Source organism: Gnatocerus cornutus, chromosome 9, assembly GCF_029298725.1.
Source record: "Gnatocerus cornutus isolate USDA-ARS CGAHR chromosome 9, icGnaCorn1.1, whole genome shotgun sequence".
NCBI lineage: Eukaryota > Metazoa > Arthropoda > Insecta > Coleoptera > Tenebrionidae > Gnatocerus > Gnatocerus cornutus.
Genome location: NC_142241.1, coordinates 1,697,643 through 1,769,731, shown reverse-complemented (window position 1 = coordinate 1,769,731; position 72,089 = coordinate 1,697,643). Strand labels below are relative to the sequence as shown.

The 72,089-nt window shown below is 34.7% G+C and overlaps 4 protein-coding genes across 4 annotated transcripts; 1 reads left to right on the top strand and 3 right to left on the bottom strand.

The window, feature by feature from the left end:
* The first annotated feature begins 26,846 nt into the window (after positions 1 to 26,846).
* Positions 26,847 to 28,040, top strand: LOC148167707 (brachyurin-like). The gene is made up of 3 exons (XM_088045296.1): positions 26,847 to 26,956; positions 27,012 to 27,226; positions 27,277 to 28,040. The coding sequence occupies exons 1-3, from the start codon at positions 26,900 to 26,902 to the stop codon at positions 27,821 to 27,823; spliced, it is 819 nt and encodes a 272-aa protein (XP_087901422.1). The 5' UTR covers positions 26,847 to 26,899; the 3' UTR covers positions 27,824 to 28,040.
* A 1,290-nt stretch (positions 28,041 to 29,330) lies between these two features.
* On the bottom strand, positions 29,331 to 30,369 carry LOC148167706 (brachyurin-like). Its single transcript, XM_088045432.1, has 3 exons — positions 30,260 to 30,369; positions 29,992 to 30,206; positions 29,331 to 29,941 (listed from the first exon to the last, which is right to left on the bottom strand). Exons 1-3 carry the CDS (start codon positions 30,314 to 30,316, stop codon positions 29,395 to 29,397), a joined length of 819 nt encoding a protein of 272 aa, XP_087901558.1. The 5' UTR covers positions 30,317 to 30,369; the 3' UTR covers positions 29,331 to 29,394.
* A 10,705-nt stretch (positions 30,370 to 41,074) lies between these two features.
* Positions 41,075 to 42,096, bottom strand: LOC148167705 (brachyurin-like). The gene is made up of 3 exons (XM_088045297.1): positions 41,987 to 42,096; positions 41,720 to 41,934; positions 41,075 to 41,669 (listed from the first exon to the last, which is right to left on the bottom strand). The coding sequence occupies exons 1-3, from the start codon at positions 42,041 to 42,043 to the stop codon at positions 41,123 to 41,125; spliced, it is 819 nt and encodes a 272-aa protein (XP_087901423.1). The 5' UTR covers positions 42,044 to 42,096; the 3' UTR covers positions 41,075 to 41,122.
* A 6,292-nt stretch (positions 42,097 to 48,388) lies between these two features.
* On the bottom strand, positions 48,389 to 49,547 carry LOC148167704 (brachyurin-like). The gene is made up of 3 exons (XM_088045337.1): positions 49,460 to 49,547; positions 49,192 to 49,406; positions 48,389 to 49,141 (listed from the first exon to the last, which is right to left on the bottom strand). Exons 1-3 carry the CDS (start codon positions 49,514 to 49,516, stop codon positions 48,595 to 48,597), a joined length of 819 nt encoding a protein of 272 aa, XP_087901463.1. The 5' UTR covers positions 49,517 to 49,547; the 3' UTR covers positions 48,389 to 48,594.
* Between the last annotated feature and the right edge of the window lie 22,542 nt (positions 49,548 to 72,089).

The window sequence follows — 72,089 nt, the reverse complement described above, 5'->3', positions numbered from 1 at the left end:
AAGAAAATTAAAATTTCCGTTGCGGCGGTCATTACATCAATTAATGTATAATTATCAGATTCCGATGCTTGCTCATTCCTGTTTATGTCATTTGAAATTTTTCCAATTTCCCATGAATGATACCCGAAAAAATATTGAACTACTTAAAATCCTATATGCGGCAACAGAACTAAAGCAATAAACTCGGCGGACTGATGAGAATATTTATTTTTTAAATAGTTGAAAACTGTGATAGCCTCTCTAAGAGGAACGAAATACGTAAACATGGCCCATTTTAAATGATCTTGTCTAAGGTTCTCTGAAAACTCCCAATATCTTTCGCAAAATCGATTAAAGTGCTTATTTACACACATGGCGTCTAAGTCTTTCCTATCTTAAATAATAATTTGTTCAAATTCAGTGTCCGTTAACCGGATATTTTGTGAAATCCGAATATTATACAGTTTGGGGAATTGATACCCGATGAATGGGAACAATTTTAATAAGAAGTGGGAGAGGAGTAGTGTCAGTGGGTGGCATTACTCCCCTCAATGCATCCTAGCGACAAAGTTCTCGAAAATTGTAACTCAAATTCATTGAGAAATACAATGCCTATCATTACTCATAAAAAAATAAAATTGTTGCATTTTGCATTCGAAGGACCAAATCCCTCTAATAGCGAAGAATTACTAAAGGAGCAATCATGTTAACACCTCGTCTTGCCAAAAATGATAAAACAATGCCACGACGCATGCATTCGCGCTGATGGGGGTAAATTATTTTTATCTTCCTCGCTCCAATGGCAATTATGGTTTTCTTTGTTGCGCTCATCTATTTGTCCATTAATCGGTCTTGGACTCACCGAAAATTCATGTTTCTTGATGTGTGTGAGAATGAAAGAATGCAAGAATCTCTTTCTCGCTCGGTGTCCCCCACTTTCTATTAAATTTAATTCCATGCATCGGGTGTCAATTCCCCAAACTGTATATATAATATTATATAGCCGCCTTAAATGAGGACTTTCAAAATGCGTTTTGGTTTTTCACGGTTTTTTTTTGCCCATTTTTCTTCATCCAAAGGATTATCGATTTTTTCCCGTATTTTAGCAATTTCAACAAATTTCCATTTTTTTCGCGGTACTTTCGAAATATTTAATTCTACGGCTTTTAAATCGGAGAATTTTTTTTCTTTCAAAATGGAAACAAATCTACTTATTTTCAAATTCTTATTACCGTAAAGCAGTTGATGTTTTACTATTTTAAACCAGCATTCTACATTCGTGTTGCTAAATTTTAATGGCTTGGAGCCACTTGTTGCTTGCAGAGTGTTGGGACGTGCCATGAACTCTTCCGTCTGCTTGATTGTCTGAAAAACATACAAATGAATTAATATTGAACCAAAACTGATTCGTGCCGAACTTGTTCGGCCTGAGATACAGAGTACCTTACCTCACAAGCGCCATTTTCGGGCGCTTGTGCTTGTGTTGAATTTGTTCGTCGTAGTCCACGGCTACGCGAACGAGTGGGTTTCGATGTTGGGCCGCTCTTCGGAAGTACTTTTCTGCTGTTGCCAGCATAAAGTCTTTAAGAGACGGCATTTTTGCTTCTTCATGAAGTTGGATGTTGCGAACGAACCACGGTGCGTTGAGTGCAATGCGAAGGAACTTGTTCTGAACCCTCTGGAGGCGTCTGATGTGCGTCGCTGCAGCGTGACCCCAAGCTGGGGACGCGTATATCATTACCGGTCGGACGATGGTCTTATACATCAAGAGTTTATTGCCAATCGAGAGACGACTGCGTCGCCCAATCATGGAATAAATCTGCGAGATGATGCCATAAGCCTCGGTCCAGAGTAACACCCAGATATTTGGCTTCAGATCTCCATGGGATTGGGGTATCGAACATGAAGACTTCACCATCTGGGTCTATTACTTTGTTGTCACTGGTTCCGATCGGAAAACCGGCGTCGAGTAGCTTGTGGAGAAGCCCCTTGTGCCACACTTTATCGAATGCTATTGCCACATCCAAGAACACCGCGCCAGTGTGCCGTTTTCGATTGAAACTGTCTGTGACCTGTTCCACTACTCGCAGCACTTGGTCGGTGGTAGAATATCCATCCCTGAATCCGAATTGCTCCGGTGGGATGATGTCGTGTTCTCGTTCGAAGTCCTTTAGTCTCCACAATATCACCTTCTCCGCCATTTTCCCCATGCAGGGAAGTAGACTGTTTGGGCGATAATTTTGTGGAAACTGTTGAGCTCCGCCCCCCTTCGGGAGAAAGATCACGTCGGCGATTTTCCATTTCTCGGGGAAATGTACTAATCGCAGCATTCCGTTGTAGATGGCGACAAGATGCATGACCGCGAGATCAGGAAATTGTCGTACCATCTTGTTGCTGATGCCATCAGGACCTGGGGCCTTTCTGACCTTCAGTTTTTTGATCATCGACCGTACTTCTGCTGGAGAAACTGGTCGAATCTCGGGAGCGCGCACTTGGTTGAGGCGTCTTTCGACGCATCTTTCGATCAGATCGACAAAGTCAGGGTCTGCATGCTCCCAATTGGGGCTGCATTGTCGTTCAAGATTTAGCGCAAAAGCATCAGCTTTCTCCTCATCTGTGTAGACGACTCCGTCTTCACCGTGAATTGGAGGAAGTGGCTTGCGCTGATTTCGAAGGACTTTGGTCATTCTCCACAATGAACAGTCCTCCGTGGTCAATTCTTCGAGGTTTTGGCACCATTTACTGTTACGGTACTCCTGAAGTCTCCGTCTGACTTGTGCACACAAACGATTCACATCGGCTCGATCTACTGGAGCTAGGGTGTGGCGGTACCGCCTTCTAGCTCGGTTTCGATCTCGCACTAGGTCTCGACTGTCTGGCGGCAAGCCGTCACGACGTGTTCTTAGAGACACCGTGGTCGTAGCGTCAGTTTTCGCCTCTCGGACGCGGCTCTCGAGGTTTTCGATAGCTAGATCGATATCCTCTTTCACCCAAATCCGCGGCACTGGACCGACTCTGGTAGCTAATGACTCCTTGAAAAGTTGCCAGTTAACTTTGTCGTATTCTGCCGGCGGGTCTATCTCGTCTTCACGCCCCAGGTGAAGAATCACCGGGTCGGCTCCTCTGGTCCAAGAACTACCATGTCCCGCTGATCGACAAATCTGTGCAGCAACCGTCCTTTGACATTTGTGACCCGACTGTTCCAAGTGGGATGCTTGGCATTCAGGTCCCCAGCCAATACGGTAGCGCCGCCGTCATTGTGGAAGATCTCCTCCAGATCAGACTCCAGGAGTCGAGAGGGTGGTGCATAGGCATAGGCATAGGCATAGGCGATGCCAGTCACCTCCAATCGTTCCAGTTGCGGAGTCGCAATCTCATTGTGATCGATCGATTTTTTGACATAAACAGCGGTTCCTCCACCTCCACCGTTTTGTCTGTCATTTCTGTACAGGACGAAATTTCTCAATTTTGGATTATCTGGTGGTCGCAGATGTGTCTCCGAAATTAAAAGAATATCCGCCTGGACATCCGTTGCGAAACGCTCTAGGTCGTTGCGCTTGTGTCGGAGGCCGTTGGCATTCCAAACGACCACCTGCAGTGACACCGGCTTAATTTTTCTAACCATGCAATGCCTGGTTTAAAATTTCCATCAGCTGGTCTGTCTGCTTTTTAAAGCGCTTTAACCTGTCGGGACTTGGTTTAGTGGCTGCGAAATCGCTCCACATCTCGCCAATTGTCCGCGCCACTATCTCCATGGAGTTGGAGTCTGTGGCAGTAGACTGTCCCTTGTGAGCTTTCGGGGGCAGCGTCACCTTGAGTGGACCTGGAGTTCCGCTTTTAACCTGCTTCGCAGCAGATTTAGCGGGTTTCCCGGTCTCCACTTTTGGTTTCGACGCTTCGGGGATGCCCGGCTTCTTTGGCGCCGCCACGGTGGAAGTGGCGACTTGGGGTTTGTCCGATCCCGCATTGGGATGCTTGGGACAGCCCCTAAAATTAGCTGGGTGCGAACCTCCGCAATTCGCACATTTCTTGGGATTTTTACCATCGCATTCTTGAGAGACGTGGGGTCCAGCGCATTTCACGCACCTGGTGGTAGCGTGACAGCCGCGCTGTGAGTGACCCCACTGCTGGCAACGGAAGCACTGGCCGTTAGACCGGCGCTTCTTCAGCGGCTCTGTCGTCACCTGGAGGCCTTGAACCGTGGTTAGATCGTAGATGTCCCGATGTTCACGTGGAACTTCGACTACGACCATGTCCAGTGGTTTTTTGTTCGCCATCATGCGTGAGCATTTGCCCACGGCGAATCCGCGCCCCAGAAGTTCATCCTCGACCGACTTTATGTCAGCCATTGAGGAGACTCCTCGTAGGACGACTTTCAACGGTTTTTCGCTTTTCAGCGAAAAGGAGTGGAACGGCAGCTTTTTCACGTCAAACAATTTTGTCACGCGACGAAAATCGTTGACAGTACTTGGCTGGATTCTTATTCCACCCACGACCGCTTTTGCTTGGTGTATTCGATGGTGTGGCTCCGAAGAAGTGTGGAAACCTCATTCCACGACTTCGTTGTTTCGTCCCTGTGGAGAATTACCGGTGGGATTATCTCCAGACGATCCGAAGTCGTGTTTTGGTCGCGAGATTCGGGGACCACCTTTTGGGGCTTTTTAGCCGACATGAAGTTCCTCGAAAGGGCCTTCGTCGACAATTTCGCCTCGCGTTCGTCGTCGCTCTCGGAAACAACCACTCTTCGTTTTTTGGCCTTTCGGCTTAAAACGGTGGTGAATTGCTCCTCCTCAGGTTCCGATGCCTCCGAAAAGGAGAAAACCAGTTCCATTGACGCATCAGCCTCTGGGACGCTGCCGCCTACTAACACCTCCTCAGAGGTCTTTTCGGGGAATGGCGGCGCCGAGACGTCAGCGGACGTCGATGGAACAGCTGTCTCTGCCATTGCTGATTGGTCAGCCGTTTCCATCGGATCGGGTGCCTTCTTCTTGGGTTTCCTCGGTTTCTTGGATTTCTTCTTCTTCTCCGCTTTTTCTTCATCCATTGCTGGAGGAAGGACAGCGGGGGATTGCGGTTGCGCCTGGTGAACCGCTTCAATGAGTTCGCGACGGATATCTAAAAAGACTCCGTCCACTAGCGTCTCCAGCAGTTCGGCTCGCAATTTTTCCCCCAAGTCCGCGACGGCTTTCGCCACCGTTTCTTCGAGGGACAGCGTCCCAGACATCTTCGGGATTGGGCGGACTTCTTGGAATTTTCTTCGGTCCTGGTGCGATGCGAATTTTAATTCGTGTCTCAATGTGGGCGAAAATTAATTTGTGACGGGTGGGCGGAGTCACCCAACATGAATTTTTATTTTCATGTGTCAGGACTTTGGGAAGTCAGGAATCTTTACTATTAATTGAGCGTTGATCTCATTAAAGTTCTGCGATGCGCTGAAAAGCACGTCTTTGTGGTGCTGAAAAGCACGTTTTGTTTCGCTGCGAATGCCTCGAATGAGAAGTTCTTAATCGCTGAAGGAAACAAGGAGGCGTGACCCTGCTCGTTCCGATGCTGGACTCAGAATGAAATTTTAATGGCGCTGTTATACAGGGTCTATCAGAACTGGCGGACCAAAATCATCCCATGGATAAATGATCTTCTGCAGATAAAGAGAAAATTGTTTAAAAAAATCCATTCTTGTTGGCTTTTAAAATAAGAACGGTTTTAATTGACCAATCGTGTTGTAGATGTAAAATTACCTTAAAACATATATTTTTTACCATAGAAACCTATTTAATTGTTGCAAAAAATAATTGACTGTTATGTCATAACAAAGTATTTCTGACAATTAGACAGTCATTCCAAACGTTGATTTGTGGTTTCATTGTATTTAATAATTAATTATGTTTACCCCGGAAGAATATTTTGATATGGTCTTGTTGTATGGAGAGTGTAATCGCAGTGCAACAGCTACTATCCAGCAATACGCACTTCGTTTTCCAAATAGGGAACAGCCTAGCCGAAATGTTATTTTAAGATTAGTACAGAGAGGAAGAGAATCTGGTAATTTAAAAGTATGCAGAAGGGAGGTTGGGGGTGCCCCAAGAACTGCGAGAACCGTGGACAACGAGGAAGCGGTTATTGAGATTTTTGAAGAGGAACCTGAAACGAGCATTAGTATTGTGGCCAGAAATCTTGAAATGTCCACCTCTTCTGTTCAACGTATTCTTAAAGACGAACGAATGCACCCATTTCATTATACTAAAGTGCAATGTCTTACGCCGGAAGATTATCCTCTAAGAGTGGAGTTTTGTACTTGGCTTCTGCGGGAACATGAAGCAAATGAGAACTTCGTCAAAAGCATATTGTTTACAGACGAATCTTGCTTTCAAAAAGATGGATTTTTCAATCAAAGAAATTTTCATGTTTGGGGGCGAGATAATCCGCACGTCTTCAGGCAAAGTAATCCCCAGCAAAGATTTTCTGTCAATCTTTGGGCTGGAATTTTTGGGAACGCCATAGTAAATTGTTTTGAGAACAAGTTATACGCAATTATAAAACATCACATTCTTTCAGGTTGGCCCGTACGAATTTCCCGCCAGACTCAACGGCCAAATTTATACAAATTTTTTAGTTGGTGATTTGGACATGCTGCTAGACAATATTCCTCTACAAAGATTAAGAAATGTTGACATTAACAATATTTGGTTCCAACATGATGGATGCCCAGCACATTTTGCAAATGTAACTAGGAACCATTTAGATGTTAGATTTCCTAATGCATGGATAGGCCGCGGAGGCCCAAGACGTTGGCCCCCCAGGTCGCCAGACCTTACGCCCTTAGATTTTTTCCTTTGGGGACACGTCAAGAATTTGGTGTACCGAAATATGCCTGAAAATATTAACGTGTTAAGAAACCGCATTCAAGAAGCATTTGCTTCAATAACAGCTGAAATGGTCAGTAATGCTAGGGCAAGTCTACTGAGAAGAGCTGCTCTGTGCATTCAAGTGGAAGGAAGAAATTTTGAACATTTACTTTAAAAACTATTTACCTATTTTTTCAAATTTATACCGCTAATTCATTCATTTTTGTTATTTCTGTATTCATTTACTAATCTGTTTTTCGGATTCTGTTAATTTTAAAGTTTGAGTTTATTATTTCATTTTGTTGGTCTTAAAATAAACTTGTCAATTTTTATGAGAAGACGTCACCTAAAAAATTACGTCAGTGTAACAACAATGCAAAAATATTTAAGATGCATCCATAGTTACAAATAAAGCAGGAAAAGCTAATTTTCAGGTAACTTAACATCAGCAACACGATTGGTTAGTTTAAATTGTTCATTTTCTGATCACTATTAAAGATGGATTTTTTTAAACATTTTTCCAATTATTCCCAGAAGATTGTGAATACATCGTTTCATTTTGGTCCGCTAGTTCTGATAGACCCTGTATATCGAATTTCAATTAAAGGCGTTAAGATGGCCGTCCACACCGGTGCGAACGGCATGCCTCTACGTAATAAAGAGTTAATAAACGGTAAGGAATGAAATACGTTAATAGGAAATTCCCGACTATTTTTCTGAACGTTTTCGTTCCTGTTCCTCTGAAAACACGCAAAAAACAAGCGAAAGAAAGGTGATTCTGCAAAATGAGTTTTTTATTGGCCGCTTCAAAATGTTCGTCTCTAACTCGTGATAACAAAATTACACAGGCGATTCTAAAATAATGTCCAAAATAATCTTTCGTTCATTTTAACGTATCTTCGTTTTTGAAAGTTGGCGCGAAATCATTTTTATGTAATGAGAGCAACAATTTCTAATGCAGTTTATTTGACTAAAATCGGAGCAAGTGGTTTTATCAGTAAGGAATCTAAAGGTTGCGCGCAAATAGGAAAATAATGTCATTTCGTTAAAACCGAAACACTTCTAAATAATGGACAACAAATATGTCAAATATGTCAAAAATGTCATTTTAATATGCGCAATCTCTTTATTTGATATAAAACTTCTAGTCATCCTAAATAAAAATCTACTAGTCGTAACGTCTTTACTCTTGTACGACTGGCCAAATATTTTACAATTTATATATCAATTCGCGCCTTTTCAATTTCAATTAAAGTTAAAAAAAGATTTTTAGAATTGCATTGGCACATCTGCGCTTGCGTCAAATTTCAAAAATTGGCACCCCAAATTTGAAATTTATATTTGAAATTAAATTTATTATCGATTAAGACATTTATTCTGAAACTTTCATATTTACACTTAGTACTATTAATTATGAACATAATCTTATTGGTCATATTAATAATGCCTAATTTATATACATTTATACATGTAACCTAAAGATTTTTAAACAAAATAATTTTGTTAACTTTTGGCGAATGGACGGTACATTTTCATGTAATTTCAATTCATGATTGACCCGAATTTTAATTTTTAAGATCACCATTTGATGGTTATCAATTGGATCTTGGGTTTTTATGTTTCAGCATGGTCTGATCATTGCATAAATTGAAACTATTTAATAAAACCTAAGTCGAAACAAATAGACTAAATTTTTATTTGGCATGCGCACACTTACTCGCTGCGCACACTTACCCCACGTGACTCTACGTCACTTTTATTCATATAAAACCTTCATGGTCGTAAAAAATGATATTTAGAATAGATAAGAAATGAACTGTTGTCAAGGCTTATGGTTTCTTCCTGATGATGGAAGGTCGTAGGAAAAATAGTGTATACAAATCGTCGGAAAGTGTCTTTCTTACACTCGTGTAACATCTGCACTCGGCTGGCGCCTCGTGCATCTACATTTACACTCGTGCGAAATTGGTCACTTTCCGCACTTGTTATGTAAATATCTATTTCCAACGCATGCGTTTGAGTAGTAACGCAAATCTCGTTTCTGTTGTCATCTTTTTATCAGATCATTTCTTCTTTTCTTTTCTTTCAATTTTTCCTATCAATTTCCATTTTTTCCTTGTCAGTTCTTAATTTTTCCTTATAATAGTTGGAACGTTCCATTCATTTCCTCCAAAACGTCTCGACGCAATATTTTTTTTGGTCTTATTTTGAGCTGATTTTGTGTTTTTTTTTTCCATTTCCGCCGCATATTCAAAATTCTTTCTTCCTCTGCCGGTTTTTTATTATTATCTATAATTTTTTTATAATTTATTTCCATGACTCGCCATCTATTTTCACAATGTGATGGAGAAACATCCAGTCCCATTTTTGTCAAATCTTCTACAATTTTAGTTCTTCTTTTTTAACTTCCATTATAACCAGTTTTGGTTGAAATGAATTAGCACAGGCCCTCTGCACCAGAGTGTTCAAGTCCAACTTCTTAGATGAGATACAATAGATAGGCAACTCTCCTAGTCTCAACCTGACGTGAAATTCAGCTCTATCTATCAATACCCGTCTGTACTAACACGATAGCTAAGGCATGAACCACACCAGATAGCGGTTCTTCTCTTTACTAACTTTTGCATTGGTTGGTGTCTTTTATAATAATTAAATCACTGGTGTTTGTCTTTGTTATTTTAACTTTATTTTTATATTAGCTGGAAATTAAAAGAACACAAAAATATAAAATAAAACTGTATTACGAAACAATAAGTAATGCAGTGTTAAGTAACAAAATATGACAAATTTGTAAAATATGTAATTTGTCTTAAATATAAATATAACATTTACTCAGCAAAATGTGACACATCTCAAATACTAAACTGAATATATATATTTTTTTCAACAACAAATCGAAACTGTCGAAATAAAATGAAGTATATATGTAAATGACACTACACAGGTAATCTGTACAAACTAAACAAATATAATACTATGTAATAACAAATAAATAATAAATACTATGTACAAACAAAATTATATAAATTTAAATATTATTTGTTATCGCTATTTTTATCCTTTTTTCAATACTAATAAACTTACTGCACGCAGGGTCGGTTTACATAAGCAAAGTTAAATCTTTAATTTCGATTAAATACTTAACATCATGTTAAACTGGCATGTGATCGTTTTTCCGTCAATCAAATTTCAGCAATCATCAAATTAGTTGCGAGATTAACTTAATTTCAATCAAATTATTGTGTAAATCGGCTCTATGTGTACAATATAAATATTTCATAATAAATAATTATTTGCGTTTTTTTGATTTCTCATACTTGTCTCAAGTCTTGCCTTTTTAAGATCCTATTTATTAGCAATAAAGAAATACTTCTAATAATTAAGCGATTCAAAAGAATCCTCGCCGTATTTCTAAGAAATTGAGTAAATTGAGTGCTAGGTTGCACAAGTGCTTTTAACCCATAATTTGGCAATGCAATTAAAGTATTCTGTGGCATTTGAGTTTTTGTTTCATGAATTTTAAGGCATTCGTGACATTTTGGCAACTATTTGCGAATTTTTTTACCTATTGCACCTGCGACATCAGTTGTCCCTTGCCTCATCTGCTATAGAAGCAAATCTTCTTCTACTTCGACAAAGCTTTTTGAAAAGTCAACTGTTTCGAGAAGAAAAGAAGAACAAAACGAGAAGAAACAAGATTATTAATGAAGAGATTTGTCAGTAGAAATGAAAGAAGAACAAGTTGGTTTGGAATTTGGCCCTTTGTAGTCTCTTACGCATGAAAAGAAGTTTTCCAATGGATCTTGGTTGAAAGCTCTTGGCATCATGTAACGGAAATCAAGATAGATAAAGAAGGAATTTTAGTTTTCTGTGTAGAAGAAGGTGAAGTAAAGCACATAGACATAGCAGAACGCTAGAAAGAAATATGCGAAGAACAACGCACCTCAAAATTTTACCTTTTTGAAGCCTGAATTGGCTACCATTGACACTATCAAAAAGCTGGTCAAAGAATAGAAGTTCTTACCTTTATTGCGCTTGCTACTCTTGGGCTAAAAATCTGTGTGCAGTGTCTAACACTCGTTGTTTCTACTCGGTTAATAGGAACGACGTGTTCATCGGTCAATTTTAAAAAAGAACTAAAAGGACCTAACTTACTGTCTACAAGATGGTCATTTAAAATATGCAACCAGAATTCCACTTTCGCCTGGCTGTCTTGTGTGAAATTAAGGTTTTTATTCAACAAGGATCTTTCTTAAGGTGCAAATGCACAACTTCTTCATTGTCAATGATGTACCCTTGAAAAGTGTTCACAATTCCTCGTCAAAGACAAAATTTATCTAAGGCATCCAGCTGAGCTACAGTTACCTTCAAATGATCAAAAATCCGCGAATTGATTTCTCAAGTTAGCGGCATCCTCTGTAAAAGACTTCAGTTCTTGCAGAGGGCAAACTAATCATTCGTTGAAGGTATTTGTAACCTTTGCCGCTTTGTTTCATTACAGATAGGGCAAAAACCGTATCTTCTAAAAAATTCGCCTGGCCTGAAGTGGCTGATTTCTAATTTGAGCAGCCAAGCAATTCGGGATTTTTGTTGATTAATCGCATCTTTAATCTCTGCGAATGCTGGCTGCTTTTACATAATTTAAGTTGTCGGCAAAGTCCTGACAACTGTTTTCTCAAAAAACGTTCCTCTTCTCCCACACGAGTCCCTGAAAAGAAAATCCCATTAGAACATTATAATGAATAAAAATGAATAAAAGCAGACGTTAATAATAACGAATGCACACAAAAGACAAAGTTAATATAGTATAAACTGTATAAATTAAAAAGAAAGTAAATAGATAACTACAAGTTGAAAAAAAGATGTCTATTTGTTGCTTGTCAAGACGAAGGTCATAAGGCAAAGCGGAGAAACCTAGCGGCCATCTGGTGAAGGCGTGCTGAACACGTTCTAATAAATGTTGGTCTTTAGCAAAATGAGGTCTCTATATTGGCGCGGCGTATTCTAAATTCGCGAAACAAATGACCGATGGTGGCGCTGCGATCGTTGCAAAGATGGTGGGTGAGAAGCATAATTTGTTATTGAAAAGTGTATTTTTGTGGTCGTTTATTAGAAAAAACATGAATTTATCTACAATATTCAGTGTTAATTTACATTGTTGGGTGTAATTGTTGTTATATCTGAACCTACAAACCGATGTGTACCAGATTTGAAGCCGTTTTGAGACAAAATTGCAAACTACAATCATTGTATTATAAAACTTTGTTAACTCCTCTTGTTAATTTAGGATGCATTGGTTCCCCGACGCCCAAATAGTTGTCTTAAAGAGTTTGTTAATCATTCTTGAGGTATTTAATAGGTTTTAACTGGTTTTCTTGTAACATTCCTTTGAGGTTACGTTTGCACTTTGTCAATCACTTACTATACCTCAAAGAACGAATTACCCACCATGTATCCGTTCGCTATTCCTTGGTTCACTTGTCTAAAAGTAGATTTATCAATAAAAACCTTCTGCAAGCACTGTTATTATTGTTTAGTTGATTTGCTGGTTTGGTTTGTAATGCGAGCCATTTCACGTAATAACGGTAAATCATGCGTTACCAACACATGAATCTATTAAAATACATTAGGAGGAATTAAACAACTGCTTTGAAAATGTTAATACACCTGAGAGAGATGATTTTTTGGGCGACAAATGCATTATTTCTTATGCACTTTCACAACAATTATACTTCTCAACAGTGTTAAAATGCGCCACCAGAGGTCGTATCGGAACATTTGCATCGCGAATGGAGTCTAATGTACCTTTAGAGAACTGAAATTCGACACTTTCAAGTTCCCTGTTATTGGTCGAAAAATGGTTCTGACCTGACCATAACAAATTAACCAGATGAGCATTGAGGGATGAATGGGAGTTTACGATGCTGGTGTGAAAGTCTATGGTAAATAGAATAATAAGCATAAAAAATACATATATCGAACAAAATTGTCACATGGTATTTTTCAATTGTTTATTTTAAAATTCTAGGTAAATTGTTTTTAGTTTAGGCAGCATTGTATCCCAAAATGATTGGTCATATTCGATCTGGAACAATAAATGAATACATAAAATCGTTAATTAATTGTTTACATTTTACCTTTTCAACAAAAAATCCACAGGGAGTCCAAACCATCAAGTGGCAATATTTCGCTTCTGTGATGGCCAGCTGCCCTTGTACTTGGTAAAAATATTGATGGTTTCGTTTCAGCTGGAGATTTCCATCATTTCGTACCAAGTAATTTAATTTTTTTTCCTCGCTTGCTGCTTGAGGGGTTGTGTTCTTTATTGACCAAGGGCACTTGATTTCTAAAATGTTGTCTTTGTCAATAATTCCAATAAGTCCGCAATCTGAAACGGTAACCCCAAACTGTCTTTGGAATAATAATTTCTCAGTACTCTCGTTTTCGGATCCCCATTTGATGGTGGCTCTCTTTCTAAATTCACTCGACAAAATGTTTTGGCAAAATTGTTTTGGGTCTGTGGAATTTCGTAATTTGCACACAGGCCCAAAATTAGAGGCAGTCAATCGGTATCTTCTTTCTTCCTTCCACCTAGTATTAGCGGTTTGTCCTCGTGTCTCTTTTTCAATAAACTTTATTTGTTCAGCGTCCTTTTTCAAACTTGTCAATAAATCCTGCCGTTTTTTTAAAAATTCTTTTTTGTCCATTTGAATCCCGTAATCTTCGTCAGGTGGTGCAACAGTTTTTTTCTTTTTATATCGGAGAAACAACTGCCGCCTAGCTTCATTGTAAGCAGATTTTCTTTTCACGCTCGCAATGTACATTTTTGCGTACTTTCATTTTTTTTGAAATCGTCGAAAAATAGTTACTTTTTTTATTATAAGGAATAGCCGCTGCATTCCATCTTATTGCGTAACTATTTTTTATAGAAAAATTTATCCTTTTCCCTCCTGTGAATTTACATATTATTGCATTGTAACATTCAGCGGCATTATTTTTCATATTCAAAATTAAGCTGTGGGCATTTTCCCGCAGGCTTCTATGTCTTCGAAGATTCCAGACTCTATCATCTGTGGAACTAAATTTACTTAGTTTTACATTTTTACATTTACAGTTTTTGAATTAGAAGCACTTTAAATCAACTAATCGCAGCCCATAATTCGCTAGATAGCATTCTGTTGCTACGGCACCTGTAAAAAATTTTGCTTAAATTGCACAAAGATACATCTTTACAATTGTTATAATTCCAGATTACGGAAATAGTAGAAATAATAGTTAATTTGTTGTATAAGTGTCGTATTAGTATTATTTGAAAAGTCGGAGACAATAGAACGTTAGCTTGGCCAATAAGACACGAATGCAATACAAACTTTTATCCACAAACGCAAGTATGGCCTCTACAACTACGTTATGGTACCGACATTGTGGCCCAAACATAACGTTTCGAAAGTCACTAACATGGTTGATTGCACTTTAAAAATAATATTTAAATTACTTCAACTACTAAATGCCACATCGGTACCTTGGAATTCAAGTCATAGAGCTCTTTTAACCCTCTGGTCCTTTTTTTGTTGTTTCTTAGACAAATTCTAAATTACATTGTAATTAATCTGTTATCTGTTACAGCCAACTGGCATTGTGATTTTGCGAAGGTTTTTGTTGAAAAAGCATTCCCGAAGTATCTTTTAACTTTCTGGGGGCCAATTGAGGCCTCTTGAACCCGATTTAAAGTCATTTTTTACGATTTATTGATGCCGTTGTGATTTCAGCACTACCAACCATATTCTGGGCCAGTCTAATGTCGGCACCATAACGTAGTTGTGGGGGCCATAAAACGCAAGAAAAACTGCTTTTATGATTTATTTGTATTTGTCAAATATGACAGATATAATTAGCATGACTAAATAGTCAAAGTTTAAATAACGACTGATCCGAATCAGATGACAGTTTGATTTAAATTTAAAAATGGCCAAGTGTGTGTATGTAAATATATGTTGTTTTTACCAGAGATGTTGATAATTTTTATAACTAAAAACGCTCCTGGGTAACAAACTGAATCTACTATTGAAGTCATTGTTAAAAAGTACACTCCGCGTATAAACTGCTACTACTTTTAAATGTTAATAACTCAGGAAAGAGACATTTTTGAACTTGACATTATAGGTTTAATTTAGCCTGTGTGACTTGTAAAAGATGCTGTTAAAGTTTGGCCAAGTATTTCAGAAACATCCTGTATATGTTTGTTTATTATATTCAATTCAATTTTCTTTTAAGGCGAGTGCCAAGACATTTTTGGTTATGGAGAATCCCATGTAAAGTATCGTCTAAATATTTCGCTTATTTTTTAATGTATAAGTTTCGTTCTTATTCTCAACTGCTTGTATTCACATTTTCTTCTAAAACTAAGTATCAAACATTGGAAAAAACATTTAGTTTAAAAGTTAAAGGACTTGAAAATTTGATAATTTAGGGATAGTTTTACGAATAGAAGTTTATGTCCGATTTTTGTGAATTTTTAAACTTAGAATTAGTAAAGAATACTTTCAAAATCACTTTCCCGCTAAATTTAAATCGATATCATTAAAATTGGTCTAGTTATGAGTGAGATAAACTAAACATTTTTCAATCGAAGCTCTGAACTTTGCAGATAATTTACGACTAGGCTGATTTATAAGCGTACCCTCATTTGCGGTTTCTTGACCAGCTTGGGAAGTTGTAAATCAAGGGATTTATTCTAAAATTTTTACCTGCTTGTTTCGCACAGAGGATAATAAAATGGTTACAATTAGAAGAGCGTTATTAAAAGTGCTAATAAGTACAAGCACATCGAAGTTTCATCATGCTTGATGTATGAAATTATAGAAACAACTATGTAGTATGAAAATTCATTTAATTTATAGTCATGTTTTCAACTAAAGTCTTTCAATGACACACGAATTAATTTCTCGACTACTTCACGGTGTTGGACGTAAAATTTAGAAAATGAAATTTAATAAAATAGTAATTTATTATTATTTTTCTTATTACATATTTTATTATATATGTTTATTTTTTTCTTATTTCACTAGAATTTAAAAGTTCATCAATGAATAAAAAATGTTGAACGAAACAAAATTGTTTTGAATGGTATGACTCTATGGAGCAACCTGACCGGATGCAATTTACCTGATGTTTGCAATATTGGATTAGAGTTTATCTAAGAAACTGACCGGAGTTTTACTAGGTGATGACAATTTCTTTCATTTTGCCGCCGGCCGGTTCAACTTTTACTGAAAAACCCACTAAATCTTGTTCCTTTGAGAACAATATAAATTTTTTTGGGAGAATAAAAAGGTTGACTTCTGGTAACTAGAAAAAAATGGAACATACATTGTAAATTCAAATCATAATTGGTATTACCAAATCCAAGGGCAGTTAAGGAATAACACGAAAAAAAAAGTGTATTCTGGGTGTTTAGTTTGGACAAGAAAGTGATATGAAATATGAATATATTTATGAAGACACAACTTTTTGGAAAAAAATGGAACCAAAATTGATTAAGTTTTATTTTGATCACATGTTGCTGGAATTAATTGACTCTAGGAAGCAAAGATTGTCTATTCCGATCCGCCGTGAGTCTTTCTTTCCTTGACAAAAGTAACTATCACAACAATCGTGTAATTCAAAAAACATGTTTTGGACTATTCACACTTCTTTGGTCAGAAGAGCCACTTGGTCTTCCAAAGAAATTTTTTCTGTTTTTCTATACGAAATTGCCTTCTTCACAGCAGTTTTTAGTCTCAATATGTTATTGTTGAGACATTTACGCAGAGTCGGAGGTAAATTTATGTATCTAGAAACTGTGTTTTCTAAAATTGGACATTTAAATTTCTATCACAGAATCTTCTGTGACACTGTCAGGCGAGGCTCCCAAAACTGGAATTTTTTTAAAATCAAAAACACATGAACGAATCGAAATATTTAATTTTTTTGAAATTTCAATAAAAACTGATAACTTTGGGTAGTACTTAAATTCGCAATATTTTCGTCTTGAATTTTTCCGTAGCAAAATGAAATATAATTATCAGAGGTTTGTTGCAATCCACTCTCGCAAAAATCATCATCAAATGATGAATAGAAAGTTTTGCTACATCTGTGGGTTGATTTTATGAACTACCATAAATGAGATTCAATCTGTGGGCGGAGCGCGAAGCTGAGATGTGACGTCAAACCAATGAAAAAGCGTTTAAGCTCGCGCTCAAATATTTAAACGTCTTTAGAAAATTTTGACCAATTCGTCATGTATTTTTGAAAATTTTTTGCACCACTGCATTACTTAAACAATATTCTACACAATGAGGTAAACATTTATATAGATTACATTTTTTGCATTCTCCCTATTAAATATACAGGCGTCCCAGAACTCATGCCTAGTCGAAAACCGGGCATATCGGGAAAAGCTGTAAAAAAAGTTCCAGCTCCAACAAAATCTGAGAAAAGACGACAAAATTGACCAATCATAAGGCCGCGTAGAAATGGTTTGGAGTTTAAATTTTCTCCTTTGAATTTTGTATAAACCTTTTGGTCCACTGTAAACTTAATTGAGGTTAGAATGGCAGCAGTTCGACGATTTGATTTTAACCAAATAATTTTAAAATTGGCGGTAATGTCGGTATCTTGATGTAATATGCAAAATTATGGATAGATGGCGCCACCATAGATCGGCCAAAAATGTTTGCGGCCAGAAAAGACTGACTTTTAGGCTGCTTTTGAGGCGTAAAAATTCTATTTTCAGTTTAAGTCGTCTAATAATCTTAATTTTTTACTGTATTTGTCGTCAAATAAAGGGATTTGAAAATTTGGGGAATAATAATAGAATGTTTCTGAAATAATAACAAATAAAAGGCTCTATCATTTTGTTATTTTTTTTAAAAAATTGAAAACGCTTTTTGTTAAATTTTGGCTTAAGCCACATACTTTAATACAAATGAGCTATAGTAAACACTTAATCATTAAAATAAATAAAACAAAACAAACCAAAACGAAATAAATCAATCTATATTCCAATTACAAACAAAACATTTTTTATTTCTACATTTTTTTGCAGAAAACAACCGCTATTTACCCGGCTGTCAATAATTTCCGGAAGTAAACAATCTTTAAAGAAGGCTTTTAATTTCGGCAGTATTTTTATTTGCCAGAAATTCTTGGGTTTTTTTTTATTTTAATCACTTGAAAGTCATTCTCTCTTGCTGGCCCTGAAATTGGTAAACATATGGGTGATTTTTTTTAGGCTAAATAAATGATACACAATGGTTTCTCTTTCAACTTTATAACTTTATATATAATTTGACATTCTTGAATGTCTTTTTACCTACTGAAGGGAAACATTTGATTTCAAGAAGCCCATTTTCTCCTGTTGATTTCTTGTTTTTTCCTCGATTTCTTTCATATTTGAAGGACTTATGTTTTGCAAATTTTGCAAAAATAAATTACAGTGCTCCTTGACCATTGTCCATGTCAGGTTGCGCTGCTTCTGCGCCGTAATTGCAGTCACCCTTATTGTTTCTTTGTTTGGAACGAAACTTCTTCAATTTTTTAGTCTTTCTTGTCTATTGCCAAGCTCCAAGATGCTGATTGTTGACATCTGTAATTTTGGTAAATTTGGTCACATCGACATGAAATTTTGAGAGTTTGCGCCATGTGATTCACTTATGAATTGTACAAAATATCAAAAAAATGGAACTAAAGGAGCAAATTTTAGAAATGTTTATTTTGATGAGAAATCAAAAATAGTCAACACTTAGAGAATCTTGTAATTTTGACAATTTCAGTTGTAATTATATCCAATTTTAAAAACTTGCTGTATGTACTGTATTTATAAATTGTGCAAAATGTCAAAAAAATGGAACAAAAGAAACAAATTTTAAAATTTTTCATTTTGATGAAAAACCAAAAATTTTTAAAATTTCTGTTGCCATCTGTAATTTTTGCAGTTTCGGTCACATCGACATGAAATTTTGAGAGTTTGCGCCATGTGACTCACTTATGAATTGTACAAAATGTCAAAAAAATGGAACCAAAGGAGCAAATTTTAGAAATGTTTATTTTGATGAAAAATCAAAAATCTTCAAAGAGACTAATTTAAAAAAAAATATTTTGATGAGAAACCAAAAATTGTCAACACTTTTAGAGAATTTCGTAATTTTGACAATTTCAGTTGTAATCATATCCAATTTTAAAAACTTGCTGTATGTACTGTATTTATAAATTGTGCAAAATGTCAAAAAAATGGAACAAAAGAAACAAATTTTAAAAATTTTCATTTTGATGAAAAACCAAAAATTTTTAAAATTTCTGTTGCCATCTGTAATTTTTGTAGTTTCAGTCACATCGACATGAAATTTTGAGAGTTTGCGCCATGTGACTCACTCAAATTAGAAATAATTAAATTATAAATAATATGTAATTATATTCTGTTGTTTTAGTGATTGGATAGATCAATCACTAAAACAACAGAATATAATTACATATTATTTATAATTTAATTATTTCTAATTATGTTCACTATTTTTTTGTTACATTTACAAAAATCTTGGACAAAATTCGAAGATCTCAGTTCATCTATTAATTCTTCAATTTTTGCAATTACACAAATCCCACCTTTTCGGGAAAAATTTAATTTATTTATGAAGATAAACATTAAATAATAATAATGAGATATTGTAATTATTAAGTTTCATGGGTGTAATTTGTAAAGTATCGGACTCTACTATCAAAGTATTTAAGATTTACTGGCCATGGGCAATAATAATTTGGCCATCAGTGCAGTCAAAGTCATAATTTTGACAACAAGACGTTATACTACTGTCTGGTTGTTCTCAAAATACGTATGTGTTAATTTTGAAAAGTCTACGCATGTGAAATGCTAAAAATTATTTCGCTTTCTGCCAAGTTTTCGTATTTAATTAATCAAAAAGTCATTAAATATTCATTTTATGAAAATTGTATACAGCATTTAACATAGTGCACGTTAAACAGATTCATATGCAAAAAACAGTAACCAATTTACTCAAGTAGTTTTCGAGTAATCGTGTTTGGAAAAATACATTGAATTTGCCTTATATTGAAATTTGTTCGAGATCTTAAAAAATAAAGATAAAGGCAAATATTTATCACCTAAACTATTCTAAAACAATTTAAAATCCTAATTCATCAGATATAAAGTTCAAAATTTTGAAATGATTGTCCTCAAAGCTACGTTCAGTTTGAATGAAAGAGAAAAATCTTGTTTCAGGCAAATTTAAGATTTTGTGTGTTTATGGAAAAGCTTCAGTTGTAAACTATCCCTTCGGCTACAAAATTGATTTATGGTACCCGCATTTCTACCTACCAGACCGACCTCTCTGGTACAGAGAAAAGAGATGTCACTGCTAGACAAGGATAACATGCTTCGAATATGAAATTTTCCAAACACGATTTTTCAAACAGAGAGTCTGGAATTTTTTTTAACATTTTTTTGGTACTCTGGAGGACCACCCAATTACCCCCTTTTAAGGTGGTGCGTCACTTTTGGGACACCCTGTATAGCATTCAACATAGTGCACGTTGAACAGATTCATATGCAAAAAACAGAAAGCAATTTACTCAAATAGTTTTCGAGTAATCGTGTTTAGAAAAATACATTGAATTTGCCCTATACTGAAATTTGTTCGATATCCCCTTAAGGTTGCAACTGCATTTCTTATCCAATTGTTTCATACTTACACATTATTGGGTAAATTTTCCTTTAATCATTAACGCACTATTTGATATTGTGAATCCACAGCCTGCTATTATTTAAATACGATTACAAAATTTAATAAATAAAAATAGTAAAAAAATAAATTTTAAGAGTACAAACTAATAATTTTGAAATTAGATTTATCTGTTTTGAAATAAGCAAAATATGTTATTTCTTTGTCATTTTTTCTAAAATGGAAAACAAACTTTTTTTCCCTCTTGTGAACTCAATCCGGGGACATACTGTATATAAAATATAAAAAAAAATACTTTACAAAAAATAAATCTATTCAAACCTAAAAATTATAACAAAAAAAGAATAAAAAATATATGTCAAAAATTTAAAATATAAAAAAATATTGACATAAATAAACCTAAATTAAACCTATTCAAACCTAAACTAAAAACAAATGTTTATAAAACGTTGTTCTAACATTAGTTAAAAGTAATGTTAGAACAATGTTTCATAACATAAACACGCTTTCCTGATGATGACAGCTTATTGTTATTTGTTTTTTTCTAAAAATAAAAATTTTTACTTTTAAATTGAAATTGAAGATAGCAGATTTGAAAATAAATATTTAAATATAGAACATTTAATAATCAAACAAGGAAGAAAAATAAAAAAAAATACTTTGAGGTATTTTTGTTTCTCTGGCTTGGACCAGCTCCTGATGGCCCGTCTTCACTAAACTGCACAGGACTGTGACTGAAATAATTAAATTAATTTCAACGAATTATAATTATTATTATTCATTGAAAAACTCACGTTTTTTACCTATTGGGGGAAAAAATATTCGACGTGAGAAGAATCGCTGAAAAAATTTATTAAATTGCATACAATAGTGTCTTCCGCGCTGTCTAGGATGTCTTGGAGATTTTCGGGATTTGTTTTGTGTTTATTTTCTAGAAAAATACTTTGTAAAGTGCAGCTCATTGCTATCAGTCCACTCTCCTGTGTAAATGTTCGAAAATTTTTGGGTGTAAATCAGGATTTCAATTCCTTAGGGAGAAAATCAGGGGAAAATTGAATGTAGCGATTTTTGAGGTTAACACGTTGTCAAAGTGGAGTGTATTAACTAATTAAAAATTTATTGCAAAAATTAATGGCAAAATTAATTATTATTAATTATTTTCGAGTTGAAATTGTTTAATTTTGATTTAATTTGAATTTTTGTTCTTTTCTTGATGGTGTTGCTCATGTGATCAATGCCTTTTACTGTTACACTTGTGGCTTGAGTGATGAAATTCATCCACTATCGACGAGTACTCTTGCTTTAATCCAGTTGTTGTCGTGTGTTGATACTTCAACCAACGCTGTTGCTAACAAAACTGTGGTTTTGTAAGTAATTGTAAATTTCTAGACATTTATGAAAGTCTAGAAATATTTAGGAACAAAAATGCGATAATGAACCCAGCAACGGCCCCATCCCCTCCTTCCCCCTCTACTCCCTTCTACCTGCGCCAAAGAGGACGAGTCCGACACGCTTTTAGTATTATAAGGACGAATTATTTGTTAGTTTTTAGTTTAATCATCGCTCTGATGATGATAGCATTGCTATCGAAACGCGCGTCAGCATTTTTTGACAAAATTTGGTGTTTGGGAATAAATTGTAATTTTGATAATGGTAATGAATTGTTCAATAATCCAATGCAAAACATCTTCGCTCCAAAAGAAACCTGTTAAAGATGTTTTGATTTTGGTTCTGATTTTGACTTTCCCAATCTTTAATTGACGCCATGTCCAGTTTTTGTTTCACGATGAAGATGATCAATGTATCTCAATGCTTCACTGGCTAGTTTAGCGCTTCTAATGCCATTAAATGCTGCTTGCACTTACTCAATAACTTTCTCAATTTTTTACATTACTGCTGAAAGGAGTCAAATTAAATAACGACTTGAGATGACAATTCAGTGTGAACTGCTTGTTGTCATAACGCAAGGGAGTAAAACACGCAAAAGCGTGCAAAATGGCGTTTTTAAACCACTAAAGCTTTAAAGTTGGCTAGGTAACAAGCAATAGTGACCAATTTTTATTTATGATATAAATAAACTTGAAAATTACAATTACTATTGTTTGAAATTTCAAAGCCCGCCGCTTTAAGCTGGTTACTGCTGTTTGTTGCTTCTAATTCATCACTAGTAGAAGCTTTTTCATTTTCATTCTTCTGTTGGACGTCCATAGTAGTGATGTGCCGAGTCGCTGTTTTGATGGATCGAGTAGACTCGGGTCAGGTCAGGTCAGGTCAGGTCATTATCTGCATTTGTCTCAATGCCAAAACCAGCTTTCGTAAATCTTGGATCCATGAATGTTGCTTTAGCAACAGTTTTGTTAATCTCATGACCACCAAATCTTTTATCGAAAACGTCCAGTAATTTTATTTTTAACTAGCGACTTCGGAATTAGAACTGCAACTTCTTAATGCCGTTTGTACGCCTCGAATAAGAGGTACGATGCAGGATAACGTTGGATATTGCTCGCCAGATATAATACCCGTCATTTGTTCCACAGGTTTTAAAACGCAAAGGCACTCGTGCACCTCGATCTATTCGTCAGCGTTAATATTATCTGGACAGCCAGGTAATGAAGAGATTGCTGCAGAAAGAGGTATCTTGACCTTATCGAGACGTTCGAGCATATAATACACTGAATTCCATCTTGTCTGGACATCTTGTTTTAGTTTTAAGGGTTCCAGCTGCATTTGTTCTTGAACAAAGAAAAAAATCCAACGGAGTTAAATCAGGCGATCGAGCCGGCCAATGAACATGTCCACCTCGACCAATCCAACGATTGCCAAAATTTTCATCCAACCACCTTCGAACTAGAACAGCAAAATGAATAGGAGCGCCATCCAGTTGAAACCACATGTTTATTCGTAAAGCTAGTGGCAATTCATCCAAGTGATCTTCTAGTTCATTATTAAAAAAATGTAATAAATGTTGATGGTTCATACGATTTGGTATAACAAAAGGTTCAATTAGTCTATTGCCAATTATGCCTGCCCACAAATATATTCCAAATTTACGCTGATGCCTGCTACTTCTAAAAACGTGCGGATTTTCGATTGCCCAATAATGATTGTTATGCATATTAAAAATTCCTTCCCGTGTAAATGTTGCTTCATCAGACCAAAGAATTTGATTAATAAAGTTATCATTGTGCTGCAGAAGCCACTGACAATATTGTACACGAGGTTCATAATTCCCTTCTTCTAACGCATGGACCCTTGTGTAGTGATAAGGATGGTACCGTTCAGTTTGCAGTATTCTCCCAACCAAACTACTGTTCACTTCAAATACTCTTGATATACCACGAATACTTTGGCCAGGAAAATTCTCAACATGTTCCAAAATAGCTTCTTCTAGTTCGGGCGTTCTTGTACTTCTAGGACGACTAATTTCATATCGTGGACGTATTTGTCCTGTTTCCCTTATACAACGATCTAGTCTTTGAAAGACATTTTTGTCTGGTAATCGACGAAGAGGGTAAAGTTCTGCATATTCTCTACTTGCAGCGGTAAAATTTCCATTACAACCGCCCAACACTGCGTACATGTCACAATATTCACCCACAGAATACAACATTTTGACAATTTAAATAACACATCAAATGTCAAAAAATTTTACGATAAAAGCGGTCCACTCAAATGTTTAGGTAAAATTATTTTTAAACATTACATAGCAACGCAAAAATACCTTGCCACACTAATTTAAGAAGATCTCTCATTGGTCAGACTTATTGATGTGTAGTTCGAAAACTACATTAATGAACACAATTTTTAAAGCAAAATTTTTGTGTAAAGAATTCAAGGAAACATTTTATGAGAAGTTAGTGCGCACCTTTTGGGACACCCTGTATATGCAGCATTATTGCTTCTTTTGAAATAGGCTACTATTGCTCGGCACTTTTCAATCAATCTAATTAATAGTTCATTGTTTTTGATGGTATCTTGAACCACCAAGTTCAAAGTATGAGCTGCACAACTGTGATGAGGTTTTTGCAGAATATCAACAACAGCTTTTTTTATATTAGCCGCATTGTCAGTTGTAACACAAATGATTTTGTCCAAAATATTCCATTCGGTTTCCAATATATCTTTCATTTCTCGAGCTAAATTTTCTGACGTATGGGCATCCTTAACTTCCCTGGTCGATAACGTTAAAGTTTTAAATTTGGCATCATAAATGAAATGAATCGTCAGGGTCATGTAACTTTTGCTGCTATCGGAGGTCCACAAGTCTGTTGTCAAAGCAATGTAATCTGTTACTTTAAGCATCTCTTGCGTAGCCTTTCTTGCCAAAGAATATTGCTCCGGAATTAATTTTTCCGAAAGAATCTTTCGCGAAGGTAGCTCATAATTAGGGTTAAGCGCACGAGTATACTCTTGAAAACCTGTATTTTCAACGACTTGAAGCGGTTGAAAATCAACACACACCATTCTCAGTAACGCTTTATCCACCTTTTTAGAATTCACCTTCAGAGCTTGCTTAGACGGAAAGGTCATCTGAAGTTGCCGTTTACGTGGTGGTGGTACTGGTGGTGTATCGCCGTCTGTTATTGACTGGGATAGATTGGAGTTCTTGTCCTCGTTGACTGGCGTTCCATCTCCAGAACCAGAAGCTACACTTAATAAATCGGGATCACTTTGAGCGGGGGAGGTAGTTAAAGAATTGTCAATATGAGTCGAGTAAATAATAGGATGAGATTTTTTTAAGTGCTTTAACAAATTAGTTGTGTTTTTGAAATCTTTAAATACGGAGTCACAGTTTTGCACTTTATTTTATCGCCGGCCATTTTCTCAAAACACTTCCATTCACCTGAGGTTTTTTTCGGCGCCATTCTATAATAAAGTTAATTACAATCTAATCTAATCACTTCACTTCCGGTATTAATAAACAATGAAATAAATTCACTCAGTAGAACTCAGTACTCACAAGAACTGCTAGCTAACTGACACAAAACAAAGAAATCAAAACAAAAAGATGCACGTACAAACTTGTTTGCATTATTAGACCTGCGCGGCCGCGCCACTTCATTGCTTAAGTAAACAGTTTGCGAGTTCGAGCGAGTTAACCAAACTCGAATACGAGACTCGAGTCAGTTGGACTCGCATAAATAGAATCGAGTTAGCGAGTACGAATCGATTCTTCCTGACTCGAGTACCGGAATCGAGTCCGGCGTACCCGAATCAAAATAAATTGGTATTCGAGTAGGCGAGTTCTAAAGCAGGAATCGAGTCTGACTCGAGTCAAACCGTCTCGGCACATCACTAGTCCATAGCTCTTGATGAAGTTGATTTAGCAACCGATGTGTTCAGAACACCAGCAATGCGTTTGGAAACAACTATTTTGTTTGAATCACTCGAAGATTTCCATCCCGCCTGACGTTTCAACTCATTGATGCCACTGTTGGCCATAATCGTATGAAATTCACATTTTTTCAATGTTCCTAAAGGATTGTAAATGGATAGGTATAATAAAAAATAGCGTACAACACTCGTTAATAAGCGCCTTTAAAACACTGACGCGTCGTGCTCTTAAACTCGTCGTGCGTGTTTTAAAGGCTTGCTTATAAACTTGTATTATAATATACTATTCAAGAATATTTCTGAATCGAGACCTGACGGAGCAAATCGTACTTAAGATTAGCAATCAGAAGGCCATTCCACTTTAGCAATGACTTGCCACTTCTCCAGTACATTTTTTTTTTTTTCAAAATTTGTTATCTTTTCTTCAAGAGTTCCAAATTGCAGACGATACTGCATACAAAAACGATGAGCTAAATATAGTACCCTCGGTAGATCAGTAGCCACATTTAATTTTGTTGGCAATAATGAGAAGATGAGCAGAACAATTACAAGAATATTTATTTATTTACTGCGTAAAGTTGGCACGTTTTGGCTTTGCGGCTACTTTTCTCCAGGGCTGTATTTAGAAAACTTGCCATAGTTACTGTTGATTTACAAGAAGCAATCAACTGAATCCTACCCTGAACATGCTCTTTCAATTTTATGCTTTCAAGTTGAAGATTGCAGATAATAATAATAATGAGACAGAAAGTATTTATAGAAATATGACAAGGACGTGTTTATTATGTGTAAATTTTGAGCCAAATTTGAAAAAATTGTGCCACACGTTCGAAAATTGCGTCACCTTTGATTCTTATCTTATAATGAGTCTAGACCACTTGTTATTGTCAAATTTTGCTCAACTCGTGCTTCCTTGCTCACTTCTTATCTCAAATACCCCGTCCTGTCTTATTGTGCCCAAAACAGTATATAAACACCAAACTGTCGACCTCAACTACAATCAAAATGAGAACCGCACTGATCATCATCGCTTTCATCGCCTTGGCGTCCGCCGCACCAAAGGTAAAACAAAATCCCAATCATAATTCACTTTTCTAAATTGTTTTTTTTTGCACAGGTGACCAAGTTGGGCTACCGCAACTTGTACAAAACACCCATCGCACCCCCACCCCAGGGTTTGAACCCTAGAATTATCAATGGTCATGAAGCTGAGCCTCACTCAATTCCATTCCAAGCTTTCCTTGAAGTGTACGCCTTCACTGAAGGTTGGTACTGCGGTGGTTCTCTAATTTCTGAAAACTACGTTGTTACTGCTGGACATTGTGGTGATGGGTAAGTTTTTTTTGCCGCTGGAATAAAAGTGATTATTGGTAAACTTCTAGTGCCGTTCAAGCCTTGATAACTCTAGGAGCTCACAAGCCACTATCTTTTGAAGGCACTCAAGTTCAAATTACCAGCACTGACATAACTGTCAACAAGGATTACGACGCTGACCTCATCATCAACGACATTGCTGTCATTGGTCTTCCCTATAAAGTGGCTCTTACTGATGCCATCCAGCCTGTTAAACTCGCCGCTGCTGGAAATGACTTCACCGGTTCCACCGCTAGGGCTAGTGGCTGGGGATTGACCGACGGCAATGGAAATCAGATTTCTGATGTCCTCAACTATGTTGATCTACCAGTCATCAGCAACGAGGACTGTTCAGCCATCTATGGCGATCTTCCAGACTCCATTGTATGTACTAGCGGTAACAACGCTGGAACCTGCAATGGCGATTCTGGTGGTCCATTGGTGGTCGATAATGCTCTTATTGGTATCACCTCTTTTGGTGTTGTGGGCTGTGATACGCAGTATCCTTCAGCGTTCACCAGAGTAACCAGCTTCCTCTCTTGGTTGCAAAACAATACCGACGTCCAAATACCTTAAATAAAAGATGTATGGAATTTAAATATAAATAAACAAATTAAAAAAAATGTTTGTTATCATCAAAGATCAACTGTCATTTATACAATGTGATAGTGTGGGTAAAAAACAATCGGACGTTTTCTTGTATCAAAATGCCAACGTCAGCATGATTGTTTTTAATGAAGTGTAGCGGTCTATTAACTGTTAATAACATTATAAGCAAATTTTTAATCCTTGATTTTGCTTAAATCCTCTATGGGTGGGTTTTTCCAACTTACAAACAGTTAAAAATTGTTGAGCTCGAAATCTACAAAACCATCACTTTTTATCACGATTTAACGGCTGAATTGCAAGAAAACAGCAGAATTCATCAGATTTCTTAGTGAAATCCGCTCATTTTGATGCAAAACGACGATTTCTCGCTGATTTTCGCGGTTTTCTGGCTTAAATTTGCTAAGAAGAGCTCGAAATCTATAATACCACCAATTGTAATCAAGATTCAACGGCTGAATTGCAAGAAAACAGCAGAAATCTGCACGAAATCATCAAAATTCTTAAAAAAAAATCCGCCTATTTCGATGCCAAACGACGATTTCTCGCTGATTCTCGCCGTTTTCAGACTTGGATTTGCAAAGAAGAGCTCGAAATCTACAAAACCACCAATTTTTATCAAGATTTAACGGCTGAATTGCAAGAAAACAGCAGAAATCTGCACGAAATCATGTGCAGACATCATTAAATCATGCGCAGTATGTGCAATGTTTTGATTGCCAAATAAGGCGCAGACTTGTAGTCAGTTTGTACTCCCTGATTGGATCTTTTGACAAAAATCTCTAAAGAATTCTATGAAAACCTTGGTCATCTTCAGATATCTTTATCTGTCTATATATTTTTTCTATATCTGCAGTGAATGCTAATTTGTGGAATCGCCATCTCACAATGATATTACTGAGTTGTCGTTTAAACTTCTGGAAATTGTGGTTTTGCTCGATGCGTCAAAAACTACATGGAGTTTTGTTGTCAATGCTGAATATCAGATTACGGCTTGATGAGGTATGTAATTTTTCCCCTGACTTTCCTCATTTTTTGCTAAGCGTTTCATATGACCCAACTCTAGGTATTCACGCAGGAATTTTTTGTGGTTAAACGCGAGTTCATCACTTTAGGCAAATCGTTTTTCCAATTGTTGAAATCTTGGCATTGCACGTGGTTTAGATTTGCCTAAACTTATGTCTTTGTCATCTTCAAAGTCGAAGGGAATTTTGACTGTGTACTTTCCCTGTCGACCACGAATGATAGTTTTCACAAAATTCACAAAGATTCGGTGGTCTTCCCCTACTTACTAAAATGATTTAAATATTTTTCTAAGAGAATAATAAAAGTTGAAACAGAAATAAGTAGCATTTACTAGAGAAACTTGGAACTCACAGAGGATTTAAGCAAAATGTTAATATTAATGACGTCAAGGATTAAAGATTTGCTTATAATGTTATTAACACTATCACATTGTATAAATGGCAGGTGACCTTTGATGATAACAAACATTTTTTTTAAATTTGTTTATTTATATTTAAATTTCATACATCTTTTACTTAAGCTACTTTGACGTCGGTATTGCTCTGCAACCAAGACAGGAAGCTGGTTACTCTGGTGAACGCTGAAGGATACTGCGGAACACAGCCTATGACACCAAAAGAGGTGATACCAATAAGAGCATTATCGACCACCAATGGACCACCAGAATCGCCACTGCAGGTTGCAGCATTGTTGCCACTAGTACATACAATGGAGTCTGGAAGATCGCCATAGATGGCTGAACAGTCCTCGTTGCTGATGACTGGTAGATCAACATAGTTGAGGACATCAGAAATCTGATTTCCATTGCCGTCGGTCAATCCCCAGCCACTAGCCCTAGCGGTGGAACCGGTGAAGTCATTTCCAGCAGCGGCGAGTTTGACAGGCTGGATGGCATCAGTAAGAGACACTCCATTGGGAAGACCAATGACGGCAATGTCGTTGATGATCAGGTCAGCGTCGTAATCCTTGTTGACGGTAATGTCAGTGCTGGTAATTTGAACTTGAGTGTCTTCAGAAGATTGTGGTTTGTGAGCTCCTAGAGTTACCAAGACTTGAACGGCCCTAGAAGTTTACCAATAATCACTTTTATTCCAACGGCAAAAAAAACTTACCCATGACCACAATGTCCAGCAGTAACAACGTAGTTTTCAGAGATTAGAGAACCACCGCAGTACCAACCTTGAGTGAGGGTGTACACTTCAAGGAATGCTTGGAATGGAATTGAGTGAGGCTCAGCTTCATGACCATTGATAATTCTGGGGTTCAAACCAAGGGGTGGGGGTGCAATGGGTGTTTTGTACAAGTTGCGGTAGCCCAACTTGGTCACCTGTGCAAAAAAACAATTTAGAAAAGTGAATTATGATTGGGATTTTGTTTTACCTTTGGTGCGGCGGACGCCAAGGCGATGAAAGCGATGATGATCAGTGCAGTTCTCATTTTGATTGAAGTTGGACTCGACGATTTGGTGTTTATATGCCGTTTTGGGCACTGTACTTGAGATTAGAAGTGAGTAAGTAGTTACTCTATTAACAATTTGGATTTGTCAATTGAGATTTGATCGATCTACGTCATAGTCCTTGATTAGTTCCATCTTGACGCGAGAGACAGTGTAGCATAAGTGTATCACCGATAGGAATCAACGCAATATACTTTATTTCAGACCTTAGCGAGGTCCAAATGTCAAACCTGGCCCGAAATTTGGGACTGTACCAAAACATTGTGCGGAGGAATGTACTTTATCTACAACTATCGCATAATCTATGAATTACGAAACCGATTTTGGCACGTAATGACAGTTATTACTATTGTCAATTGAATAATATTGACAATTCGGTGGAGTAATATTACTCAATCCTTACGTCAAAATGTAATGATATGCATTGTTTTGGCACGATGTTGTTATAACGATGACATTAGTTTTTACAAACATTACTAATTTGGTGAATTTTGTGAAGTCAGCTTCTATTTTCGTTTGTTTCGCGTACAAGATGAGTGATACGAATACTTCTGATGAAGACGAAATGCGTAGCTGTACACCTACCGGAATATTACAATTAGCCGCAAGCACAACAGAGAATCTGTTGCCTACGAAATCAAAAAAGAAGTATGATGCCGCATATAAGAATTTTATGGATTGGCAGTCAAGACAAAAAACGACTTTTTTCTCGGAAAATGTGTTAGTTGTGTATTTTGCTGAATTAGCTAAGAAGTACAAGTCTTCCTCACTATGGTCTTTCTACTCAATGCTTAAAAGTACCCTGAATATTCATCATAACAACCACCTCGAACATTACATGAAGTTGAAGACGTTTCTAAAACGCCATCGACCAAAAAAAGCCAAGACTTTTACACCGGAGGAACTGAATACATTTCTCAAAGAGGCACCAGATCATCCATTTCTTCTGACAAAGTAAGTGATCGAAATTGAAATTGTAAAATTTCTCAAGCCGTAATGTTTTTTATCGTTGACCTCTTATTAATGTCGATATTAATGAATCAGTTTGTCTGAAAAAGGATGCGTTAATGGGTGTCATCAACGCTCTCTTTTTCATTATGCAGCTCTTTTTGTAATTTTGACATTTTGACATATGCAACCAGAAATACACACAGAAATAAAACAAAAACTACGGCATTATTTTCAACTATGTTTCTATTTCTGAATATTTACAACGAAATTATTAATACTACAATTATTTAAGGTTAAAATTGGAAGAGTTATTGCGCTGTGAACATCATTCACTTGCACTTCATCGAATTGGTTTGAGGTTATGTTCAGTTCCACTGAAGAAGTGGTGTTTTCAGTTAAAGGAGTGGTCATTTCAGTTACAGGAGTCTGGTCCCTGAAAGAAGTGGAAGTTGAGGTGGAGGAAGTGGCTGTGTGTGTAGAAAATAACTGTTTTGAAATGTTTATTTTATTTTGGATCGAATCCTCGATGTAGCCCTCCGCAACTTTAGTTGATTTCCACCCCCCATGTCTTTTTATGGCCGCAAAATCAGCCCCTGAATCTGACAATATTGAGGCAGACGATCTGCGCAAGCAATGTCCGGTATAGAGTTGTGGTTGATCAAGTTTTAGAAATTGTGCAACTGTACATGGTAGTTTGGAAAATGTGTTAATGCCCACAGGGTTAGTGCTGCATTTATTGTTTCTGTAGTGTACAAAGAATCGTGTGTGTTTTGTATGCTTTGGTCTCAGTGTTACATATTTTCTGATTAATTTTAAGAATGAACTTTGATCGCTATCCACAATAGGGAGAATGCAAAAAATGTAACCTATATGTTTTTGTACCAAATTTTGTAGAATATTGTTCAAATAACGCAGTGGTGCAAAAATTTTTGAAAAATACATGACGGTTTTGGCAAAATTGGCTAAAGAAATTTAAATATTCAGGCGGGAGCTGAAACACTTTTTCATTGGTTTGACGTCACATCTCAGCTACGCGCTCCGCCTACTGATGGAATTCCGTATGCAGAATATTTGTTTAACACCAGCGTTGCAATTTTTGGTTGTTTTTGCAAAAGAATTTATACACAATGGAAACGGGATTTCAAAAAGCCGACACACAAAATTTGAGACACGTAGATGTGCAAATGATATGGGATTTTTTATCAAGAAATCCTAACTTTGCGGTGAAAGTGTCGCGGTAACTACATCTTTCTTTAACTTGATATGTCATTTTACAATGAATGGTTGGGTTTTTATTATCCAAGAGAAATACAATTATAATTATTATGTTGATGTTTCTTATTCAACCGGTATACTTTCAAACGTTTATTCACCTTTTTGCTTTGCATCATTCTCGGTCGGCGGGCGCATTTATCGCATTTACCGCATTTAACGATAATTTCTACGAATACACAATCAGATTTATTATTTCTTTCTCTCTCTTAACATCTTTGTAGAAAAAATATTTTTACATTTTGATCTATTCTGATTTGATTGAATTTTATTTATGTACCTACAATATAATAACCATCTATTATTTTCTATATTCTCTCCGTATTCGCAAGAAAATTTATAATTCAATAATTTGGTAGAAATTAAATAGGTGGTTTACTGTATTGGATTTTTTATAATCAGACCAAATTAATAACAATAACTGATCCAAAGCTTTTGTTGTTTTTTTAATTTTTAATTTCTATACAATCCACTATACAGTATGTGCCCGGATTGAGTTCACAAGAGAGAAAAAAAAAGTTATTTTACATTTTACAAAAAAATGACAATGGAATAACATTTTTGCTTAATTCAAAACAGATAAATCTGCAATTAAAATTTCAAAATTATTAGTTTGTACTCTTAAAATCAATTTTTTCATATTTTTATTTATTGAATTTTCTAATCGTAAGTACTTAATAGTAGGCTGTGAATTCAAAATATCAAATAGTGCATTAAAGATTAAACGAAAATTTACTCAATAATGGGTAAGTATTTAAAACTCGGATAATAAATGCAGTTGCATCCGATAAAATTCGAAACAGTCGAATTACGAGTTAGAATTATTGAACTATGTGCTGAAAGAGGTGTGGGTTAATCAAATATTGGTTTAAATTAAGGAATAAATTTTATTCTTTTGGCATTTGTTGCATAATTAAAAATAAAAAAGTTCTTTGTTAGTTTTTGGTTTTTACGATTTTAGAAACACATTCTGACAAGTTTTAATTTAAGCAAAAACTATTTATTCCGTGATTTATGCGTAAAATTAAAAATAAAGTTTTTTTTCCTTTTGCAAATTCAATCCGGGGACATACTAGATAGACTACTCTATAGAATAAAAGTCGCAACTAAATTGGTAAATTTCTTCGAATAGTTTTTTCGTTAGACCAAAGGATTTTTTTATTAAAACCCCCAACACTTCAAGTCTTTGAGAAAAGGTACAATTGGCAGTTGTTTCGGATATAACAAAAGTCTTCAGTTTAAGCAAAAAATTCATTGTTTTTAAGTTTGTATAAAGCACTTTAATAAATAAAGTCAGTGTATGTAGCATGTGGACTAGAGATAAAGTCAATCAAAAAATGTAATACCTGCATGTATCATGGGTAATAACATAATTAATTTCAATAAATTTAAAAGATTACACTTTATAGAAACATCAGACATCGAACATCTCGCGGCCGACAAGCATTTTTTTTCTTCTTATTGTCTTAAGGAACTGTTATAAATATTTTTTCGGGTGCATTAATACTAGCCCTTTTACATTCTGGCACAAAACACCTCTGTTTTGACCCCATTTTCAATTATAAAGATGGCAATCGAATTAGAGTAATACAAACGCACGGCTCTGCTAAGAGCGAAGCTGAGATGTGACGTCACGAAGCTAGCCTCGCTGATAGGTATGTTTTCCAATCTCGCTCGAATCGGACTTTTAAAAACGCTTAAAAAATTATAAACAATTTTTTTGCAATTTTTCTATTAGCAACATCATATTATACGACATGAAAACTATCGATTTTCATCAAAATTCAAAAATGTGCATTCTCCCCATTGTAAAAATTCTTTTCTCTTTTGTTTTTGTTCTTAATCCTGGGATGGTAATTAAAAATTTTGATTCTAGGTCTTCAACATTACTGGTTTGTAACTCCAGAAGTTCATGCTTTCTTAGCGCCCCTGCTATTCCAAAAATTAGTGCGACCTATAAAGTGGTTTGTTATTACAAATTTAAATTTAAACCCTTTGTTTACCTTTATCATTAAGAACAGATTGTTAGGAGCTTCTACAATGAATTGTAATATCTGTTCTTTTTCTAAAATTTTAGATTTTTTTGGTACATATCCTTCAGTCTGCCTTTTTATATACATTATCAATTTGTTAAAGTTTCCAATCTCAATATTGTTTTTTATCCGAAGAGTCGATTTTAACATCGAAAATTTTGGCCAAAGGCTCGCTATCAGACTTTTTTTGCAATTTCCGAAAAATATGCCAGGAAAACGGGCTCTATGTAGTTGGTTATATTTTGCTTGGTACACCAGTCACAAAATTCATTGTACAGTCTTTTCGTAAACATCCCGACTTTTACTCGGTAATAAACTTGAACATGCATCGTTTGCGCTTTGGACCACTGCAGCCGGTAGGGTATTATCACAATTTTCCAGGTCCATAATTACGACTTCAGCAACAACTTTTTCAAAATGGTGACACTTGTTGATAAAATTTGCATGTCATTTTTTTCAATGGTAACTATGTTTTTTTATCATAGTGAAACTCTTGCCCATTTTGTCACCCAAATAAAGGTATTGTGTGGTCAACGATAAAACGTTGTAATAAACTCGTTTGTTAATGGGCGATTAATGATCTCCACTATTAAAGACACTCACTCGCTTCGCTCGTTCGTGCTTTAAACAGTGTCGATCATTAATCGCCTTCATTAACAAACTAGTTTATTAAATAACTATTACAGGTAGCATTAATCATGGGTTTAATGGGAGCCTGCCGCACTAATGAATTGCATTCTATGAAAATTGAAGATATAAAAGATTACAATGGAGCTCTTATCGTCACTACACCTATCACTGAAACAAAGACGTCTAGATCGTTTACAGTTTCTGGTAAATTTTACGAAATTTGTAGAAAATATCTTGAAACTTGAAAATCCTGAACTTTATTCATTTCGTCGATCTTCGGCAACAATTTGTGTGAGCGGAGGTGGTGACATCATAGCCGCGAAAAATCTAGGGGGATGGAAATTAACCGCAGTTGCCGAAGGTTACATTGACGACAACATAAATAACAAGTTGGAACAAGGAAGAAAAATTGTGGAAGTAATTAACAAGAATAATTGCACCATACAAAGTGTTGATAACATTACTACTACAACTGCCACAGAAAGTGCTATCTATAATTGGACGGATAAACAAAATCCGCCTATTACTTTTAATACCTGCACTAATATAACTATTATTTATAATTACCATGGTCATAAAAATTAATAAAGCAGTAATAAATTCATATTGTTCTTGTCTTAAAAGTTGTAGATAAAGTATAGTATTCGACTCGCGTGTAATGGCTAGTACCCACTCAGATGATCTTCATCTTCATGGGTAATAGCCATCATTACACGCTCATTGAATAATATACTATTATACGGTCATTTTTATACACCAAAAGTTGGCGACTTTGACTGCGAACATTTTGTCAGCAACGTCATAATTTGTAAATATTGACAATTGGCTTTCATATTTATGGAAATTTGGAATTACTTTCAAAATTGAAATTATTTTGAAGTGTTGTGCAAAGAATTGGATTCCTTTCCTGTTTGTTGACACTGAAATGATGAAGTCTGTGACAAGCACTTTTAAAATTGAGACATATTGCTTAGAAGCAGTAATTAGAAGTGAAACACATGAAGAATTGATCAAATTTTTTTATGTGAATTCAGTGTAAAGTGTCCAGTTTGTATTTAGGTAAACTCTAACCTCAACTATACAAGTGTGTTAAATTAAAATTGAGTTATTTTAAAACGGTTAGTTTTCGTGGAATTTAGCTCTTTTCTTTCGATACTTTTCTTCAATTGTTCCACCTAGAGTTCTTCTTAGACTGTCTCATTTCAGATTTTGTCTCTTCCTTGTTATACTTTTTACAGCCCATAGATATTTCATTTTAACTGCTTGCAACTTGCTACTTCAATGCAAATTTAAGACCCAGCCATAAGTTAAAGACCGTCGTTTTTGTTTTCTTGCGAATGTATGTACACCTTTAGGGCACTCCCGATTCTGTCGTTTATTCCTTTATAATTTGTTCTTTTTTCTTGTATATTCACTCCCAAGTTTTTTATAGACTCTGTTTGTTCTATCCTCATACCATTATTTTGATACATATGGTTTTTGGGTCTTTTCCAATTGTCATCACTTTGTGTGTTACTCCCTAAGCTTCTCTTCTTAAATCTTAAATTTTTGCATATTTTTGTATCCCACATCTAGCGTCTTTATTCTTCCTTTTCTTTCTATACGTACGTTGTCCATTACCAGGGTAGAAAGCGTAGGACTTAAAACTCCTCCTTGCCGTAGCCCATCTCCTGTTAAGCTTTTTATAGCCCTATTTCTCTTGTATTTCTTTTTTCTTTATGCTTATCAACCAATTTCCAGACTTCACACTGAAGATTTCAAGTAGTTCAAGAGTGTGAAATGAAAATTGCGTCGTTTTCTTATGGTTAGTTTCCGTGGAATTATCTTAGATTGTTGTATAGTTCAAAAACTGCTTTTCTTTACTAAAGTTGCCACCTTTTCAACGTGTGCACCAAATAGACGAACAAAAAAACAGAATGTGGCCTGAAATTAAATTAATGGAATAATGTGTAAATTTGGCCCTGCGATCTACATACATATGAGCTTCTACTCCATTTTAGAGAAGTTAATCAACTAAAAAAATTAAGAGTTATAAAAATAATGCACCTTTACCTTGATTGAACGATTCGAAAGAAAATAGTGGAGGATATTTTACATTAAATAAATTTAAAAATTAAGTCATACGAACATAAAAATAAAGTATTTCTAGAACCAAATGGGATCCCATGATTTTTACGTCTGCAATTTTTCTTCATATTAACATCAAGTACTAAAATTCTTTTTATGGTCATATGTATAAAGGAATTTTAATAAGTTATTTAAATCACTTATCTTATAGTTTATACTGTTAGTTTGTGTGGCACTGACTTTGTAAAAGTAAGTGATTTTGCCAAATAAGAACTTTTAATATACTTCTTTTCAATTCGTAGCGAGGCCCCCATTTTAATGTCAACTAGTATACATGAGTGACCAGTATATTATTATGTTAGTAAAATGCATGAAAGTTGGTACTAATTGGGATGTTTTGAAGAAGAGGGGGATATCATGTCATACGTCAATTTGTCAAAATAGATTTGTTTACTCTAACCTACAAGCTTAAATTTTTAAACTTTTCTGGCTCTTAAAAAGTGCACTGTAAGTTGAAAGTCCGTATTAAAGTATTAAAACACTAAAAAGTAAGATACCGGCCATTTCTTTAACTGGACCGATGCGTAAGCTGCCATTGAAGACTTCGCAATGATAGGTTACGTCCAGTACAAAAAGGTACCCCAAACTTTTACAAAGGCAATTTGGGGCAAGATTATATCAAAATATATCAAAATTCTTCAATCCTTTAATTGAGTAAGCATTCCTGTTTCAAAAAACTCAGCGAGATTTTATTACTTCACTGTTAATAACCAACAAAGAAACCACTTATTTAAAAACCATCTCAATTTGTAAGACAATAACTTCATATTTTCGGCAGAATTCAACAGTTTTTGATATTATTCCAACGCGAAATGTAAATGTCTCATCAGTGTTTACAATTATGTCGTTCCTGTCAAAATGCTGTCATACATGTCGGCAACTTTTGGTGTTTAAAAATGTCCCCAAAAAGTACATTCCTCGACACAGTTTTTGGGTACAGTCCCAAATTTCGGGCCAGGTTCGACCTTTGGACCTCGCTAAGAACTGAAATCTAGTATACATCTACCAACATCAACAAATTTACAATCTTGAGAGCTATAACTTCATACTACAGAAGTCATAGCTATGTTACCTAACTCTAAGTAGATTCATCACTTTCCAATACACATGTAGAGTAAAAACGAATTTCAGCTTTTGTCATTTTTTCCATCTCCAACTAGCATTTCTTTCCATCTTGGCAGTCTTCTTCTTTAGGATCTTTGCCTGCTGCTAAAGCTACAACTTTTTCACATGTCTATTGATTTTACATTCCACAAATCTAACATACCCAAATTAAATGATTTATCTTCTCTTGATTTTTAAGTCTTTAGTTCCATATCAATTTCCGTGACTTGGACCATCCGCATAAAATTCATTTAAATAGTTTCCAGCTGTATTTCAATATAATACACCATATTTCAACTGACTCTGTGGTCCAAACTTCAACACATGCCCAAATTTTGGGACTGTACACGAAATTGTGTATAGGACTGTATCACCTAGTTACATTTTTACTTTTGTTGGGTTTGCTGTTAATATCTGAAATATTGACAAACACGTCAACCTGACAGAAACCAGAAATTATTTATGATTTTCCACAAATTCAAAGACTAATCGTCAATGTTGTTCGTTACATGAAGAGTTCTTCTTGTCTTAATATTGTGTGACTTTAGGTTAAGTGTAATGAAACCCCCAATGTAACAGCAAACGGGTTGTAGTTGAACCTAATCTAATCGTGTCAGTTTTTAACACTTTAAAGCCTGGAATAGGTTGGAGAGAATCTTGCGACACTTCTAACGCGAGTTCTTGCTTATGTGTTTACCCTGTTTGCAATAAATACTGTAAGTTTCTCTCGCGAGAATCTGGTGAGTTCTCGCTTTTGCAATTTCCCACAGACCCATAATTTGAAAGAACTTGAGCAAGATCAAAAATCCTTGTATACACTGGAGAGAAAATTGCTCGCGCGAGAACTTCCGCGAGTTCCAGAGAGTCAACTTGCAACGGTGGTTACATTAGGAACAGCACAGTCTGACAGAAACTCAGGCGAGATTTCTCGCAAGTCTATTTCAGCTTTTTGATAAGAAGATGCACTGGCTGCAAGTAATATTTATATTATGACTTGGCTCATTTAGATTTTCTAATTAAAACCCTTACGTTGGGATGTCAATAATTGCCGACCGTAAAACAAAAAGAATCTTCGAGATTTGAGATGTTGATAACGTCGTCTTTTCTTTTTTTCAAACTCATTCATTAGTTCCACTTGCTTTGTTTCTAAACTTACGAGCAATTATACGAATCCAAAACCGTCAACTCTCAGTAAAATTCGGAAAAGTGTTGTATTTACAATTTTTGTTTTTTAAGTCAAAGATCACGCATAGCACATAGTAGAACTTCTTTATTATTCACTTTGCTTCGAAGGGGACGTCAATCTTTTGCATTTCCAACAAATTCCTGATTTGATAAATTATTTCAATAATTGTCAACAAACTAATTTTGACAGCTCTCTTTAAATGATTACCAATTTTAAATAAAATCACTAGCTGTGCAGATACACTCTGCACTTACATACACCTGTCGCCGCCAAAATTGGGGCCACAGTTTCAGTTGAAATATGGTGTAGAAGGATGTTTTATTTTCAGCTGCTATGGGGAATGCTTCTGAGTCTGCTTTCAACAATAAATAAATTCAACAATAAATTTTCTTTGTTGAAATATGGCAGTAAATTTATACAACGAATCACAGATCAAAACAAAAAATGTTGTAAAGAGATCTTATGGAGTTTGGAAAAAAGTCAAAAATTAGCCAAGAATAACTAGAAACCGTCATTTAAATTTTGACAACATAACAATTTTTTGGTTAACTATCAATTTACTAACCCTAAGCTGAAATATTGTGAAAAAACATTTAAATTTTTACTTAGAAGTTAACTTCTAGCTCAAAATCTAAAAAAACATCACGTTTTATCAAGATTTAACGGCTGAATTGCAAGAAAACAGCAGATATCTTCGCGAAATCATCAAAATTCTTAGAGAAATCCGCTTATTTCGATGAAAAACTACGATTTCTCGCTGATTTTTGATGTTTTCTGGCTTGAATTCGCAAAGAAGAGCTCGAAATCTACAAAACCATCACTTTTTATCAATATTTAATGGCTGAATTGCAAGAAAACAGCAGATATCTGCACGAAATCCTCAAAATTCTTAGAGAAATCCGCTTTTTTTGATGAAAAACTACGTTTTCTCGCTGATTTTCGATGTTTTTTGGCTTGAATTCGCAGAAAAGGGCTCGAAATCTAAAAAAAAATTCACTTTTTATCAAGATTTAACGGCTGAATTGCAAGAAAACAGCAGATATCTGCACGAAATCATCAAAATTCTTAGAGAAATCCGCTTATTTCGATGAAAAACTACGATTTCTCGCTGATTTTTGATGTTTTCTGGCTTGAATTCGCAGAGAAAGGCTCGAAATCTACAAAAATATCACTTTTGATCAAGATTTAACGGCTGAATTGCAAGAAAACAACAATTTTTAACTGTTTGTAAGTTGGAAAAATCACCCATAGAGGATTTAAGCAAAATCAAGGATTAAAAATTTGCTTATAATGTTATTGACAGTTAATAGACCGCCACACTTCATTAAAAACAATTATGCTGCCGTTGGCGTTTTGATACAAGAAATCGTTCGATTGTTTTTTACCCACACTATCACATTGTATAAATGGCGGATGTCCTTTGATGATAACAAACATGTTTTTTAAATTTGTTTATTTATGTTTAAATTTCATACATCTTTTACTTAAGCTACTTTGACGTCGGTATTGGTCTGCAACCAAGACAGGAAGCTGGTTACTCTGGTGAACGCTGAAGGATACTCCGTATCACAGCCTATAACACCAAAAGAGGTGATACCAATAAGAGCATTATCGACCACCAATGGACCACCAGAATCGCCACTGCAGGTTCCAGCGTTGTTACCGCTAGTACATACAATGGAGTCTGGAAGATCGCCATAGATGGCTGAACAGTCCTCGTTGCTGATGACTGGTAGATCAACATAGTTGAGGACATCAGAAATCTGATTTCCATTGCCGTCGGTCAATCCCCAGCCACTAGCCCTAGCGGTGGAACCGGTGAAGTCATTTCCAGCAGCGGCGAGTTTGACAGGCTGGATGGCATCAGTAAGAGACACTCCACTGGGAAGACCAATGACGGCAATGTCGTTGATGATCAGGTCAGCGTCGTAATCCTTGTTGACGGTTATGTCAGTGCTGGTAATTTGAACTTGAGTGTCTTCAGAAGATTGTGGTTTGTGAGCTCCTAGAGTTACCAAGGCTTGAACGCCACTAGAAGTTTACCAATAATCACTTGTATTCCAACGGTGAAAAAAACTTACCCATCACCACAATGCCCAGCAGTAACAACGTAGTTTTCAGAGATTAGAGAACCACCGCAGTACCAACCTTCAGTCAAGGTATAGACTTCAAGGAAAGCTTGGAATGGAATTGAGTGAGGCTTAGCTTCATGACCATTGATAATTCTGGGGTTCAAACCATGGGGTGGGGGTGCGATGGGTGTTTTGTACAAGTTGCGGTAGCCCAACTTGGTCACCTGTGCAAAAAACAATTTATAAAAGTGAATTATGATTGGGATTTTGTTTTACCTTTGGTGCGGCGGACGCCAAGGCGATGAAAGCGATGATGATCAGTGCAGTTCTCATTTTGATTGAAGTTGGACTCGACGATTTGGTGTTTATATACCGTTTTGGGCACTTATGGTGATGTTCAAAAAGACATGACGGGGTACTTGAGATTAGAAGTGAGTAAGGGGAAGCACTATTGAAAGTACTTTATTGACAATTTGGATTTGCCAATTGAGATTTGAGTCGATATACGTCATAATCTCTGATTAGTTCTATCTTGACGAGAGAGACAGTGTAGTATAAACGTATCACCGATAGGAATCAATGCAATAGGTAGAGACGAAAATAAAAATGTTGTTCATGTTTTGTGTAACATACATAATTATGTTCAAATTTTTATATGAAAACCGGATTTATCACCATAAGTGGATTTAAATTTATTATTAGAGATTTTGATTTGTGATTTGAAATATTCAGCTGGTATTCCTGACTGTCAATCCTATATCAGTTTGAACTAATTTAATTTCAACATGTTTGATTTAGGACATAAAATATTTCTTATAGAGAATTTCTTTAAGAACGCCATAAAGTAGGAAAATGGAGAAAATTCACTGGCTGGGTGACAATTTCAAAAAGAATTTTTCTCGTTTTCTTGTCAGTTACACAGATTTTCTTTCCAGATTGGAATACTGAAACATGAAACATTGGAATTGACATTTTTCACAGATGATGGATGGTTTAATCTGTCCCGATATGTTAATAGCAAAATATGAGAATTTGGTCTTCGGAAAAATATAAATATGTGGAAAATTCACTTCATCCTTAAAAACTTGCTGCTTGGTTTTCCGTTTCCTGAAGACGAAGTTTTTGACCGAACAGTAAATGCTAAAAGGTATCAAAATAAATTTGCTACGTTCATTCTTTGAGAGTCTTCACGACGGCGAACTAATATATGGGAATTTTCAACAAGACAACGCCACTGTTTACACAGCAACAACAACAATGAATTCATAATATCGGTCAACTGACGGAAAAGGCATCATTTTGCCATATTAACAATAATTTTAATTGTCTAATCAGCAATAAGTAGTTCAATGATGCAGTGATAATTGTAAATAGGTTAATTTTATTGTTGAATAGTTGAAAAATGCAGTATCTCAAGACTCAGGTGGAAGATCAAGCAGATAAAATGATTCAGTATTTCCAGATCAGTGAGAGTAATTATGATGAAGCGTGGAAATCACTGACTGGTCGATTTGACAACAAGAGGATCATTGCATCAAAACTTATCTCAAACATCTTAGTTGTGCATTCGGTTCGTCCAAATTCAATTGAAGATTTGAAAATTGTCTACAACACCACATCTGAATGCCTGGGTGCTTTAAAAGCCTTGAAAGTTAATGTGACTCATCTATTGAAAATCCGCTAGAAATTCAGCCACTAGATAACCTGATGTCGTTCATCATGAAGAGGTTTCAAGCTCTGGAATCCCTTGGATAGAACACCTCTTCCAACATTTCACTGTAATTAATGTAATTTATCGCATCAGATTTATCAGTGTCCAAAGTTCAAATCATTGTCATTGTTTTTCAAAGATTTAACTATGCAAAGGAGTTAAAATTATGTCTAAATTGTCTTGGACATGATTCTTCTTCCAAATGTCCTTCAAATTATACATGCCATCTTTGCCACAAAAGTCATCATACGTTGCTGCATCGAGATTTTGCGCAAAATTCTTTTTCAAAAAACAACCACGTGTCAAAGTCATAACCTGACCAAGCCCAATGCATGGCAAAAGTCGCAAGATTCGCGAAAACCGTCTTCTTTCAATGTTTCCAATCACTTGGTTGAAATCGAGGGCACAGTTCTTCTAGCAACTGCACTTATCAAGGTCCAAAATTGTTCTAATTAATTGAACTTGGATTACAAGCGTCATTCATTACGGAAGAAGCGGCCAATTTGCTCAATTTACCTAAACAAAAAGCCTCAGCAGAAATTAGCGGAATTGGAGGAGAAAAAACAATGAATTGCAGATTCAAACTTGCCCTCACTTGCAAGCCAAGAGTTTTGAGTGAGTTTGTATTAACAACCGACCTACTTGTTCTTCCAAAATTGACTAGAAGTTTGCCTGATAAAACGGAAAAAACTGCATTTTCGCAGACTTGGTCCAACAGGCATCATGTTAGGCGCAAAAGACTCCAAAGAAATGATCTTTGAAGGTATCAAGATAACCGGCAAATTGTTAGGACAAAATACCGAATTTGGTTGGATTTTTTTGGCAACACTACTAATGTCAGCAGAAATTTAACATCGTTCCAATAGTTGCGCATTCAGACGAGTTACAACAAATTTTGTGAAAACTATCATTCGTGGTCGAGACGGAAAGTACACAGTCAAAATTCCCTTCGACTTTGAAGATGACAAAGACATAAGTTTAGGCAAATCTAAACCACGAGCAATGCCTAGATTTCAACAATTGGAAAAACGATTTGCCTAAAGTGATGAGCTCGCGTTTCACCACAAAGAATTTATGCGTGAATACCTAGAGTTGGGTCATATGAAACGCTTGGAAAAAAATGAGGAAAGTCAGGGGAAAAATTACATTTCTCATCAAGTCGTAATCTGAGATTCATCATTGACAACAAAACTCCCTGTAGTTCTTGACGCATCGAGCAAAACCACAAATTCCAGAAGTTTAAACGACAACTCAGTAATATCATTGTGAGATGGCGATTCCACAAATTAGCATTCACTGCAGAAAATAGAAATAGATATATAGAATATATAGAAAAAATATATAGACAGATAAAGATATCTGAAGATGACCAAGATTTTCATAGAATTCTTTGGAGATTTTTGTCAAAAGATGCAGTCAGGGAGTACAAACTGACTACAAGTCTGCGCCCTATTTGGCAATCAAAGCATTGCACATACTGCGCATGATTTTATGATGCCTTCAAGCCAGAAAACCGCAAAAATCAGCGAGAAATCGTCGTTTTGCATCAAAATAAGCGGATTTCACTAAGAAATCTGATGAATTCGTGCAGATTTCTGCGTTTTCTTGCAATTCAGCCGTTGAATCTTGATAAAAATTGGTGATTTTGTAGATTTCGAGCTCTTATTTGCAAATCCAAGCCAGAAATCGGCGAGAATCAGCGAAAAATCGTCGTTTAGCATCGAAATAAGGGGATTTTTCTAATAATTTTGATGATTTCGTGCAGATTTCATCTGTTTTCTCGCGATTCAGCCGTTGGATCTTGATGAAAATTGTTGATTTTGTAGATTTCGAGTTCTTATTGGCAAATCCTAGCCAGAAAACAGCGAAAATCAGCAACAAATCGTCGTTTTGCATCAAATTAAGCGGATTTCACTAAGAAATTTGATGAATTCGTGCAGATTTCTGGTGTTTTCTTGCAATTCAGCCGTTAAATCGTGATAAAAAGTGATGGTTTTGTAGATTTCGAGCTCTTCTTTGCGAATTCAAGCCAGAAAACAGCGAAAATCAGCGAGAAATCGTCGTTTAGCATCGAAATAAACGGATTATTCTAAAAATTTTGATGATTTTGTGCAGATTTCTGCTGTTTTCTGGTTATTCAGCCGTTGAATCTTGATAAAAATTGGCGACTTTGTGGATTTTGAGCTCTTTGCAAATCCAAGCCAGTAAACGGCAACAATCAGCGTGAAAAATCATGAAAAAGACAATTTCTTAAATGCTTCTGAAGTCACTTTGCGAGACTTTTATGTTGACGACTTGTTAAGTGGTGCAAATAACGAAGATGAAACAATTCAACTTCAACAAGAATTAATTAATTTGCATCTGCGCATTTTAATTTAAGAAAATCGTCCAGCAATAGCGTTAAGCTCATTGAATCGCTTCCAGACAAACTTCAAGACAGCAGTTTAATGGAAATCAGCCAAGACGGCATAAAGAAGACTTTTGGCATCGGACGGGCCAATTAAATTACGCGCAAGCAAAGGTCGGGTCATTGCGATATTTATCTGCTTCTCTACCAAGGCAATACATATTGAGATGGTCAATGACATGACATCAGAAGCATTTTTAGCAGCTCTTCGGCCCATGTCTGCACCTCTACATTGGTTGGAACGAATTCACTCATCAAAGAAGCTACAGGAATTCAGGATGAATCAACGACAATGGTCATACATTGGCATTTCATTCCTCCATCCTCACCCCACTTTGGCGGCTTGTGGGAAGCAGGGGTGAAATCAACAAAATTTCATCTAAAGAGAGTAATAGGCGACCCTACTCTAACCTACGAAGAGCTCGCCACATTCTGTAGTCAGGTCAGATCAGGAAGAGAGCTACTTTTACCCCATACAATTATTCCAGAAGAAATTGATCATTTTGCCATATTAACAATAATTTTAATTGACTAATTGTCTAATCAGCAATAATTAGCTCAATGATGTAGTAATAATTGTAAATAGGTTAATTTCATTGTAGAATAGTGTTAAAATAACATTCATCGAGATTGTCTCATTCATCTACCGTCTACCCTTATACTTCCTCAAACACAGAGATAGAAATTCTAATGTAATAGGCGGCATGAGTTATTGAGTTGTAAAGTTATTGTAAAAATAGAATCGAATTTTAAAAAAAGTATGTTTCTGTACTCTTCTGGAACAACAAATTACAACAGTCGGAGTGCCTGAAGTGGAAATTTGTTTGGCCTTACCATTAAAACTGAAAACAGTTATAGAATTTTAAAAAGTGTCTCAACATTACAAATTTCTAAATATTTTTCATATAGGCCCACCATTTTGTAAATTTAAGTTAAATAGTTGGTAGACTTGCCAGAAGTGGTTAACCTTCAAAATTCTATAGCTTTGTCAGTAAAATTTACAGAGGCAAAACGAAGATTCAGAATCGGGAGGTAATTTTATTTTTATTAGAATAGGAAAATTGACATAAAAACATATTTTGAACCAGGAGTTACATAGTTACAAGGTTAGAAACAATAGTTCTCTGTAAGTTTTTTACCTTAATTCATAGTGCTAAGGTGAGGTTTCAATATAACTTATTAACTTGATTGTATGAGTCATTATTTTGAAAAATGATCTTATAGGTTACTAGAAAACACTTGCAGGAACAAATAGAGTTAATAATTTATTAATTTTTGAATGTAATATGAGGGTGTAATTGGATTTCGCTGCTAAATCTTATGAGTCAAAATTTGATTAGAAAAGTAAACGGTTAAATTAGTTTTTTGAATGAAAGAAAGAGTTGTTAATTCAATGAAAAATTGTTCAAAAAGGCTTTTTTATAAAGTCAAAGTTATTATGGTTTCGTTGCCATCTTAGGCTGCAACAAATTTTTATCTAGTGACTTTAGATTTTGTACTTTATTTAGCAGGAAAACGATTGTTAAAGTTTATAACTTCTCGGGCTATTCAAACTTTCTCTTTTATAGTGCTTTATGATGACTTTATTCTCCGGGTTTTTATGGCCTAATTTTTATGTCGGCTATAATTTTGCAAAGTGAATTCTCCATTGTGTCACGGGGTGTTTATTTAACTGAATTGAGTTGCCAGAAAACAAGGAAAATATGAACCGTAATTGAAATTGATAACCAAAGTTTAATTGTTAAATTTGGACTTTGTTCAAATGAAAATGAAGTAGGGGAAGAGCACTATTTGACAAGAGGTCCTAGACTCCTCGCACTTGTCAATTTTTCAATATGACGATAATAATAATTTGAATATTTTGTTTGCGCGGGTTAAATACGTTTATTTACTATAAAATTTGAATTATTAGTAAGTAAATCATATTTAATGTTTGTTTTATAGTAAAAATCAATAAGAAATAATAATCTGGCTAATGAACACCAATTTTTCTGTCCGAAACAAGGTATGCTAAATCCCTAATATTGGATACTTTGGTGCCTCAATATTCGATATCCAAAATTAAGTACCAATGTATTTGAATGTTATACAAGCTGTTCATAAATGTTTCTAGCATAGAGGGTGATTATGCATTGTCAAAGAAATTTGCCGCTCATTATAAAGGTGGGTATAGATTTTTCAACTGACATTTGTAGTTAACCTCAATCAATTTCAGAAGAAAACTGTTCTAGTTGTAGTTTGAAACCTGAAAATCAAAAATTTGAACACAAAAACGTATCTGAAACTGATGTCCAATATTAGGAATCCTTTTTTTAGAACTTCAGATTTATGACAAAATACATATTTCCGAATAAAATAAAAATCGGGTATTTTTTTGTAATTTAAACATATAAATCGTAAAGTAAACATTTCAATCTCGATATAAATAATAATTTAATTGATTCAATTTAAAAGCAAGAATTTTTAATATATTTGTTTTTAAAAATATCCAGAATTCAATACTCTTTTCCTACTTACTAAAATGATTTAAATATTTTTCTAAGAGAATAATAAAAGTTGAAACAGAAATAAGTAGCATTTACTAGAAAAACTTATGAACTCATAGAGGATTTAAGCAAAATGTTAATATTAATGACGTCAAGGATTAAAGATTTGCTTATAATGTTATTAACACTATCGCATTGTAAAAATGACAATCGACTTTTGATGATAACAAACATTTTTTTAAATTTGTTTATTTATATTTAAATTTCATACATCTTTTACTTAAGCTACTTTGACGTCGGTATTGCTCTGCAACCAAGACAGGAAGCTGGTTACTCTGGTGAACGCTGAAGGATACTCCGTATCACAGCCTATAACACCAAAAGAGGTGATACCAATAAGAGCATTATCGACCACCAATGGACCACCAGAATCGCCACTGCAGGTTCCAGCGTTGTTACCGCTAGTACATACGATGGAGTCTGGAAGATCGCCATAGATGGCTGAACAGTCCTTGTTGCTGATGACTGGTAGATCAACATAGTTGAGGACATCAGAAATCTGATTTCCGTTGCCGTCAGTCAATCCCCAGCCACTAGCCCTAGCGGTGGAACCGGTGAAGTCATTTCCAGCAGCGGCGAGTTTGACAGGCTGGATGGCATCAGTAAGAGACACTCCACTGGGAAGACCAATGACGGCAATGTCGTTGATGATCAGGTCAGCGTCGTAATCCTTGTTGACGGTAATGTCAGTGCTGGTAATTTGAACTTGAGTGTCTTCAGCAGATTGTGGTTTGTGAGCTCCTAGAGTTACCAAGGCTTGAACGCCACTAGAAGTTTACCAATAATCACTTGTATTCCAACGGTGAAAAAAACTTACCCATCACCACAATGCCCAGCAGTAACAACGTAGTTTTCAGAGATTAGAGAACCACCGCAGTACCAACCTTCAGTCAAGGCATAGACTTCAAGGAAAGCTTGGAATGGAATTGAGTGAGGCTTAGCTTCATGACCATTGATAATTCTAGGGTTCAAACCATGGGGTGGGGGTGCGATGGGTGTTTTGTACAGGTTGCGGTAGCCCAACTTGGTCACCTGTGCAAAAAAACAATTTAGAAAAGTGAATTATGATTGGGATTTTGTTTTACCTTTGGTGCGGCGGACGCCAAGGCGATGAAAGCGATGATGATCAGTGCAGTTCTCATTTTGATTGAAGTTGGACTCGACGGTTTGGGGTTTATATACCGTTTTGGGCACTTGAGATAAGAAGTGAGCAAGGAAGCACGAGTTGAGCAAAATTTGACAATAACAAGTGGTCTAGACTCATTATAATGGAAGATAAGAATCAAAGGTGACACAATTTTCGCACGTGTGGCACAATTTTTTCAAATTTGGCTCAAAATTTACACATAATAAACACGTCCTTATTATATTTCTATAAATACTTTCTGTCTCATTATTATCTGCAATCTTCAACTTGAAAGCATAAAATGAAAGAAGCATGTTCAGGGTAGGATTCAGTTTATTGCTTCTTGTAAATCAACTAAAGCTGTAGCAAACCGTATGTATTCGGTACTGAGTAACGGGTGCGTCATCTAGTACCGAGTAACGAAATGTTACTCACAAATGCATTTCGTTACTCGCATTTTTCGTTACTGTATGTTTTACGCATGTGCGCGCATATTCGGTGAATTGAAAAATGTACGTTACAAAGAATGATGTTTGATAATTAAGTAAAGTATAATTTGAAAATAATAGAGTTAGTTAAACGTGCGAAGTCATACAGTACGCGTACGCAATATGACTCGATTCGTTGCTCTAACATAACATGGCTTGTTATAAGGTATCAAAAGTAACGAGTAACGGAACGATACGATAGTAACGAGTACTAACTGTTATAGTAACGAATACATACGGGTACGCTTGTTTTCGTTACTTTTACACCACTAAAATCAACAGTGAATATGGCTAGTTTTCTAAATACAGCCCTGGAGAAAAGTAGCCGCAAAGCCAAAACGTGCCAACTTTACGCAGTAAATAAATAAATATTCTTGTGATTGTTCTAGTCATCTTCTCATTATTGCCAACAAAATTAAATGTGGCTACTGATCTACCGAGTGTACTATATTTAGCTCATCGTTTTTGTATGCAGTATCGTCTGCAATTTGTAACTCTTGAAGAAAAGATGACAAATTTTGAAAAAAAAAAATGTACTGGAGAAGTGGCAAGTCATTGCTAAAGTGGAATGGCCTTCTGATTGCTAATCTTAAGTACGATTTGCTCCGTCAGGTTTCGATTCAGAAATATTCTTGAATAGTATATTATAATACAAGTTTATAAGCAAGCCTTTAAAACACGCACGACGAGTTTAAGAGCACGACGCATCAGTGTTTTAAAGGCGCTTATTAAAGAGTGTTATACACTATTTTTTATTATACCTATCCATTTACAATCCTTTAGGAACACGCTTTTGGGTGTTTTAATAGTATTATGATGCAGGTATAATAAAAATAGTAGATTAAAGAACGTGTTTTATAATGGCCAATTTGGTGCACGAGTTCCCGGTGTATTGTATGGGACGAGTGCACCAATGCCATTATAAAACAAGTCCTTTATATTATTTTTTCACCCTTTTTTAATAAAAAATTTAAATTTTCCAATTCAAAGAGTTTTCGTGTTACACGATTGGTAATGGTTTTGTAACCACGACTTGCCACTTGATTTTCAAACTCAATTTAAAATTGTTACGTTAATTTCTGTCATTTGTCGTTTTCCTATCAGCTTAGAAGGACGGGCTGATACTTCGTTTCAACGCCCTTACCGATGTCTAGGTGAGCGCTAGGCATCGTAGCGTTAAGCTCACGTTCCTTCGTCTTTTCGTTAATTCCTTCGTTTCGTTAGTCATCGTCATCGTTCTTTCTTTCTTTCTTGTGCTCGTCTTCGTTTCGCTTCTAACCTGTAATTCGAACTTAGTCTTTTTTTATTAGTTTCTCATACCATTGTGCTGATCAACTCGCTAGTAACAGTTTCGTGGAAATAGTTAGTACCTTCCATTGTTTACATCGACTTAACCTCATTCGAATAACAGCTTTCTTTTGACAGATCGGAGGTACTGCAGTTGGTACTATGCGCGCGAGATTCGAACGGTTAGGTTTTTCTTCATAGATTTTCTTCGCGCACTATTTCTATTGGCTCTCTTAGTTTTTCGTCTTTTCGTCGTCTTCCGGGAGCCATGTTAGTCGTCTAGCAGTTGTGCCCATGACGAGTGTGGTGTTGAACACATAAAATCGAAATCGTTCACCATCCAGCGTGGTGTTCGTCGTTCTGCCCCATCGTTAGTCGTTTTCAAAGGTTGGGGATAGAAATCTTTTTGTGCACCACGTTGCCTGCGACACCCTCGTCAGCTTAAGCCGGAAAAACCCTTTACAAAGGTAATTAGCTACCCTTTTCGTATTTTCGTTCCACGTGGGCCATCCTCTAATTTATCTGCCCCACGTAGGGTTTTTCTTCCCGGTTATCAACCCAGTCTTTTGCCTTCGCCGACATCTTCGCGACGTTTTAACCATCGACTCCAGGCTCCAGGTCCAGTTCTACACCATATTTCAATTGAATCTGTGGTCCAAAGTCTAACACACGATCAATTTTTGGGACTGTACGTCAAATTTATGTATTCGATTGTACAGTGCAAGGGTATTTTTACGATTGCATGTTGGTATGGATATTGTTGACACTGACAGCAAATCTACAGCTGACAGCTGTCAAAGCTCTCAAAGCTAGTGGTCAAAACAATGAGTGTTTGCAACTTTCTATGAACTTAACCAGTCAGTTAGTAAAGTGGTATTGTTTTTCGTTTCATTGTGCTTAAAATTTAAGGATTTGATCCTTATTCCAGAATAAAATCATTAACAAAGTGGAGGCTTTTATTAATTTTAATAATGTGGGTATAATTGTGCTGCTTTTTAGAATCATTAACACTCACAAATAAAAAGATGCAGTTTAGTACAAACAAGTAAGGTTGTATCCAAGTAAGGAGTTCCCCCCATCTTTTGTTTTGAATCAATCATGGTCCACACAGTTCTAGCAGGTTCGATCATCGTAACCAGGATGGTTTTGTGTACTTAGAAAGTCGTTCCTCGCAGCTATAGTGTCCACTGTCTCATTTTGGTTTCCATCTAGCCAATTGAAATCACTTGTCGTGCAGTTTCCCCACCTTGTTTAAGTAGAAAACTAAATAAAATGAACTATGTTACCAATCATTTCAAGGGAAATGTCCTAATGCAAACTTGTACCTACCATGATTGTGTTTTTCTTTAAATGTCCAAGAAAAATGCATAGCAGAACACAAGTTGTCAGTTCATGACTTGTTAGGTTAAGATCACACAAAACAAATATGACTCCCCCACCACTCTAAACGAATTGCCAACATCAGCTAATTACCCTAAACTCTATAATACACTCTGCACTTATATACACCTGTCGCCACAAAAATTGGGGCCACAGTTTCAGTTGAAATACCGTGTAAAGGGTACCGCAAAAACCCACAGCAGAGTTCCACCAGCCTGCAAATCGAACATCGTCGCCAAGAACTAAACCAGCAAGGCTTAGTCCCTTTTTGTAATTTAACTAACATTTTAATCTAGCAATTTACGGTTAATTTTACGGTTTCATCTTAGTATCATCTCACTTTCGTCTTAATTTAGTATCACTTCAATTTAATTTTAACTCAGTATCATTTCATTTTAGTCTTAACTTAGTATAATTTCACTTTTGTAACTTTTTCATTTTGTTATTAAACGCTTAAAGTAAAGAGCTTCCAGTTTCTCTCTTTACTGCTGTTGTAGAAACTGGTGGCGCCCATTGTAGTTGCGTCTACTGAACCCAGCCCGTCTCCACAGCATAGGAATACAATTTTCTCTCTATGCTGTGCCGTCTCCCTGAGCTTAGCCGCACCAGTTTGTTGAGTTTCACTATCACAACCTAACCTCACATCTATTATTTTTAGGTACATACATTGTTGGCCGCAAAGGACAATTCAATTATATTGATACAATTTATTAAACACGAATCATCAAATCCGTAATGTGAAATTGACCAAGAACTTGACAGGAAACAGGTGACAGCCAGACTAATTAGTTCTGCCAACTCTTTAAAAATAAAATTTCCCACTTTAAGTTCTCTTAACGTCTGTTTTTTTTAAAAACCACCAACACCGCAGTTTTCCCCTGCATTATAACCGGCAACGTTGCCTAGGGAGATTTTTGGTGAGAAAATAGTTGTCAAATTTTTGACATTTCTGAAAATTAGGCAGTGTTTTCGTTAAAAACGTTTCTTTTACAGCCTGTTGGATTGCAAATCAAAGGATTTAATAGTGAAAACTCGGCACAGCCTGAAAGGCCGTTTTGTGTAAATTGTCAATTAGGCAGCTAAAGTGAGAGATTGGGAGATTTCGACAGTTGACATATAGTTTGGTAGCAAATTATGATGCAAAATACACTAAATTCCTACGCGAAATGGGTTGACAGGGTTGTCAGTAACTGGGGTGTGTTCATAAAGTGAGACGTCTGTTGGAGCGCGTGACGTCAGAGTGATGGGATTAACACAGATTCGCCAGAATGTTGTTACGTTTATGAACGGTTTCTTTGATTATTTAAATGTTCGACAAACTGGTACATCACCTACATACAAAACGCAATTTTTGCGAAAATTTATGACTAAAACTATGCCAAATTTCCAATATCGATATCTCGCTTATTTTTTAGAGTAAACTTAAGTTACTCCTCATTTATTTTGAATACCGCATTTCAAGGTCATAATTTGTGACAGTTGTGGAGCTTTACGACAAATTTAAGAGGATTTATGTATTGAAAACAATCACGAACAGGTCTTTGGGTGTTGCAGTACTCGTTTATGTTCAATTCAATGGATAAATCTTCTCAAATTTGCCGTAGAGCTCCACAATTTTCACAAATTATGATCTTGAAATGCGGTATTCAAAGTAAATGAGGAGTATTTACATCATTGTACGTAGAATTTTACGCAGATTCCAAATCTGGGATTTAAATTTAGATCCGACAACAGATAACTGAGTTATGGCCGATCAAATTTCGGAAAGTTGGTTTTCATTTTTCCAAATTTTTCGTAATTTTTTAAATATCTAATAGTTAAATATCTCGGAAACTATTTGAGATATTGAGATGTGGTTTGTGCCATTCTTTTTCCCGGCTCATTTTAGAAAATGTTAGAAAATGTTCTCAAAAGCCCAAACTTCAATAGTCGATTTTTCGCGAAAAAAAATCCGACTCAAACGATGAAAATTTTTAATTTTTTTTATTTTTGGCCATAATTCGTAAACTATTTGTCCGATGGATTTCAAATTGGGCCAGTGGATAGATTTTAAGCTTCTCTTTCGACTGATGTATAATTCAAAGCTATTAAACGTCGTTTTCACTTTAAAAACTTTGATTCAAAATCACCCGAAAATGACGTCTTCAATACAGTTTTTGGCCAATGCCTCGTTTATTTATTAAGCAATCTCAACAAATCTGAGCTCATTTTACGCAGAATATCACGCTGAATTCAAAAACATTTGAAGGTCCAAAACAATTCGTGTTCGATTTCACGGAAATTATTTCAGATATTGAGATGCGGTTTGCGCCATCATTTTTCTCGCGATTTTTTACATAAGAAAAAGTTTTTTGATTTTTCTACAGTCGAAGTTTGCAAATTTCCGCAAAAATTCACGACATATAAAACTATACGAAATTTCTGATATACATAGATTCCTCCCTAATTTTTTAGAGTTAAGTTAAGTTATAAATCAGTGTACGCAGAATTTTCCGCAGATTTCAAATCTGGGATTTAAATTCAGATCCGACAACAAATAACTGAGGTATGGCCGATCAAAGTTTCGGAAAGTTGATTTTCATTTATCCTCATTTTTTCTAATTTTTAAAAAATGTATTTTTCTTAAACAAAAAATTGAAGCACAATTTTCAACGGGGTGCGGTGACCTGTTTTCAGGTTCTAAGAGGTGCGGCTTACTTTAAAGGTTAAGAAACAATTATTTATGGCAACAAACATTTGACGTGCATTTGAAATCCAAGTCATTGTGCATGCGGAGCGTTTTTTATCGGGTTTCTGAGTCCGGCGATTTTCGAGCACTCTGTGCGTTCTTAGCGTGGTATTTATGAACGCTCAAAGTCGAGTGACAGAAAGCATTGCGTATCTTTATGAACGCTTTTGTGTCACATTTTACACAGAGTGATTTTTATGAACGCAGCCCTAAGGTTATTTTGTCATTTTAAATTTCGCGCGTATGCTACACTTTTTATTGCGTAGATATAGTGACTTTTGTGTCATTCAAATTCTCACTGTACGAACTATAACCTATTTGATTTTATCACCAAAAAGTCACCATCGACGATGTTGCCGGTTGTAAAGTAGTGGGAGAGTGCGGTGTTGGTGGTTTTTTAATAAAAAAGCGGACTTTATATTGGAAAAATTGGCGAAGGGTGCGACATCTATCGTCGTTCGTCTGAAACGCCGAAACGGTGAACAACAAAAAAGGCTTGTCTTTGAAAAGTTTTATATATTTTAAAATACCAATTGATAGTGTGGCCCCCATTTTAGTGTTAAAGAGTATATACACATTGAGCAGTGTATTGTACTATGCTAGGAAATTTTGGAAAAGTTGGTATTACTTACTTGCAAAGTAATGAAGTAGAGGGGGATGACATGACGCAGTCAAAGTTTTAATTGTTGACATTTTCTGGTTTTCAAAAAGTGGATTGTAAGCGGATGAAAATGCTTGCGCCAACGTTCAAAGAAGCAATTTCGATCTTCATTTGCTCTGTACCAATGTGTAAGTTTACATTTAAGGTTTCACATGAGGGTCATTATTTTGTTTAAAATTTTAGAGCATAAACTATAGACGAGAGTTCAATGGTTACAAAGGAATATTGTCTGGCCACCATGAACTTCACTGTTCTGTAAGTTTCACCATTCAAGAAAGGTAGACCTAATGTTTGGTGTATTTCACTAGCGTTAAGCTCATTGAATCGCTTCCAGACAAACTTCAAGACAGCAGTTTAATGGAAATCAGCCAAGACGGCATAAAGAAGACTTTTGGCATCGGACGGGCCAATTAAATTACGCGCAAGCAAAGGTCGGGTCATTGCGATATTTATCTGCTTCTCTACCAAGGCAATACATATTGAGATGGTCAGTGACATGACATCAGAAGCATTTTTAGCAGCTCTTCGGCCCATGTCTGCACCTATACATTGGTTGGAACGAATTCACTCATCAAAGAAGCTACAGGAATTCAGGATGAATCAACGACAATGGTCATACATTGGCATTTCATTCCTCCATCCTCACCCCACTTTGGCGGCATGTGGGAAGCAGGGGTGAAATCAACAAAATTTCATCTAAAGAGAGTAATAGGCGACCCTACTCTAACCTACGAAGAGCTCGCCACATTCTGTAGTCAGGTCAGATCAGGAAGAGAGCTACTTTTACCCCATACAATTATTCCAGAAGAAATTGATCATTTTGCCATATTAACAATAATTTTAATTGACTAATTGTCTAATCAGCAATAATTAGTTTAATGATGTAGTAATAATTGTAAATAGGTTAATTTCATTGTAGAATAGTGTTAAAATAACATTCATCGAGATTGTCTCATTCATCTACCCTCTACCCTTATACTTCCTCAAACACAGAGATAGAAATTCTAATGTAATAGGCGGCATGAGTTATTGAGTTGTAAAGTTATTGTAAAAATAGAATCGAATTTTAAAAAAAGTATGTTTCTGTACTCTTCTGGAACAACAAATTACAACAGTCGGAGTGCCTGAAGTGGAAATTTGTTTGGCCTTACCATTAAAACTGAAAACAGTTATAGAATTTTAAAAAGTGTCTCAACATTACAAATTTCTAAATATTTTTCATATAGGCCCACCATTTTGTAAATTTAAGTTAAATAGTTGGTAGACTTGCCAGAAGTGGTTAACCTTCAAAATTCTATAGCTTTGTCAGTAAAATTTACAGAGGCAAAACGAAGATTCAGAATCGGGAGGTAATTTTATTTTTATTAGAATAGGAAAATTGACATAAAAACATATTTTGAACCAGGAGTTACATAGTTACAAGGTTAGAAACAATAGTTCTCTGTAAGTTTTTTACCTTAATTCATAGTGCTAAGGTGAGGTTTCAATATAACTTATTAACTTGATTGTATGAGTCATTATTTTGAAAAATGATCTTATAGGTTACTAGAAAACACTTGCAGGAACAAATAGAGTTAATAATTTATTAATTTTTGAATGTAATATGAGGGTGTAATTGGATTTCGCTGCTAAATCTTATGAGTCAAAATTTGATTAGAAAAGTAAACGGTTAAATTAGTTTTTTGAATGAAAGCAAGAGTTGTTAATTCAATGAAAAATTGTTCAAAAAGGCTTTTTTATAAAGTCAAAGTTATTATGGTTTCGTTGCCATCTTAGGCTGCAACAAATTTTTATCTAGTGACTTTAGATTTTGTACTTTATTTAGCAGAAAAACGATTGTTAAAGTTTATAACTTCTCGGGCTATTCAAACTTTCTCTTTTATAGTGCTTTATGATGACTTTATTCTCCGGGTTTTTATGGCCTAATTTTTATGTCGGCTATAATTTTGCAAAGTGAATTCTCCATTGTGTCACGGGGTGTTTATTTAACTGAATTGAGTTGCCAGAAAACAAGGAAAATATGAACCGTAATTGAAATTGATAACCAAAGTTTTAATTGTTGACATTTTCTGGTTTTCAAAAAGTGGATTGTAAGCGGATGAAAATGCTTGCGCCAACGTTCAAAGAAGCAATTTCGATCTTCATTTGCTCTGTACCAATGTGTAAGTTTACATTTAAGGTTTCACATGAGGGTCATTATTTTGTTTAAAATTTTAGAGCATAAACTATAGACGAGAGTTCAATGGTTACAAAGGAATATTGTCTGGCCACCATGAACTTCACTGTTCTGTAAGTTTCACCATTCAAGAAAGGTAGACCTAATGTTTGGTGTATTTCAGGCCACATTCAATTTCTTTCTATTTGATAGTTTGGTTATTGCAAAATTTGTTTGGTGTACTCATACGATATCGTTAAAAAAAGTGATCACTTTTGTAAAGGAAAACCCTTTTGGAACCGTCTAATTGCTACAAATCTTAAAAATGCACAATTATAGGTACACAACTTTGTTAAACTTCTTTGCAATGGGAAGTTTTGTGCTGACAACCTCACCTCAGAGTGAATCCCATGACAATTGGTCATAATTTGGAAAAAGTCGACATTTTATTTCCTACACTAAAACTACATGAAATCTTTGATATGTGAGGTATAGACGTATTCAAATTCAGCAATTCAAAATCCTCGATGGTTGAGGTAGTTAGAATTTACCTAAATACGAATTGAACACTTTATAGTTGACTATGTAAACATTAAAAGCTTTGCTAAATTCTCCGTGTGTTTCACTTCTAACCAGTTCTTCTAATAAGTTAACAACTTAAATATTTCAGTCATACGACTGCGGGCCACGCAAACTTCATAATTTCATTGTCAACAACTAGAAAAAGAATCCACTTCTTTGAAAACCATTCAAAAGCCATTCCAATTTTGAAATAACTTCAAATTTCCGTAAATACGGGAGCCAATTGTCAATGTTTACAAATGATGACGTTTCTGTCAAAGTGCTGTCAGCCAAGGTCGTCAACTTTTGGTGTATAAAAATGTCCCTATGAAGTACATTCCTCCTCACAATTTTTTGGGATAGTCCGAAATTTCGGGCCAAGTTTGACATTTGGACCTCACTATCAATTGGTATGAAGTATAGATACCGATAAACGACTCCAAATTGAGTTCTCTAATGGACCTATTAAAGCGGCAAAGTCGAAAAATATTTTTTCTATTTCGCGTTCATAATGAAGATATTTCGATTCGCGTTTGAGCGTATTTCGGTATCGTAATGAACCAATCCCGTGTCAATATTCCCAGGAACATATATTTTTCTTAGGTTTGCAGCTGACAAACCGTCAACCTGCCGTCAACGTTGACAATTTAGATTTTGGTTTTGATAAACCATGATAAATCGATCAATACACTATTATTTCTTGTTGTACTTGGCTTAATAATTCATCGGAGAAAAACTCTTTGGATGCAAGAGAACCATCATGATCATGATCAACACCTTTGCTCTCTTGGCTCCCTTGCGCTCCGGTAACCTCAAAACGTCACACCTGTCAAACTGACTGAAATTGGATTTGGCTACTTCGAATTTTTTCACGAACATTTTGCAAATGCCAACTACCCTTAAATTCCCTAGATTTCGAAATCAAGTTTTTTCGTTTAAAATAAGGCGAAATAGAAAAAATAGCGTATGAAACTTGTTCATAATGCATTTTGCCGCACTTACTACTTTATGTAAAACGTGCGTGCGGCAAAGTGTTCATTATGAAACGCGTTTCATAATATACTAATTTAATCATCCAGGCACGGTTCGCCCATGGCTTAGATAGCCAGCAGACAGGTAGACTTGTGTGGCTTTCTGATAAAAAACTGTCTCCTCTTATGGTTGCTACTTGCATTGCTACAAGGCATAAACGTAATTCTGTTTTTGCCAATTTTGCATCCCAGAGCACTTTTTTCACCAGCATGTATAGTATAAGTGTCCTACGTAACTCAAGAATTACTACATCGATTTTTTGTTGTTATTGAACAAAAGTTGACAAAAGTCATGTTTATGTTAATGTTTTTTTGTAATTGCAGTTGCAATTTGGCTTTCTGTTAAAGAATATGAATGTGATCATATGCTTCACAGAATTCGGTCGCTTTAACTATTTTGTGTTTGACGCGTTTAAGTGTGTGGGATCACGAGTGTAAAGAAATGACTCGATCAGAAATTACTCAAGAAGGCAGTGGTTTTATTTATAAAAACAATTTCTGACACGATTTTGTAGTTGTATTAATTTGTTTCGTTTGACAAAGCTCTAGAAGCTGACAAAAAATTTGTTTTTTTTTCCCGCTAGTTTTGGCGTCGCGGCGCCGAAGAACTATAATTTTTAACGATTTTTGAGTTTTAGCGAAAATACTTGCAAATTCAAATTGTTTTCAACATAACTGTGATACAAATATCTAGGTTTTTAACTTAAATCTAATGCAAATTGTGTTTAAAATTTGCGAATAAAATGCTGAGTTAGTTTTCAAAGTTATGACGACGCAGTGGCAAACTACGTTTACACCAAAATTTCACAAGTCACTTCATTCACTCTTATGAAGGTCAATTTTGATTAACTCGAGCATGTTGCACTTTATGGACACCAGAAATCATAATTTACATCGACAAAGCGACAATTTCACCAAGTAAGACTTTTGTTACAATCTAAAGCGAACCATAGCAGAGATGTCATTTATGACAGATGGGTGTAAACGTTGTTCCCAATTTTGACGTAATGAAATTGGCAACTAACTTGATAAAACAGCATTTTTTCCTCAAATTTTGAATACAATTAGCATTATGTCTAATATGACAACTGAAACATTTTTAACGCATTTCATGTCAAATAGTACTACTTAAATAAATATAAAAAAATAACATAATAATTTTAATTGTTACATAGTGTATTTGAAAAGATTAGGAACTATTAGGAATTATTTTTTCAAAAAGGCAAAACTTTTTTTGTCGATTTCATATAAAAAATCAGTGCCCTGTCAAAAAATATCTAATTTCTAGACATATTAAGCTTTAATATGACTTTAGTGCTAACGCAACGCAAAATAATACATATTCGAAATTTTCTTTATGATGTAGAGTTTGCTTATGGTAGAGGATGAAAATCTTTGAAAGTAAGCCTTCAAGGAAACACAATAAGTAACTATTAAACACGAATACCCGCCAATTTGTTGGAAAATTAGCACAAAAAGGGTAGGTGAATTTTACTGTCAGTGTATTTTTTCTATTTTCACTTGAATTATTCTTCTGGAGAATACATCCAATACATGGATGAAAATACATATTATCATATTATCAATATTACAAATATTTTGTCTGGGGCGAAAAAATTATCTAGATTGATACAAAAACGTCTTCAAATTTAATTGTCAAAAACTCGACTAATAATTTTTTACAGTGGTGCATAATTTTTATCTATGATCTTTCATTCTGACTAGTGAAATCATTTAGGATTGTCAAATTTTGTAGGTATTCAAATTAAAATTTATTATTAAATTATTATTAAAGATTCACGTACGGTAGAAGCAACTAAATTTAGTAACTTTTATTTTCGAGCTGTATAACTAAGGTTATAATTTTTCTAGTTCAGGTAATGTCTTGTAAAACAGATATCATCATGACAGTTTTTGGTTTGTCATGAAAGGTAAATATTAATTTCCAAACGAAAAAGAAGTGCTCCGAATCAGATTCAACTAGTTCATCGATTTCATCTTGTGAATCTGACTTTGTTAGTGTTACAATGACTGGTGGAATATTGTCTACAGCTGCGTCTCCTATGAGTGCTGTCCAGTCTTGCCTAATTAATTTTTCGCAGTGTGAAACAAAGTTTTTTCAGTTGTTTGGTGTGCTTTGCAAAATTGATTTTAACCATAAATTTCCCTGACTTTGTTCCCTCCAATCCTGTTTTAATCCTTTTGAAACTGCTTCTCTTGTAATAGTTGATTCCATCTCGTTGTATTGTCAAATTTAAATGACAAATTTATTTGATAGACATCTATTAGTTACTTCTACCGAACGTGAATCGCTAATATAATATTTTATTTTATTTTTTATTTTATTTGAAAATGAACCAAATTTTTTTTTTCGAAAAATCGTCTTATATTCTTTGTCATGTAACTTCTAAATGGCAAGCGATAATAATTTGTTTAATGCAAATTTGCAAGAATGAGGTTGGTAGATTGAAGCGATGAGTTTTATAAAGTTCAATTTCTCGCTTCATAGAAAGAGCGAGGGCTATCAGAATTTAGTATAGTTTAACGACTGTAACAACATTTAAATTCATCTGTTTTTTAAAATGAACGAAAATATCATCTTGTTTAAGTTTTTTATATTTCACAGATCCATCAAAATGATAGTAAACAGTTTTAAGTACGATGTCTAAAATTTTTACTCTAAACTCTATTATATGCAAAATCTACGTTTTCTTTGAGGTACTCAACTGATAAGGATAAAAACTACTATTACATTGTTGAACTTCTCAAAAGACGTGCACCACTTTAGTAGATTAGAATTACTTGTATTCACAATAGATTTCGGCAGATAACACTTTATATTGTATTTTCACGAGAATAATAACAGGAAACACTCGAAAAATCACAAAATAATATTATTTTAAGATATAGTTATTTTAAGAAAAATTGACATCATGATGGCTATGGATTTTGCTCGGCATGTCGTGTTATTAAACTATACTGATAATAGTGAAAATCAGTTCAAAACCAAAACCTTTTTTTTCGAGAAGAGATTTTGACAGTTTGACGTTAGCTTTTGCGGCCACCAAATAAGAAGTTTTGGCATATAATAAATAGGTAACCAAAATTTACAAAACGATGTTTATGAAATGTGTATTTTGTATATTACAGTTGTTTATTGAATATCATGTTGAATGCCTATTTTTGCATAGGCGGGGATTGGAGAATTTTGGACCTAAAAACCACAGATAAATGATAAATCATTCAAGTATCACTTTAGAAATCAACAGGAAATTAACTCTCGTTCCTTAAATAGATACAAATCTTTATTAGCCAATTTTTGGAAAACTACTTAAAGAGGGTGTAAAGTTCCTTTAAATTACCAAAAAAAAGTTTATTCGTAATCGTTTTGTAATATCGTTATTTTTAATTAATTAATTAATCCTTTTTAATTTTCTTAGTCTGAAAGTGACATTTCTGTTCTCGAAAATGTGAATTGTCGATAATTTGTTGAGAAAAAAAATCCGGCGATTGTTTGTTTTTAGGTACTATTAATGCATGATTTGATTTTTTGGTGAAATCATCTATTAAAGTGGGCTATTAATGAATGATTTAATGTGTTTATTACAGTCAACCAATTACACATGCGAACACATCAAACACATTGATCTATAGATATCTTATTCTTTCTAGTAAGGTTACGATACCTATGCATTCATCATACACATAACCTTACTTTAGTCTTTGTATATTTGTTTGCTTAAGCACCTTCGTACCAATTTTTTTTGGTAATTTTTTTAAGATTTAAAGAAATTCATTGGATCAAATCTTGGGGTTGACAAAAATTATCAAAAATTGCTATTTTTTGACGAAATTTGGTGTTTGGGAATAAATTTTATTTTTGATAATTTGTTTGTTAAATAGCTTTAAAAATGGGCAAATCAGTTTTGCGGAGAAGTGCAGTTATGTTAAAATGAATTAAAACTACAAATGACTAAAATACGTAAAAACACAAGCAGTACTAGTCAAGAAATTTTGAAAAAAAAATGTACTGAAAAAGTAGAAAGTCATTTCAAAAGTCCAATGGTTATTGACCATCAAGTTGCAGATGATAATGAGGCAATTTTTACCCAGTGTTTTGTACTAGATTGTTCCTAAATGTAAAAAAATGCACTAAAATAAAGATTTGGTAAGATTTTGACAGCTTTTTTATTTTTCGATTCAAAGCAACTCAAAAAATGCATCTTAAATTTTAAAACGTATATATTCAAAATAACCATTATTTCAGTAGTTACCGATTTTCAAATAGTGTTCTGATTTTCATTGAATTTGATTCAAAAATTGGTGATTCTTTGCAAATTAATCGCTGATTGGTTACAAATAAAGTCTTATTGCAACTTTTTAACGGTTCAAGTAACCTTAAAAAATCTCAAAACAAAAAATAGTGAACGCAGGGTACTGAAAAAACTGATTTTTCAAATGGAGAAACACAGGCTTCGGATTTTGAATCAGAAATTCTACTTTAGAAATGAGTTTTTGCTGCTCCAGTGGAAATTTTGTTTACAAATTGTTGACTAGTGTTATGGTTTATCTGTCTCCATTTTTTAGTTTTTCATTAAAGTAATTTAGGTTTGATGAGTGTAAAATTTACACAATACAAATCTACATTTCTTTATGCAAGTATTGGTGAATAACATTACTGGTTGCATTTAAAGTTCCTTTTTTCTGGCATTCTAACTTTTTTTCTATTATTCGTGCTTTTGTATGCAACTACTGTCACTCTTACTAGTCTTTTGTGTTGCCTAACTTCCTAATAAATAATCTCTCCAATCTGACAATTACTGTCTAAATAATCAAGTGTATGTAAACAATCCATTAATAATAATTAGAATCACTTATATGCGTATCAAATCCACAGAAAAAATGATCAAGTAATAACTAATTATAGTTCAAGTTTAAATTTAATCCGGGATTATGTAGTCCATAGACAAACTAAACTAATCAATATCAGCACGCAAGCGCGCTCTCAGTTCTCAAAAACCCTAGAGTTAATGACCTATAAACTTCCTCTGGTAATTTATTCTTGCATAGTGACAATTTTAGATTATGTAAACAGAACATTTTACATATCGCGGATTAAGTAATCTTAGATTACTGTCTATCGCAGAAATGTCAAGTGGCGATCAGACGACGTAATTCCGAATTAAACGTTACCACTCCTTTGACAGTAAATTTCCTATGATGTCTTTGAAACGAAGCAAAGGTAGAAACTTCACGAAAGATGAAAAAGTTAGCCTCTTGGAGATCATTAAAAAGTAAGTGGTTTTAATTTACCGTTTGATCGAGTTGCTTGGGAAAACAAAATGTGAGAAGTTCGTCCATTTACGCAGTCTTATTTACGCAGCCAACTTAATCAACCTTTTGGATCGTACGAGAGATTAGATAAAATGAGTTTCATAAATTGCATAAATTGAGTTTTTATGATTCTAATTGAGTTTCTTCTAGTTAAGACGTCTTATATTGGCGTAAAAACAAAATAATTTCTAGATGCCAATGTGGCATTTTTTAATTTGATTTTTTGCTAATTTCGTTATTACATAGAATTCTAAAAATAGCTCTTATTTTAAGAATTCTCTAGAGCATATTAAACCATTCACCAGATTTAATTCGAAGGTTCGGAAGAGCAGGAAAAAAATAAAATTTAAATTCCTATGTTATTTCTTTACGTTTAGCACCTGGTGAAAATTGGTGGTTTTGTAGATTTCGAGCTCTTCTTTGCGAATTCAAGCCAAAAAACAGCGAAAATCAGCAATCAATCTTCGTTTTGCGTCGAAATAAGCGCATTTTTTTTAGAATTTTGATGATTTCTTGCAGTTTTCTGCTATTTCTTGCAATTCAGCCGTTCACTCTTAATAAAAATTTGTGGTTTTGTAGATTTCGAGCTCTTCTTTGCGAATTCAAGCTAGAAAACGGCGAAAATCAGCGAGAAATCGTCGTTTTGCATAGAAATAAGCGGATTTCTTTAAGAATTTTGATGATTTCGTGCAGATTTCTGCTGGTTTTTTTTGCAATTCAGCTGTTGAATCTTGATAAAAATTGGTGGTTTTGTAAATTTCGAGCTCTTCTTTGCGAATTCAAGCTAGAAAACGGCGAAAGTCAGCGACAAATCGTCGTTTTGCATAGAAATAAGCGGATTTCTTTAAGAATTTTGATGATTTCGTGCAGATTTCTGCTGGTTTTTTTTGCAATTCAGCTGTTGAATCTTGATAAAAATTGGTGGTTTTGTAAATTTCGAGCTCTTCTTTGCGAATTCAAGCTAGAAAACGGCGAAAGTCAGCGACAAATCGTCGTTTTGCCTAGAAATAAGCGGATTTCTCAAAGAATTTTGATGATTTCGTGCAGATTTCTGCTGTTTTCTTGCAATTCAGCCGTTGAATTTTGATTAAAATTGGTCATTTTGTAGATTTCGAGCTCTTTTTTGCGAATTCAAGCGGGAAAGCAGCGAAAATCAGAAAAAATCTTTGTTTTGCATAGAAATTAGCGGACTTCTTTAAGAATTTTGATGATTTCGTGCAGATTTCTGCTGTTTTTTTGCAATTTAGCCGTTGAAACTTGATAAAAATTGGTGGTTTTGTAGATTTCGAGCTCTTATTTGCGAATTCAAGCTAGAAAGCGGCGAAAATCAGCGAGAATTCGTCGTTTTGTATCGAAATAAGCGGATTTCTTTAAGAATTTTGATGATTTCGTGCAGATTTCTGCTGTTTTTTTGCAATTCAGCCGTTGAATCTTGATAAAAATTGCTGGTTTTGTAGATTTCGAGCTCTTATTTGCGAATTCAAGCGGGAAAGCAGCGAAAATCAGAAAAAATCTTTGTTTTGCATAGAAATTAGCGGACTTCTTTAAGAATTTTGATGATTTCGTGCAGATTTCTGCTGTTTTTTTGCAATTTAGCCGTTGAAACTTGATAAAAATTGGTGGTTTTGTAGATTTCGAGCTCTTCTTTGCGAGTTCAAGCTAGAAAAGGGCGAAAATCAGCGACAAATCGTCGTTTTGCATAGAAATAAGCGGATTTCTCAAAGAATTTTGATGATTTCGTGCAGATTTCTGCTGTTTTCTTGCAATTCAGCCGTTGAAACTTGATAAAAATTGGTGGTTTTGTAGATTTCGAGCTCTTCTTTGCGAATTCAAGCTAGAAAAGGGCGAAAATCAGCGACAAATCGTCGTTTTGCATAGAAATAAGCGGATTTCTCAAAGAATTTTGATGATTTCGTGCAGATTTCTGCTGTTTTCTTGCAATTCACCCGTTGAAACTTGATAAAAATTGGTGGTTTTGTAGATTTCGAGGTCTTCTTTGCGAATTCAAGCTAGAAAACGGCGAAAATCAGCAAGAAATCGTCGTTTTGCATCGAAATAAGCGGATTTCTCCAAGAATTTTGACGATTTCGTCAGATTTCTGCTGTTTTCTTGCAATTTAACCGTTGAGTGTTGATAAAAATTGGTGGTTTTGTAGATTTCGAGCTCTTCGTTGCGAAGTCAAGCTAGAAAACGGCGAAAATCAGCGAGAAATCGTCGTTTTGCATCGAAATATGCGGATTTCTCTAAGAATTTTGATGATTTCGTGCAGATTTCTGCTGTTTTCTTGCAATTCAGCCGTTGAATCTTGATAAAAATTGGTGGTTTTGTAGATTTCGAGCTCTTCTTTGCAAGTTCAAGCCAGAAAACAGCGAAAATCGGCGAGAAATCATTGTTTTGCATCGAAATAAGCTTCATGCTTTTGTTATTTGTAGTTACAAAGAGATAGTTGACAATAAAAAAATAGATGGAGCCTCTCTTCAAGTTAAAAGTAAAGTTTGGAGCAAAATATGCTCGGAATATAATGCCATTGCGGAATCTGGCCAACGATCCGTTGCACAATTAAGGATTTTATATAAGAATTTGAAAACTTCAAGATCCAATGGTATAGAAGGAAAGGCAAGTTTCGTCAAAAAACTATAAATATTATTATACATTAATAGTATTTTTTAGAGACGAATATCATTGACAGGAGATGAAGTAATGCTTCTAACTTATTATTTTCTTGTGAATTAGCAAATCTATTTCTAGGCGTTTATTCAACAAACTCAACCCCATGATCCTAAAAATCTGGTTACCATGTCACAACCATCGGAAAACCATAATCAAAATAGTTGTGGTAAGAGAACTCGAATTTTCTAAATTAACTTTTTTTTATCATTTTATATTCTACAGATAATCGAATATTTGAAATTCCCTCTTTAATAAAAGAAGAGGTTACCATAAAAGAAGAGATTATTGTACCAGAAGAGGTGTTTGTTTCTAGTCCTAGTCCCAGTCCTGGCTGCTGTAATTCGAAGTTACCAAAAAAGAAAACTGCTCGAACTGTAATAAGAAAACAAAATTGTTTCTTAAAAAATGTCGAACAGGCCAAATTTTTGTACTATAAGACAAAACTGAAGTTTGCCAGGTTTCAACTGATTGCGGCGAAAAACCAATACAAAATCGATATGCAAATTAAAAAGATTCAATTAAAAAAACTGAAGGAAAGCGTTGATTAATTTTATTAATAAAGTCTTGTAGAACTTATGATGTATATTTGGAAATAAAGTTTCAGGACAAACAGACAAATATAGTAGATTACTCAACGTGTGAAGTTGAGTTTTGTTTTAATCTAATGTGGACTTGTGATAATAGAGTTGACGAATGATTAAAATTTAGATTATCTTAAAAGTGCAGTATGAAATTTTTCAAATTTCGTTTAAATGAAATAAAAATGTAATTGTCAACTTTGACATGTCAATTCACTTGCTCTCATTGTTTTGTAGCTTTTTCACTTACCAGTTAGTGGTAGAAACATAAGTTAATTACTAGTGAAAAAAATGAAGAAAATTTGGGTTTCTTAGGTCTCAAACAATAACAGAAATATGTATTTTTATGTCAAAATTGAAGAAACAATATTTTATAGCCAGAGAAAAAATAATTAAAAAAAATTATTCACCCGGTTTACAGAAGCAAAATTAAATCCTTAATTTGGATCAAAGATTTTTACGAAACCAAATAATGGTTATTGGGGTTTTGCATCTGCAAAACTATGTTTGAAAAACTAAAACTCGAAAAAATGTGTAAATTGAGGCTTTAAATATGATAAATGCTAGTTGGCCATAACTAAGTAGTATCCATGATGTAAACATCTAGGCTAAGTACTTTTTATGATATTTTTAAAAAACTGATGTCATTTGCCAAAAAAAACACAGCTTTGAGTAATTCTCATATGCAATTTTGCATAAAATATTTTTTTGAGCATATTTTAACACTTGGTTCCTTATGCTTCTAAGAAAAATTAGATTATCTGCACTTAAGTCCCACTTAGTAATAGAAAGTTTCAAAAAAAAAATAACTGTTTTTACAAAAAAAAAGGTAAATCGTTATTGTTATTAATAATGGCTAACAAATTTATGTATTAAAATTAACCCAAATTCAGCAACTTTTATAGACTATTTTAACTTAAAAAAAACTCCCACAAATTTTGTTCTGGTGACACCAAAAATGTCGAAATTAAAGCGCGTTCAAGTTTTTTTTTGTAATTTTTTCTAGCTGCTCGAAATCAAAATTTTTAAAAATTCTATTTTTCGGTCCAATTTTTTCTAAATCGGGACTCTTAATAAGGCAGTCGAGAGTGATAATCTCCACAAATGTCGTTAAAATCGCATAAAAAAATAAAGAAATTAAAGTATCTTAAAAAAAAATGGTGGCATTTTTTTTGTCTTAACTCAAAAATTTCTAAAAATTCTTTTTTTCGGTCTAAATTTTTCTAAATCGACACCCTTAATAAGGCAGTCGAGATCGATAATCTCCACAAATGTCGTTAAAATCGCATAAAAAAATAAAGAAATTAAAGTATCTTAAAAAAAGTGGGTGGCATTTTTTTGGTCTTAACCCAAAAATTTCTAAAAATTTTTTTTTTCGGTCTAAATTTTTTTAAATTGGTACTCTTATTAATAAGACAGTCAAGACTTATAAATTCCCCCAACTTGATTATAGTGGCATTAAAAATGAAGAACTTACAGGACGTTAAAAATTTTTGGTCAAAAAACAAATTTTTTTTCTTTTCTTTGCACCTAAAAATTTCTAAAAATTCTTACACTTACAGGACGTTAAAAATTTTTGGTCAAAAAACAATTTTTTTTCTTTTCTTTGCACCTAAAAATTTCTAAAAATTCTTTTTTTCGGTCTAAATTTTTCTAAATCGACACCCTTAATAAGGCAGTCGAGATCGATAATCTCCACAAATGTCGTTAAAATCGCATAAAAAAATAAAGAAATTAAAGTATCTTAAAAAAAGTGGGTGGCATTTTTTTGGTCTTAACCCAAAAATTTCTAAAAATTTTTTTTTTCGGTCTAAATTTTTTTAAATTGGTACTCTTATTAATAAGACAGTCAAGACTTATAAATTCCCCCAACTTGATTATAGTGGCATTAAAAATGAAGAACTTACAGGACGTTAAAAATTTTTGGTCAAAAAACAAATTTTTTTTCTTTTCTTTGCACCTAAAAATTTCTAAAAATTCTTTTTTTCGGTCTAAATTTTTCTAAATTGGTACTCTTATTAATAAGATAGTCAAGACTTATAAATTCCACCAACTTGATTATAGTGGCATTAAAAATGAAGAACTTACAGGACGTTAAAAATTTTTGGTCAAAAAACAATTTTTTTTCTTTTCTTTGCACCTAAAAATTTCTAAAAATTCTTTTTTTTGGTCTAAATTTTTTTAAATCGGGACTCTTAATAAGGCAGTCGAGAGTGATAATCTCCACAAATGTCGTTAGAATCGCATAAACAATAAAGAAATTTCAGTATCTTAAAAAAAAATAGTGGCATTTTTTTGGTCTTAACACGAAAATTTCTAAAATTTCGACTATTTGATCTAAATTTTTCTAACTCGGTACTCTTAATAAGACAGTCAAGACTTACAGGGTGATTTTTTTAAAACGGCAGGCGTTGTAGAATTTTTATTTATGAACCGATTTCAAAAATTTAAAAAGCAAATTAAATAGTTTTTAATTTACTATAAACTGATGATTTTAAAAATTTTCTAAATGTCTTAGTATCTTTTGGGCGATACTCAACTTTCTTATTTTAAAATGGAACCCATATTTTTTTTTTCATAATTTGGAAGATATTAATTTTCTTGATTCAGAAATGTGCAATATGTTCTACTTCTACCAAAAATATTTTTAAAAAAATTATCAAAATTGTCAAATGTCAAATAAAAGAATGCCGTTATTGTAATGTCAAAAAGCAGCAAATAACAGAAAGGATCGGCATTTTTTTTTGAAATTATTAATAACAAAAGACAATAATAATTACAAATCAGAAAAAACAACTACCGAATTTAATTAAAATACTGTTGAAATGCCATCCCGTTTTTTTCATTGCACAATTGACACAAATTTTTTCATTTTTGATTTTTTTTTTTAATATTTTTTGTAAAAGTAGAAAATATTACACATTTCTGAATCAAGAAAATTAATATCTTCTAAATTATAAAAAAACATATGGGTGTCAATTTAAAATAAGAAAGTTGAATATCGCCCAAAAGATACTAAGACATTTAGAAAAATTTTTAAATCACCAGTTTATAGTAAATTAAAAACCATTTAATTTGTTTTTTAAATTTTTGAAATCGGTTCATAAATAAAAATTCTACAACGCCTGCCGTTTTAAAAAAATCACCCTGTATAAATTCCACCAATTTGGTTATAGTGACAATAAAAATGAAGAACTTACAGGTCGTTAAAAATTTTTGGTCACATTTTTTTTTGGCCAAAAAACAAAAATTTTTCTTTGCTCCTAGAAATCAAAATTTCTAAAAATTCTTTTTTACGGTCTAAGTTTTTCTAAATCGACACTCTTAATAGGGCAGTCGAAATCGATAATCTCCACAAATGTCGTTAAAATCGCATAAAGAAATAAAGAAATTAAAGTATCTTAAAAAAAATTGGTGCCATTTTTTGGTCTTAACACGAAAATTTCTAAAATTTCGACCTTTTGATCTAAATTTTTGCAAATTAGTAATATTACTAAAACAAACAAAAGAAACAACATGCATAAATTTCGTTCCTGTCGCTTTAAAAATTACGAAATTACAGTGTTGAAAAAAATTTACATTTTCAATGTTGTCCAAATAAAAATTTCTAAATATTCTCCTTTTGGGTCAAAATTTTGCTAAATCGGTACACTTAATAAGACAGTCAAGGCTTATAAACTCCACAAATTTGGTTATAGTGGCATTAAAAATGAAGA

Bases quoted from the DNA above. Each gene is read 5' to 3' on its own strand.
- LOC148167707 (XM_088045296.1), top strand. From the start codon at position 26,900: ATGAGAACCGCACTGATCATCATCGCTTTCATCGCCTTGGCGTCCGCC. The intron at 26,957-27,011 runs GTAAAACAAAAT...TTTTTTGCACAG, and splicing joins TGGCGTCCGCCGCACCAAAG to GTGACCAAGTTGGGCTACCG. The intron at 27,227-27,276 runs GTAAGTTTTTTT...GTAAACTTCTAG, and splicing joins GCTGGACATTGTGGTGATGG to TGCCGTTCAAGCCTTGATAA.
- LOC148167705 (XM_088045297.1), bottom strand. From the start codon at position 42,043: ATGAGAACTGCACTGATCATCATCGCTTTCATCGCCTTGGCGTCCGCC. The intron at 41,935-41,986 runs GTAAAACAAAAT...TTTTTTGCACAG, and splicing joins TGGCGTCCGCCGCACCAAAG to GTGACCAAGTTGGGCTACCG. The intron at 41,670-41,719 runs GTAAGTTTTTTT...GTAAACTTCTAG, and splicing joins GCTGGGCATTGTGGTGATGG to TGGCGTTCAAGCCTTGGTAA.
- LOC148167706 (XM_088045432.1), bottom strand. From the start codon at position 30,316: ATGAGAACTGCACTGATCATCATCGCTTTCATCGCCTTGGCGTCCGCC. The intron at 30,207-30,259 runs GTAAAACAAAAT...TTTTTTGCACAG, and splicing joins TGGCGTCCGCCGCACCAAAG to GTGACCAAGTTGGGCTACCG. The intron at 29,942-29,991 runs GTAAGTTTTTTT...GTAAACTTCTAG, and splicing joins GCTGGACATTGTGGTCATGG to GGCCGTTCAAGTCTTGGTAA.
- LOC148167704 (XM_088045337.1), bottom strand. From the start codon at position 49,516: ATGAGAACTGCACTGATCATCATCGCTTTCATCGCCTTGGCGTCCGCC. The intron at 49,407-49,459 runs GTAAAACAAAAT...TTTTTTGCACAG, and splicing joins TGGCGTCCGCCGCACCAAAG to GTGACCAAGTTGGGCTACCG. The intron at 49,142-49,191 runs GTAAGTTTTTTT...GTAAACTTCTAG, and splicing joins GCTGGGCATTGTGGTGATGG to TGGCGTTCAAGCCTTGGTAA.